The 72,089-nt window shown below is 37.4% G+C and overlaps 1 protein-coding gene across 2 annotated transcripts; it reads right to left on the bottom strand.

The window, feature by feature from the left end:
- Positions 1-40,116: 40,116 nt before the first annotated feature.
- Positions 40,117-71,493, bottom strand: Fam199x (family with sequence similarity 199, X-linked). Of its 2 annotated transcripts, XM_071606019.1 has the most exons (7): positions 71,029-71,493; positions 59,144-59,363; positions 50,701-50,850; positions 50,293-50,454; positions 48,711-48,977; positions 47,349-47,515; positions 40,117-45,692 (listed from the first exon to the last, which is right to left on the bottom strand). In XM_071606019.1, exons 1-7 carry the CDS (start codon positions 71,223-71,225, stop codon positions 45,680-45,682), a joined length of 1,176 nt encoding a protein of 391 aa, XP_071462120.1. In that variant the 5' UTR covers positions 71,226-71,493; the 3' UTR covers positions 40,117-45,679. The 2 variants fall into 2 exon arrangements, with proteins under 2 accessions (XP_071462120.1, XP_027786969.1); XM_027931168.2 differs by having other exon boundaries at positions 40,117-47,515.
- Between the last annotated feature and the right edge of the window lie 596 nt (positions 71,494-72,089).

Below are 72,089 nucleotides of genomic sequence, written 5' to 3'. Positions count from 1 at the left end.
ACCTGCAGGACGCACCGCACCACTATATTCTGCCTGGAATACAGTTATTTATTCATTTGAATTAAGACAGCACTACTCACTAGTACCATTGGCAAGTTACCTAACCTTCCTTTTGTGTAAAATGGAAATGACATAAGTAATGGTTGTGAAGTTAAAATTAGAATAAATCATGTACAGTGCCAAGCATTGGACCCATTATTATTTGGTTATTCTTATCATATTAAGAATAGTAACCGTTCTGTAGAACCTGCAAACATTTCTTGGAGGGAGAATCAAATTGCCTTCAATCATATCGTGGTCTCTTTACATTAGATACGTCAGTGGTGAGGAAGAACTCAGAAAGATAGTTCTGGAAAAAGGGGGAGCAGATGGGCGCAGTTGCAGGCAGACACCTGTAATCCCAAGGGCTTAGGAGGCTGAGTCGGGAAGATCGCGAGTTCAAAGTGAGTCTCAGCAACTTAGCAAGGTACTTAGCAACTGAGCGAGACCCTGTCTCTAATAAAAAATATATATATATATATTTTTAATATATATTTTTTTTAAAAAAGTCCTGAGGATGTGGCTCAGTGGTTAAGCACTCCTGGGTTCAATCCCCAGTACCAAAAAGGGGGTGAGGGGGCAGAAAGAAGTGGTAGCAGGGAAGGCGGGGAAATCCTCCCGCGTCTACTGCACAGACCTGGGAAAACTGTGCGTTGAGCAACCATAGAGCGAGCTTTTGCAATGCGGGTTGCAATAAGAAGGGAAGCCACCTAGCACGGTAAATGTTCCAAGTGCCATGAACCTAAGGAAGGGGCCCCTGTAGTGTAAGCATTCTTGGATGCACCAAGCATTTGCAGATTTTTCCACTTGCACTCTGACGTGCACTCATTACTAAAAATCAGAAGTTCTTGGAGTTTTCTCAAGAGGCAAGTGGAGTTTCTTGCAGCGTGCATGTTAACTTTCACACTGCTCAGCAAACTCGACCCCAAACTCCCGCTCTTGAAATGCAAGGTGGGTTCTAATTTCAAAAACCCAGAGCAGGAACCCTTCCAGCCAAACACTATCTTATCAATAGTCCGACACAGATTTGGGGCGCGAACGGTACAGAATCATATAGTCCTAGGAGTCAGCACCTCCTGGGAGGGAAGAATAGTGTTCAGAGACCAATACATAATAGCCTAACAACTTCACTTTAGCATGCTTTGGCTTTTGAGGGCTCCACATTTACCCCAGCCCTTTCGTTTCCTTCAGGTAAGGAAAGGACAACGCGCCACACTCAGGCTTCAGAACATCGAGGTTTGGGTGGAGGAACACGCAGCTAGCACTTCTCCATCCGTTCCTGGAGCTAGTGCGAGGTCTTTCCCCTCGCCCCTAAGTCAATTTAACAACCCAGCACAGTCTCTTCCTCCTATCGGGCACTCCACCCGAGTTGACAATAGTTAAGCTGCAAATTGAAGCCATTTCTCAGCACATCACGCCCAATGCCAGCACCTCGCTCGCACACGCGCGCCCTATTTTATTTAGTCCTAGCCACAAGCGCGCCACCATCAGGACCCACCCACGCAAACTTGATGCACTGCGCATTCTAACAGAGGGCGTCTAACTGGCGTGAGCGCGTACTCTTTGAACCTGCGGGACGCACCGCACCACTATATAAGAAGTGCGACTCCCCCACGATACCAGAAGAGCACCACACAACAGCAGAGGGAAGGACGCGCAGCTTCCTCGACAGTACTTCAGACATGGATCCTCAACATAAGCGCACACACAGGGACACTAATTATCGCGGCATAGGGGCGGATAAGATGGATAAAGAACTAGACGGTCAGTGCTTTAAGGGGACAGGTGCTACAGCGAACTCTAAGAGAGGAACTTTTCCTAGGAAAGGCGCGTGGACAGGACGCTGGCGCAGTCGTCGCCGCAGCTATTCTATAGTGGCCCTTTTCCTTCTCCTGCCACGCACCTTGGGCTCCAACGCTCTGATCTTAGTTTTTTGCTTTCCTCCTTTCCTAGATGGGCAGCTTACCGTGATTTCGGCGGTTGTAGCGGGAGGAGACAAGCAAAATACACGGTCCGAACCTGAGCCTGGAGCAGAAGCAGAAGAAGACGGCCTTGTAGCAGACGCACCCGGCCCCATTGACGACAAAAACCCTAAGGGCGACAGCGGCCAAGAGCTCGGGCAACAGCTTGAGGAGGCGGCCCCCCCAGCCGCGGAGGGGCCACAGCTCGCGGAGAGGAAGCAGCGCCGCTACCGCACCACGTTCACTCAGTTGCAACTGCAGGAGCTGGAGGGATTTTTCCGTCGCGTCCAATACCCCGACGTGTTTGCACGGTAAGTGCCTTGTTTCAGAGGCGGCGCCCGTTTCCTTCGGGGGTTCAGAACTCTCCCCAGACCATTTCTCTCTGCCCGGGAGCCAGAAGCCTCCTAGGGGACTTAAGGACGGTGGGGGAAGGGGGGCGACTTTGGGAAAGCCAGTGCGGCAGGGTCGGATCCCGCCTTTATTTAAATTTTTGGTAATTTGTTAATCAGAGTGTTTTGCATTCCTTTTGATAATTTTTAAATATTGCACTAAACTGTTTAGCCATATTTCTAAGGTTTTTGGAGTTCTTTAGAGTTTGAGACCGCGGGGGACAAGCGCCTTCCTTGCCTCACGCTAGTGCCGGCTTTGCCACAAGGAGCGCTCTTTTCCAAACATGCGGCGCAGTTTTGAACTTTCCAAAGCCCAGGAGTCCTAGTGGTCCGAACCCGCGTGGATAATGAAGGGGCAGGCTATTCTAACTTGGCTGGAATGAGGGACCAGGACGGGTCGGTGTGGGGAGTGGGGGCGCCCATTCTGACCCTGCTGTACTCAACTTTCTTATATATTTATTTAGTTAGTTGTAGTTGGACACAATACCTTTGTTTTATTTATTTATTTTTATGTAGTGCTGAGGATCGAACCCAGTGCCTCACAGGCACTAGGCCAGCGCTCCACCACTGAGCCACAACCCCAGCCCCTGTGCTCAACTTTCATCCGCTAAACAGCAAAAAATAATTTCCATAAGGCACCCATGTGGCTTGGAGTTCACTCTTTGAGAGTTCGCCTCTCTTTAACAACAGACGGAAATATTTTGGTTTAGAGCAGCGCTTGAAAAGTGTTTTGCTTTTTGTTTTTCACAAACATTTTCTTGGAACCTCCCAAGAAAAAAATGTTAATGGTCATTTTCTGCTGCTCCACAAACAGAAAAATTCTCATATTCTGCTAATATTACCCAGACTCTTTCACATATAGTCCCTTTTTTCTATCTATATAGATAAATTGTCCTTGGGAAAACCCTCAAAGTGTATTACAGAAGCCAGGCGCGGTGGTGCAAGCCTGTAATCCCAGCTGCTTGGGAGGCTGAGGCGGGAGGATCTCGAGTTCAAAGCCAGCCTCAGCAAAAGTGAGGCACTAAGCAACTCAGTGAGTCCCTGTCTCTAAATAAAATACAAGAAAGGGCTGGGGATGTGGCTCAGTGGTCAAGTGCCCCTAAGTTCAATCTCTGGTACCAAAAAAAAAAAAAAAAAAAAAAAGTGTATTGCAGAAAACCAGACAGGGAGGTGGGTTTAGAAATAATGTATATCCATATAGTTCACTTTAGCCACAACTCCAAACACTGATCTTTTCAATTTTACCCCCTCAGGGAGGAGCTTGCAGGACGCCTGAATTTGACTGAAGCCAGAGTGCAGGTCAGTAAATCTTGAAAATGCAATTTGGCAGGACGGCCATTCTAAAACATGCTTCAGGTTAGGTTTTGTCACGGAAATTCTCAGTCTGGTGATTTTTGTTTTCTTCTTCAGGTTTGACGAATAAATTTTGGTGACTTTTTGGTTTTAGGTACTTGGTAATCTAGGGCTAAGTGCATGCTAGGCACTCTATGCTCTATCATGGAGCCCCACCTTCAGTCTTCCTCCAGGAGTCCTTTTAGTATGTGTGCTTCTGCATGGTACTGATCTGATCTAAGCCAGTGGTGAAAATGAGGCTTCCATGTCCCAGCAATACAGGCTACAAAGTTCCTAGAACTGCATGGTCAGGCCCCCCTTGACCTACCACAGACTGTTTAATTCTCAAGAAGTTTCAGAGGTAGAATGAGCCTTTAAACATCCTGGAGAGAAATTTTCCTTGAAGGAAGCCAACATTGTCCTACTTACTAGTTACTTGAGACTAAAGGTAGGCTTTTGTTTTGAATAGGAGGAGTTCTTCTGGATATGACTTGAATTGGACAGGCTTTTTTTTTAAACCATGCTTGGCTTCCCCCACAACCAGGGTGACATTATTCCTGGTGAGAAGGGGCAGGAGCAACCAAGTAGCTAATGATTTGACATTTCTTTACCCTATTTATCAGGTTTGAGCAGTGGTAGCAGGGTCCTGGACCTGGTATAATTCATTACTTAGACCTGTATCGAGGTCTATAAGAAAACCATTAAAGAATTTGAAAAGTAGAATGAGAGAGATACAGCAATGTGCCAAACTCTGAACAAGGAAAGGAAAGAGATGAGCATTTACTCCCTTACGATATTACGGCAAGGGGCTGAGGTTGTGGCTCAGTGCTAGAGTACTCGCCTAGCATATGCGAGGCTCTGGGTTTGAGCCTCAGCACCACATAAAAATAAACAAAATGAAGGTATTATATCCAACTACAACTAAAAAATAAATACTTTAAAAAATATATTAGGGGCTGAGGTTGTGGCTCAGCAGTAGAGCACTTGCCTAGCATATGTGAGGCCCTGGGTTCAATCCTCAGCACCACATAAAAATAAATAAATAAAATAAAGGTATTGTGTCCAACTACAACTAAAAAGTAAATATTTTTTAAAAATAAAAAGATACTACAACAATAAGGAAGTAGCTTTATGTGTTGCAGTTTAAAATATCAATGGCATATACAGTTGTATTTTTTTTCTATTATGACTGTTGAATATACTAAACCAATCCCTTTCTTTCCCCTCTGATTGAAGGTTTGGTTTCAGAATAGAAGAGCCAAGTGGAGACGACATCAGAGGGCACAAATGCTCAGAAATATGGGTCCTGTCATCATGGGCCCCCCTATGGGTGTATTCATCAATGGGCCCTATAGTGCTGTCCCTGTTCTGGAACCTGCTTGGAGATATGTTCCTATGATACCACAACCCTATGGGCCCCCTATCCCACCTATGGGACCCTGGCCACCTATGGGACCCTGGCCACCCATGCCTCCTATGCCACCTAGGCCCCCTCTGCCACCCAGACCACCCATGATGCCTATGCCTCCCAGGCCACCTATGGTTCCCTTTGGTCTGGCGCCTGTAGGTGTGGCATGGACCCCCATCATGGATGGTTATTTCGCAGGTCCCATTTTCTAAAGCATGGTCTTCATGATAATTTTTCCAAAATGTTTTTCTGCCACATATAAATTATACATAACACAGCACCAAGAGTTGTTCAGCAAGTACAAGTTTAGTTCATCAGACACCTGTTACATGAATTGCACTTATTAGCAAAGTTTAGTCCCTTGTTGTTTCTGTAGACTATGTGATTGTATGTTCAATAAAGATGTGTATTCTCAGTATCCTGGTTTTGAATGCCAAATGGTGGTAGTGGGTGTAGGAGGGAATTGCTAAGGGAATGTGATTTGAACCGAATGATGAAGAAGCCTCCTTTCATAAGGTAATATTTAATGAGGTAATAGCCCTAAGTCACTATCAGTAGACTGTGCACATTCACAATTTTCTAAGTATCCATGGCAGGTTCATACTGACCCACACATTGTCCTTCCACACCTACTGATCCTCATCCCTCCCATCCTCATTCCCACTTTACCCCATTGGGAGAACATAACATGTCAGTTGGGAAGGGTGCAAGTCTAGTGAGAGAACAGTGTTTCCAGGAAGGAACCTGATCCATTAATGCAAAAGAGCTCAGGCTACACCCTGGACTCTAAGGGAAACTAAGGCTCCTCACAGGCAGTGAAGGTGGCAGCCAAACACTCACCCTGTACTCTAATTCTGTTTACTGTCCTTTGTTTTGTGGAGGAGGTAGAGGAGCAAGAGCCATTCAGAGCCAGGCACAGTGGCACATGCCTGTAATCCCAGCAGCTCTGGAGGCTGAGGCAGGAGGATCGTGAGTTCAAAGCCAGCCTCCGCAATTTATTGAGGTACTAAGCAACTCACTGAGACCCTGTCTCTAAAGTATGAGAAAAAGGGCTAGGGATGAGGATCAGTGGTTAAGCATTCCTGGGTTCAATCTCTGGTACCACCCTCTCCCCCCCAAAAAAGCTATTCAGGTTCCAAAGATCTGCAAATTCTAAGGCAATGAGAGGGAGCTCCATCAAGAACAGAAAAGGGCTCTTCCTTTCCTCACCTGCAGGCCAGGAGAGCATATTACTGTAGTTTCCTCAGCTAGAAAGCAGACAATTTCACCTTCAAGTATATTTGGTTGCCTTCAACATCCTGGAGAGAATCCTGGTTCCTGCTGATTAAACACTGAAAGGGAACCTGGTTTAGTGCTACTCAAAGCAAGATGTAGTGCCCTGAGTAATGTTGCAGAATAATCACTCATTGAAAAGAAGCAGTCAGATATTTGCTTTGTTTGTGCTGTCTTTGTGCAGTTCTGTAGGGTAGAAAACAAAACCAGGGGCTGTAGCTGTAGCTCAGTGGCAGAGCACTTGCCTATCACATGTGAAGCATTGGGTTCAATCCTTAGCAACTACAAAAAAATTAAAAAAATAAAGTGGGGTATAGGAAGGAAGGCCAGACCCACTTTTTTTTTTCTTTCTTTCTTTTTTTTTTTGAAATGAGGATAGAACTCGGGGTGTTTTACACTGAGTTATATCTTCAGCCCTTTATTTATTTATTTATTTATTTTCTTTTGAGACAGGGTCTTGCTAAGTTGCTTAGGGCCTCACTAGGTTGCTGAGGCTAGCCTCAAACTAGTGATCCTCCTGCCTCAGTCTCCTGAGTGACTAGAATTACAGGCCTGTGCCACTACACTCAGCCAGCCTCACTGTTTTTAAAACATTTCGTTTTGGCAAAACCTTTGTTTTTGAGCAATTACTAGCAATATATGGTAATTTTATGAATATAAGTCATACTATGAAATGACTGCAGTGGATTCAGATAAGGGTGTCATGATCATGCCAGAATTTTCTCACAGGAGGTGGCAGGGTGGTGGTAGTGGTATCAAGATAAGTTACAATCTGAGTGCAGTGGCATGCACCTGTAGTTCAGCTACTTGGGAGGCTGAGGTAGCTCAGGAGTTGGAAGCCAATGTGTATAGCAAGACTCCATCTCAAAAAAAAAAAGATTTTAAAGATAAATTACACAGCAGTTACATGTTCCCAAATTGAATGAAGGAGGCTGTTTTCTCAGCAAAGTGTATGGGTTTTGCAGTGTTGTCTAATACTTTTAATTCCTTTCTCTCCCTGATTCCACTGTTCACAATGTGGATGTCAACCACCAGCAAAGTGGCTGTATTTATTTATTTATTTAGGTACTAGGAATTGAACTCGGTGGCATTCAACCACTGAGCCACATCCTCAGCCCTATTTTGTGTTCTATTTAGAGACAGAGTCTCATTGAGTTGTATAAGTGCCTTGCTTTTGCTGAGACTGGCTTTAAACTCATGATCCTTCTGCCTCAGTCTCCTGCACTGCTGGAATTACAGGCATGCACCATGGTGCCCAGCAAAGCAGCTGTAGTTAATGTGAGACTTCTGCTGCAAAAAGATCATCACTACCCCAGAGGCCCCAGCCTCTGTTGGGAGTGAGGAACATCAAGGAATGCACTCATGCATGCCCACAGCCATCCTCACCAGGTGGTTTTGAAATCAACCATTCTTATTGCTGACCCCTTTACTTCTTGTTAAACTTCAGGTTTCTCAATACCTTAAATCCTCTTGGAACCATAGGATTGGTATAAATACAAGTTCCAGGACTCCATCATGGGCCCTTGCCACCTCAGACTCAAAGCGAAACAGCATCCAGCACACAAATCCCACAGTTAACTCTTATATCCAATCTTACCACACAAACAGAACAGTTTTTTAATCTCAGACTACTAGGAAGAAGTAAAAAATCTGAATACTCTTTTCCATAAGTGGATGAGGTCTTCAAGAGACATTCATACTATTTTAAAAATTATAGGGGCTGGGGTTGTGGCTCAGCAGTCGAGTGCTCGCCTAGCATGTGCAAGGCCCTGGGTTTGATCCTCAGCACCTTATAAAATAAGTAAATAAAATAAAAGCGTTGTGTCCAACTACAACTAAAAAATAAATATTAAAAAAATTATATATACTTCTGGGTACCAGATGATTTAAGGAAGTGTGGTAGGAAGAGAACAGGGGTAATATGCAAAACATTTCTGCAGATAAAATGCCCCCCACCCTCTGCTAGGTTTTAAAAGGAAGACATCTTCTAATATAATCTCATCAGCCAAACATGGTGGGGCATACCTATGATCCCAGCTACTCAGGAGGTTGAGTTAGGAGGTTGCAAGTTTGAGCACAACCTAGGTAACTTAGTGAGATCCTGTCTCAAAATAAAAAAATAAAAAGGGCTGGGGATGTAGATTGCCTAACAAGCATGAGGCTTGTTATAAATAAAATAAAATAATCCCACACAGAGCATTTCTCTTAAAGTACATTCCAAATATCCCTAAGGCACGGATCAGAAACTATTTTAATATAAGGAAATTCTTTTGATTTATAAAAACATCTTTAGAAACTGGCTACCAGCAAATATATTTACCTGTGATAGGTAGTCTTTGAAAATGTTAGTTTTAGCTAAACAGTTATAAACACAATCTCAGGAGAAATGTGAGCAATTTGCAGTAATCTCATAATTCGGGATGTGCTCTTGCTTTCTAAAGCTATTTCACATTGAAGAACACATGCTGGGGAGCTTTCACAACAGTAACTTTCATGGTGAAATTGAGCAGGCAAAAGTGAAGTATTATCAACTATTTGGGGAATGGAAAAAGCTTTTTTATTAAAACTAGATTTCTATAAACTGAATTTTGTTCTACATAGATGTTATCGGAACCTTGGAGATATAACTTGAAAGTGACTGAGAATCAAAATTCTAAGCCATAATTTGTATTATAAGTACTTATAAAAAAGGATAAGAAATGAAGGGACTAGGGCCGGGGATGTGGCTCAAGCGGTAGCGTGCTCGCCTGGCATGCATGCGGCCTGGGTTCGATCCTCAGCACCACATACAAACAAAGATGTTGTGTCTGCCGAAAACTAAAAAATAAATATTAAAAATTCTCTCTCTCTTTAAAAAAAAAGAAATGAAGGGACTAGAAATAATTATTTAACTGATAATACAAGGGTTTGCCTTGAGATAAGTGTGAAAAGTAACTTTTGAACAAAAAGAAGAGTCACTGTAAATGTATACAAAATGTGAAACAAAGTTTTATGTTTTAGTTGTAGATGGACACAATACCTTTATTTTATTTATTTATTTTTATGTGGTACTGAGGATGGAACCCAGTGCCTCACACGTGCTAGGCAAGTGCTCTGCCACTGAGCCACAGCCCCAACTCTTGAAGAAAGTTTTACATGAGTTGTTTCAAAGAAGATACATTTGCCTGAATTCTAACAGTGTGTTATACCTAAAATTGGTCATGTTCTGAGCATATATGGATATACTGTTTTCTACCCAATCATTTGGAGCTGATGAGATTACTCTAGAATTTTTGAGTAACTGAAGGTAAAAATATGGTGCCCAAACAGTCTCACTGTTTTTAAAACAGTGATTCCTGGTAGGTAATTCTACTTTGTCTAATTTGAATTATCATAATCCAGGGCCTCCTTTTGATAGAAATGGAGCAATTAGTACAATGGAATTTGGACTGGAGTTCTCAAAACTTGAGTGCAGCATTTCTTGAGAATGTTGCATGAAATTTTTTGAGGGAAATTCATCAAGACTTTCCTAATGCTCCCTCCCAATTCATCAAGGCAGTAGGGTGTCCCAAAGAGAATGATACCTTGCCTCAGCTCTCATGTCCTCTTTCCTAAAAGGTACTTTCTGGTTTTCCTTTGAGATATATTCACACAAGATCATGTTAATTTGGCAAGTGAGACAACTCTTCATGAGTCCTACAGTAAAAGGATGACAACAACAGGAAGCCAGACACACTGTTTTATGCTGCCCTCCTGAGCAATGGACCTTTCTTTTAGGGGACACCCAATTTAAAGGGAGAACTCTAGTGGCTTTCACAGTCACCCAGTGTATTCCCTTCACTTTACAGATAAGGAAGAACATGTGCACATCAGGAATGACCTGTCCTAGATGGCAGGCAGATTCATCCCAGAGAAGGCCAGCATCTGTGTGGTCATGTCCTTCCCACCCAGGGCCCAGGACTGGCCAGCTAAGTGCAGTGCACACCAGCCCAGGTACAGCTCCTAAGTGCTTATCACCTTCATCTACTCAGAATACTTTCTTTCAAGGGACTGTAATCTCAGGGCACCTCCTCAAGCCTGGGCACTGGGCCATTTTACCTCTAGGAAAAGTAAGCAACTTCTCCCGAAGGCATGCAATATCCTGGTGTCCACTCTCCAACACTGAACAGCAGGGGCTTGAGAGAGTGATGCAATTTGTACCCTCCTCACAAAAGGCTGAGTGTGCTTCCACTACAATAACCCTCATTTCCCCCAATCCCTTTGCGAAGTTGTGCCTGCCAACTGGCAGCACAACACATAAGCAACAGCCAGCTCTGGGCTTGTGTTGAATTAACTTTTTTTGTAAAGTAGGCTAATAGTTTGGAAACCGTCATTATGCAATTTGTATTCATTTTGAAATGTGGTTATTTATGCTTTGCTTCAATCAACGTCACGCTCTCTCCCTCTCAGACATTAGTACAGCACTATGGGGCGAGGACCCAAGGTGCAATTGGTGTAGATTCAATTTTCAAATGTACCAAAGTGGTCTGTATGCCTCTCCATGCAAAGTGTAGATCTTAAGGAGACTGTCTGGATTCCCAACATTTACATGCAAATATTTTTAGACTCTAGGAATACAAAAGACTCTTTCTGAAAGCACACTCTGTTGTGCTTTACAAACAAGGGGACACAAGTGATTGAAGAGGCGGCATGCAGGCATGGGCAGCATAATTGATACACCTGGACCCTTTTGAAACACAGTCCCCAGACAAAACTAGGGCCTCTATGAGAAATGCAGAGTTGGAACACATTTTCTATTCCAAGCTCAGGAATCTTGATCTAGGGAATAAATAAGAGGCAGGATGGGGACCAAGGAAGAGTCTCTAGCCAGTTTGCCTTGAATAAGGGAGACCAAGATTTGAAACAGATGTTTTGAAGTCAGGAGTGGGAAATCAGGCTGTGGAGATCCAGGGAGAAAGCAGTCCATCTATGTCCGTGACTGGGCCTTGAACTGTTGCTGGGGTTTTGGGTAGTGAGTGGGCACTGACAGCTGGAGAGTGTTTCTGGGAGGTAGTGAATGGGGCTCAAGGAGGTTGCTCTGGTCAGCTGGGCTTTACAAAAGAGAAGGAAAAACAAATCAGTTCCTCATATCTCCTTCCCTAGTTCTCATAACAGGGTGAGATGATGGAGCTGCCTTTTCTCATTTTCTCTTCTCCATGTTCTCCCATAACTCATCTGATCACCTTAAGGGGTTCTCACCAGCATTGAAATATTTATGAAGATCCCAGCAGCTTAGAAAACTGAGACAGGAGGATCATGAGTTCAAAGCCAGCCTTAGCACCTTAGCGAGGCCCTAAACAACTTAGTGAGACATGGTCTCTAAATAAAATATTAAAAATGGCTGGGGAGGGGTTGGGATTGTAGCTCAGTGGCAGAGCACTCGCCTCGCATGTGTGAGGCGCTGGGTTCGATCTTCAGCAGCACATAAAAATAAAGTAAAGGTATTGTGTCCATCTACAACTAAAAAAATAAAATAAAATGATTTTTTAAAAAGGGTTGGGGATGTGGATCAGTGGATAAGCACTGGATTCAATTCCAAGTACCAAAAAAAAATAATTATGAAGAAAGAGGAGGAATCAGAACAGTGAGGGTGGAGGAATACTAAAATATGGTTGTCCCTGTCCAAGGTCTGTAGCACAGACAACTCACAAAACACTCAGGATGGTTCTATTATTTTATTTTAAACAAAAAGAATTTCCAAACATTTTTGATAATTCCATGGCCCCACCTAACACTTCAAAATCTTAACTACAACAGGCAGTCAGATAGAAATATTACAAGATAGTAAAGTCATTCTGCTGTTCATTCAATATAAAGGCTTAGGCCTCAGGACATATCCAGAGTCAAATCTGTTTTTCCATTAGGTGAACATACTCTATAGTCTCAAAACTCTGCTTAATACTCAAAAGAGTGTTCAGCCAGGAGCAGTGGCACATGTCTGTAACCCCAGTAACTGGGGAGGATGAGGCAAAAGGATCACAATTTCAAGGCGACCTCAGCAAATTAGCGATGCCCTAAATGACTTAGTGGGACCTTGTCTCAAAAGAAAAAAGAAAAAGGGATGGGGATGTAGCTCAGTGGTAAAGTGCCCCTGGATTCAATCCCCAGGACCAAAAAACAAAAGAGTGACAGCGAGAGAGAGAGAGAGAGAGAGAGAGAGAGAGAGAGAGAGAGAGAGAGCATTCAGTTCAATCCATTCATTCTGAACATAATCTCATCAGTGGGCGAACATCATTAGAGTGTTCTTACACAATTGAGACAGCTGTGATGTCACTAGGCAATACCTTATGAAGCTGCCATTGTATATGTGGTTCATCATCGACCAAACCATCATAATGAAGAGCGTAACTATAATATTATACATTAATATCTCAATTAAATTAGAATCACATTTGTAAGGAACACTGGTTTATTTGGATTATATATTTATTGCAAGGAAATACAAATTGCCAGAAAAGTCTCTGTTTTTATTTTTATATTTTTAAAAAATTTCTTACTGTTGTTTTCATTGTGCTGTGCTTTCTATAGCCACTGCAAGTGAGGTTATCACACAGTCTAATTGCTTATGTCTTTTTCAGCTATAGTCTTAGCAAGGAATTTGATCTCTGGAATGATGACTTCAACCTCACAGATAATCCCCAAAGCATGCCATACTCGTTTCTGACCCACACCTTTGTTTTGTACTGTTGCATCCCTTTTCTTCCTCTGGATGAATCATTTGAGACTTGCCTGCTTCTGTCTTGCCTTTTTCTCCTTTCCCCTCTCCTCTTTCCTCTCTTCCTTTTCTCAGCCTCACCTGCCCAGCTATTGTCTCCATCCCTGAACCCCAGTGGGCCTGAAATGTGCATCACTTGTTTGACAAGAACTTTCCTAACTTGTAACATTCCACTGAAATTTAAGTACTTAGTGGATGTAGTTCTTGTATCCTTTAACTGCACAGTAAGCACTTAGAGTTTCCAATGAGTCTCCTACTTTTCTTCTTCCATTTCACTGAGGATGATGCTCCATATTTAACAATAATAAATACTGAGAATGGTAACAGCTAAAATTTTCTGAGAGATTACAATGTGCCAAATACTGTGCCTACCCATTTATGTGAATTATAATAAGTGCTGTTTTGCAGATGAGGAAACTAAAACCATTGAGGTTAAATAATCTGCCCCAAATCACAGAGCTGACAAGTGGTTGTGATAGAATCCAAACAAGTTTTTGTTCCTTTGCTTAATACATAATCTGAATCAAGCATTTCATTCCATTTACTAGACTCTTAAAATTTGAGAGGAAAAGAACTAATGAATATTTTCACAATCTTTTTGATAGAAAAGTTGGAAATGCACAAAACATGGATTTCTTGTTGATTTCCAATTCAACAGAAATCTCCACTAAGAAGAATAATCCCGTTTATTGGATATTCTGATGTACTAAGGATTTATTTATTTTAATATATCATCATGCAATATTTCTAGATAAAATATTGGGTCTTAAACTGGGATTTTTTTTCTCATTTATTCTTCTACCTGAACAATTTAAGTGGATTCCCTTTTCTCTGTTTTAAGCTGTCTTTTTTTTTTTTTTTTTTTTTCCCTTTTTGCAATGCTGGGGATTAGGGATTGAACCGAGTGCTTCACACATGCTAGGCAAGTGCTCTACCAATGAGCTACAGCCCCTTTAAGAGAAATTAATCTCCCTTTTTCTGGGTGAACTAAGGACAGTCTGTGAACATACATTATCATTTGAAATTGGAAATGTTATTCATTAAAAAGCATTTGAATCCAATGTTTTCAATGCATGCTAATCTTTGTGTTTTTTTTTTTTAATTTATTGGCATAGTTTACTTGACAATTGTCATAAACATAAATTTATCTGACAATAATTATAAAAATAGTTCATGAGTCACATATATGGTCAGGTGATTTCCTAGAAGAATATCAAGACCATGGGAATGTAAATGTAAAACCATGCAACCACTTTAGAAAACCATTCAGTAGCACTATGGCTGTGGCTCAGCAGTAGAGTGCTTGCCTAGCACATGTGAGGCCCTGGTTTGATCCTCAGCACCACATAAAAATAAAAAAAAAAATAAAAGTATTGTGTCCACCTACAACTAAAATTTTTTTTCAGCTGAATGGTTTTCTTTTTTTTTAATTTTTTGTAGGTGGACACAATACTTTTATTTTGTTTTATTTTTATTTATTTGCATGGTTTTACATTCCCATAGCAGTGTATGATTGCTCCACTTCTTCATTAACATTTGTTAATACCTAACTTTTTGATCAGAGCCATCCTAGTGTGTGTGAGGTAGTATTTCTTCATGGTTTTGATTTTCATTTCCCTAATGTCTAATGAAGTTGAGCAAATTTTCATGTCTTTATTGACTATTTGTATATTGTCATTTGAAAAATTCCTCTGCAGATCTGTTCTCCACTTACCCTTAATGTCTCTACTTTTGGCCAGCAGAAAGGCTTTCCCTGTGTACTTTTAGTACATTTTCATCCTGAGCTAGAATGAACACATATGAAGCAAATCAGAACCGACCAGGTACAATGAGCCAATCCCAGTCAATGCATAGCTTGAAACATAGTCACTCAATAAAACTGTGTTGATCAGACAATTGCTAATTAATGTATAAGAAATAAATGCTTATTGTTGTATATCCTTGAATTTTGGGCATGATTGTTAATACCTTATTGACACTGGAGGGAAAGAAAATTGGAGACATTATTAGTTATAATAGCAAAATATGTATAGAACTACTGATAGCAATTCTCTGCCTCCTGCCTGCACTTCACTAACAAGTACCTACTCTGCATCCTTAGGGTCACATTTGATAGTTTCCTGGGTATTTTTTAAATCATCTCATCCCACATTATTACTACATTGCTAGCTAGCATTTCCTTTTAAGAAATTCCTGAAGAATATAATTAATTCTATAATAGAGAATTTTAAGTCACCCAAACATTCAATAGCAAGGTACTTTTAAAAATCCATTCACTATTTCATGATGCACTTAATTATGTCTTCCTTCTGCCTGACCACTCTTAGGATTTACAATTCCAATGCCACTGAAAAGAAAAGCAAATTCTAAATGAAAAAAAAAAAAAAAAAAAAAAAAAAAAAAAAAAAAAAAATATATATATATATATATATATATATATATATATATATAAACTCTTTCTTCTTTGCTCTTTACCACTAAGCATTCTGGCATGTTTCCACCAATAAAGTAAAATGCAAACAATTGAGGAATTTGTAAGCTATTTTCATGGTCAGATAATTCTGGGTATTTATAGTAAGATATTGCCAAATAAGTTAAAGAAGCCAGGTAATTTACAAAATAAGTTTACCATTAGTTCTTTCAGTGAGAGGAGCTACTCAAAAATCCTCTCCACTGCTACTTTTACTTATCAGCCTAAAATTAAAGTCCAACAAACAATAAAAAAAGAAGAGACATTAAATAGAGTGAGCAAGCTGGCATCAGATACTGTACAGCAGGACACTTATGCTATAATCAATGTAAACTTTCCAAGAGCAGCCAGTGTTGTGTATATTCTTTTATCACCTCTTTGGCTAAGAAGAATTGGATGTCACTTGCAAGCACAGAACAAATCAAAGAAATAAATCACAATATTATCTCCATAGATACTCAGATGTAAATGGAAATGACACTTAAAATTCAGTAAGGGAGCTAATAGTAATTTACTGAGAGATAATTTTTTTAGGCCCAAAGATCACCTGCTTATTGTAGCATAGGCAAATAAAAGTGTCTGATGGAAAATGGGGCTTGATAATATCACTCTTTAAACAGAGTTAACAAAATGGAAATCCAGTATACACATATTATGAGATATATAGCAAAGAGTTCCCCAAAGCCTTTTATAATTTTACATTGCTGCAAATAATAGTAGCTTTCCAGTCTCTATTAATACAAGGAATGTTATTCTTTTTGAAAAATGAACAACACCAAAAATCAAATAACCCAGCAAATAAATAGGCAAAAGAACTAAATGGACATTTCTCAAAAGAAGAAATACAAATGACCAACATTTATTTGAAAAATGTTCATCATCCTTAGCAATCAGGGAAATACAAATCAAAACTACACTGAGATTTCATCTCCAATTAGAATGGCAACCATCAAGGATACAAAATAGAAGCTGACAAGGATGCAGAGGAAAAGGAACACTTACACATTGTTTGTGGGACTGTAAATCAGCACAACCACTATGGGAAATCAGTATGGAGATTCCTCAAAAGACTAGGAATGTAACCACCACATGACCCAGCTACACCACTCCTTGATAATGTATCCAAAAGATAAATATCACTATAATGATACATTCATAGCAATGTGTACAGCAGCACAATCCACAATAGTCAAGTTAGTGGACCAGTGCAGGTGTCCATCAACAGATGAATGGATACAAAAATGTGGTATATGTACACAATGAAGTTTTATTTAACCATAAAGAAGAATGAAATTACGGCATTTGCTGATTAATGGATGGAACTGGAAATTTTCTTTTTTTAAATATTCTTACTTGTAGATGGACACAATACCTTTATTTTATTTATTTTTATGTGGTACTGAGGATTTAACCCATGTGTCACATGTGTTAGGCAAGCACTTTACCACTGAGCTACAACCCCAGCCCCTGGAAAACTTCTTGCTAAATGAAATAAGCCAGACTCAGAAAGTCAAGAATCAAATGTTCTCTTTCATATGTGGAAGCTAAAGAGGGGGAAAAAAAGGAATAAAATTGGGACCTCACAAAAATAGAAGGGAGAATATAGAGTACAGGGAGGAGGGGAGGGGAAAGGGGGTACTGATGAATTAAATTGATCAAATTATGCTATGTGCATGCATGAATATATCACAATGAATCCCACTTGTATGTATAATTATAATGCATCAATTTAAAAAAATAGAAGTGAGATTAGTAGAGGAAGGGGCTCATAGGGAGGGAGGGAAAGGAAAAATACTGGATAATGAAACTGATCAAATTATGTTTTTTCATATATGAATATGTCATAATGAATCCCACTGTTATGTATAATTGTAATACACCAATAAAACATTAAAATCAACAAAAAACAAAAAACATCTTTTAACTTTTCAGAGGAATCTCAATAAGTAAGTTAGGATCAAAGCTAGGCTATTATCTCTAAGAATATCTCATGTGAACTTTTGAAATTTTGATGAATTGCCAAAGCACAAAGTTTAATCACTCAAAAACCAGTGTAATTATCTAAAAGAACTAAAATCAGCATGCTGTAGTGATAACAGGCACATTAATGTTTTTAGCAGCACAATTCACAATAGCCAAGTTATGGAACCAGTCCAGGTGCCTGTCAATAGATAAAGAGAATGTGGTATGTATACACAATGGAGTTTTACTCAGCCATAAAGAAGAATGAAATTATGTCATTTGCTGGTAAATGGATGGAATTGGAGAATGTCATGCTAAATGAAATAAGCCAGACTCAGAAAGTCAAAGGTCAAATGTTTTCTCTCATATGCGGAAGCTGTACAGAAAAAAAGGAATAAAAGGGGGATTCCATGAAAATAGAAGGGAGATCAGTGCAGTTGAGGTGGGGGGAGGAAGGATGGGAAAAGGGAGTAACTGCAGAATAAAATTGACCAAATTATCCTTAGTGCATATGTGAATATACCACAGTGAATTCCACCTTTCTTTATATCTGTGAAGCTCCAGGTTTTTTTTTTTTTTGTTTTTTTTTAAGCAATAAATAAACAGAAGTAAGACCGGAAGGGTAGAGGAAAGTGTACAGGGGGAGGAAGGAGGCAAGAGAAAGTGGAAGTATTAGCAATTAAAATGAACAAATTATATTCCATGCCTGTGTGCATATGTTAAAATGAACCTCACTATTATGTATAACTAGAATGCACTAATAAAAATATTAAAAATAAAATGTATGAATGAATAAAAAGTAAATTTTAAATTCTAAGTGTAATTACCAAATTAACAAACTAAAAAAGAAAAATCATTGCATTGTGATAGACACAGAAAATGCATCTGATAAAATCCAATCTTCACTCTTTTTTTTTTTTTGTACCAAGGATTGAACTCAGGGGCATGCAACTGCTGAACCACATCCTCAGACCTATTTTGTATTTTTATTTAGAGACAAATTCTCACTGAGTTGCTTAGTGCTTTGCTTTGAACTCCTGATCCTCCTGTCTCAGGTTTCCCGGAGGCGTTGGGATTACAGGCGTGCCACAACTTTTACTCTTGATTTAAGAAAAAAAAATTCTTGTAGCTCAGTTATAGAGCACTGGCCTAGCACATATGAGGCACTGGGTTCGATTCTCAGCACCACATAAAAATAAATAAAATAAAGGTATTGTGTCCATCTACTGCTAAAGGAGGAGGAGGAGGAGGAGGAGGAGGAGGAGGAGAGAAAAAACTCTTAGCAATCTAAGAATCAATGGGAATTTCCTTCACTTGTTAAGGAACAATTCTGAAAAACCTACAGTAGCACCATAATTATAATAGACTGAATAGTTCGAGGCCAGCCTTGGCAACTTAGCAAGACCCTGTCCCAAAATATTTTTTTTAAAAGAACTGGGGATGTAACTCAGTGGTAAACAGCCCCTAGGCTTGATCCCCAGTGCCACACAGACACACAAAAGTCCAATAATTTATTAGAATTGCTTGAATTTGCCCAACACTGTGCTAAGCATGACAAATAATGTATACCTCAAGGGTTTTTGCTCTTGTGAGGCAGTGTTCTCAAACTTTGGTTTGCATTCAGATCACGTGAAGTTCATTAAAATGCATATGCCTAAACTCCACTCCCAAAGATTCTAATTTAAAAGAATCCCTTAATTTTTGATACTGATGCAGGTAGTCCTGAGGCCCTCTGTGGAGTAAGGACTATAAGACATCATGAATCCAGGAATCTAACTTTGCTGAAAGGACACTGAATGTTAACTCTGTCTTCCAGTACTCATGCTGCCAGATCATCTGTTGGCCACAGAGACACACCCTATGCTATGATTTGAAAGCATCCCCCAAAACTCTATATGTTGGAGGTCATCTGTTGGCCACAGAGACACAACCTTTGCTAGGATTTGAAAGCCCCAAACTCTTATCTGTTGGAAACTTGATCCCCAAAAGAATTCCCTCTCAAAATTGTTGCATTGGGGATCAAGTGCCTTCTTGAAAGAATAAATGGCTTTTGCAAGAGGGGATTTGTTATAAAATGTAGCTCTCTGGCTACCTTGCCCTGCCTCACCTTTTGATGCCCTCCACCACGTTCAGTAGGAGCCTTTTACCAGATACTGAAAAAGCAACTATGCCATGATCTTAGACTTCCCAGTCTCCAGAACTGTGAGCCAAATAAATATCTATTCTTATTAAATTCTACAAATCCAGCTTATGATTATTCAGTTATAGCAACAGAAAACAGACTAAGACACCCTACTACACACCTTCTCTGCCCCTGCCTCCATGACACAATTGGATTCTAGGCTTCCTCCCTTTTCTCTGACTGCCCATATGACAATTTTGACAGGGATTGAATGTTTTAAGACATGTAAAATCATCAGAGGAAAGGCATTTTCTGAACCACTCCCTACTAATATCATATTTGGTTTTGTTCTGGCACCTCCTCATCCTGGACTTTCTCTGCTCAGTCTCTGAAGGAGACTGATGAAGCTGTGCCTGCTATTGGGTCATCTTGCTTTTTCAGCAGGACCATATATGTAGAAAACTACATATCATATTATATGTGTAATTAAAACCATTTAAGTCAAAACCAATTGTATGCAGTGAAAAGATACACTGGTAAACTGACCTAAATTACAACTGTTTCCATCCACATTAATTCGTTTTGTACATGAAAAGTGCAGTTGAAAGAGCAGCATGGTGTCTGACAGGACTTGAAAAACAGCACTTGCTGTAAGTAATTTAAATTGAGCACTATTATCATTTACGGATTTATTCTGTTTAGAATCAATAAGAAGAAAAGACCTGAAAGCTATAAGCTGATGCTAATCACTTCTAGTTCAGTAACTCCTTGTACTCGTGTATTTTTCCTTTGTATCTTAGTTAATGATATTTCTTAGGCAGCAAATATTTAAATGTTCTTAAAATATTTTACATGGTATCCTTTCTCCTCCCACCCCCTTCACCAAATATGGCAACTATAAATTCATTGTGATAGGGAACTGGAATTTATCACAACTATAAGAAAGTCTGATAAATATGGTTGGTACCTAATTTCAGAAGGTAAAATTATTATGCGTTATTGACATTCACTACACATGACTTAAGAGTATTCACAGTGGAAGGACACTTAAGAATCATTTAGTTCCATCTCCCATTTTTAGATGGACAAATTAAGACCAAAGAAGGAAGAGATTTTCCCAGCTCCTAGTGAGTCAAACATTACCTTTCTTTTTTCCTCCTTACTCTTCCTTTCTCTAGCCTTCACTTACCTCAGGCCTCCTGGGACTCTAAGGTTAACCTTAAAGTCATGCTACATCTAGATATTGGGAACCCCTGACCATGTTGACCGTTTAGTCAGTCCCCAGATCTGGGGAAAGCCCACTATTTGCAATTACTGAATTGTACTTGACTTACTATGTCCTGCTCCAACCTATTGCCAAATCAGGTGATTCTACTTTGGCAGTATTTTGCAAGGCAACCCATGCCTTCCTAATTCCTGCTGCCAACAAGTTCAGGTGTTCATTGCTTCTCTCCTGAATCAGTGGCACAGCCTCATAATTCTTCCCTATCACCAGTTTCTCTGTCCCCAATCCCATCTCCACTGCCACTCTCCATGGAACTGGAAGACTAACATTCCCAAAGCCAAGTCATTTTGTTACCGTCCTGCTTCAAACCTGACAGCAGCTCCCTATAATGGACAAAATAAATCCCAACTCTTTGACCTGGCATTCAAAGCATGCTATGCATTGATCCTCCTTTATTTATCTAGCCTCATCTTCTTCTATTCTCTTTGCTGTATCATATACCCCAAACTCGACTAGCAGCATATTTCCAAGTATATCCCAAGTCTTCACTTACCCTTACCATCCCCATTAATCTCTGTAAAGATCAGCTTAAATGTTCTTCCTGCCACATAACACACTAGAGATACTTTCTCCTTCCTTTTTCATAGCACTTAACTATAATACAATTTTAGAAAGAAGCATTTGATTCTTATACTCTCCTTACTCAAACCATAAACTTCTTGGCAGTGTAACCCATTGGCTTCATCTCTGATTCAAGCAGAAATCATGACTTAGTATGCAGCCATTGGAGCAGAGCTGTGCAATGGAAAAATAATGTGAACCACATATATAATTGAACATTCTCTAGTAGCCACCTTAAAAAATCTACAGATAAAATTAAATATAACCCTATATTTTAATTTATATCAAAATAATTAGCACTTCAACATATGATAACATTAAAATATTATTGAGATATTTTATATTCTTCCTAAAAATCTTAGAAATGAGGTGTTTTTTTAATATTTTATTTTTTAGTTGTAGATAGACACAATATCTTTATTTTATTTTTATGTGGTGCCAAGGATCATACCCAGGGCCTCGCACATGCTAGGCGAGCGCTCTGCCACTGAGCCACAACTCCAGCACAAGGTGTGTGTGTGTGTGTGTTTTTAAAGTTTATAGCACATATAAGTTTGGACTAGCACATTTCAAGTGTTTAATCACTGCAAGTAGCCAGTGGCTACCACATTAAACAGTCTTGCTGTCCTGATTCATATCTCTAACTTAAAGCTGTGTGATCTGGACTAATTGCTTAACCTCCCTGTGTCAGTTGTATGTGTAAAAATAGGAAATTCATAGGGTTACAGTGAGGGTGAGAAAACTTAATAGCTTTTACATGCAGTTTAGCACATGGTAATCATCATTTGATTATCAATAATGATAATCATTATTTTTAGTATCAACTTTGTAGCTACTGAAAGATCTAGAGAACGTCCATGGTTGGCAATTAATACATGTTTCTTGAATTGAACTAAATTATGCTCAGAGTTCCTCAAAAAGTAGAGGTATTGAAAGTAATATTTATAGCTGGGTGCTTGTGATCCCAGAGACTCAGCTAAGGTATGAGGATTGCTTGAGCCCAGGAGTTTGAGGCCAATCTTAGCAACATAATGAGACCCAATCTTTTATAAAGAGAGAGAGAGAGAGAGAGAGAGAGAGAGAGAGTTGGGCACATGGTGCACATCTGCAATCCCAGCTGTTTAGGAGGCTGAAGCCGGAAGATCACAGGTTGCAGGCCAACCTCAGAATATAGTGAAACCTCCCCTCAGAGAGGACTGGGGATATTTCTCAGTGGTAGAGGGTCCTTGGGTTCAATCCCCAGGACAAGAAAAACATTAATGTTTACAACAATTAGAATGGGAATATGAGAGATATTAAAGTACCAAATCACAATGAAATATATTTGTCCCTTCAACATATTTACTTTGTAGCCTCTCTGATTCTCTCCATGCAGGGAGAAAGATCTGCTAGCGCTCTCTGGCTCTCAATGTTGGCTGAATATTGTAATCACCTGAGAAATTTTTTAAAAGCTACCACTGCATGAGTCCACTCACCAAGGGGATTCTGATTTAATTGGTGTTGAGTAGGGCTTGGCCATTGTTGGCTATAAGAGGCCCATTGGTGATGGTAATGTGAAGCCAAGGCTGAAAACCACTGACCCTGACATTATGGTTTAAATATGACATATCTCCCAAAAGCTCATGTATGAGACAATGCAAGAAAGTTTAGAAGTGAAACAAATGGGTTATGAGAGCCTTAACATAATCAGTGCAGTAATCCCCTGATAGGGATTAACTGGGTAGTAACTATAGGCAGGTAGGGTGTGGCTACAGGAGGTAGGTCATTGGGATCATACTTTGGGGTTTATATTTTGTCCCTGGTGAACACAGGTTTCTCTCAGCTTCCTGGTGGCCATGTTATGAGCTGCTTTCCTCCTCCATACCTTTCTGCTGTGATGTTCTACCTCACTTCGAGCCCTGAGAAATAGAGTCAGTCATCTATGGACTGAGACCTCTGAAACCATGAGTGCCAAATAAACTTTTCCTGCTCTAAAGTCGTTATTATCAAGTCTTTCGTCACAACAGTGAAAAAGCTGACTAAATCACTAGATCTCCATACTTTGAGTCATGTTTCTCAGAGTGATATACAGACTACCCACATCAGAATTATCCAAGGCATTTGTCTAAAAGGCAGATTCTTGGGTTCTCTGGCAAGCAGCATCAGTCAAAAGGATCTGGGAATGTGAACCACAAGTGGTCTACCTTTGTAACAAGTTTCTTAGATGATTTTGCCTGTCTGGCATTCTCAACACCTCTCCTATACACACCTTCCCACTTACTGTGTCATGAAATGTTCTTCCCATTGCACATGCTCAGAGGGTAGTCTACTGTTCTTGGTCTTAGTACAAAAAAAAAAGCCCTTTTCTTTATCAGTGGGTGTTACCACTTCCACTCAACACCCCTTCTCCCAAATATGGCTGCTTTGTGGTTGAAATTCCTGTTCAGTGCTCTGACCCATCAGTGCCTCCCTGGAAACAACACTCTGAAGGCATCACTGGATGCTGCTGGGCAGGCTTTCCTTGTTTAGCTTTAAACCCCTAGCCTAAAGAGCACCTTGTTCCTGGGAAGCAGGTGTCCTTGTAAAGTGCTCTGTAGCTATGACTGTGCTTCCAGGAGTCCAGCTGGACTTTGGCAAGCCATGAGGCTTGGTTAGCAAATCCAACGAAAGTGGCTGGTGGCTGGCCAAATACATTTGGTGGCCTTAGCAGTTCTCCCTTCTCTTGTCTCTGTGGGTATTAAGTTAAACCTAGCGTGATCAATGACAGTGTTAGGATGAGAAGGATTTGTTGCTTTTTACATCATGAATGGTTTTGCCCAAAGGAAGAATAATCACATTTTAACTTGAAAAGCAATGATAATAGGCAGCCATCATAATGTGTTTAACAAGAATCTGCAAAGCACCTATTTTGTATGCAGTACTGTGCTCCAAGCTGTCTCTTTGCCCTAGCAGGCCCCCTTTTGCCAGGAATGGATGGCTGCCTCCTAATCTTGTCTTTCAAGTCAAAGCTTAAATTTTCCCTCCTCAGTATTCCTTAGTCTTAAGTGACCCATTCCACAATCACTTTCCATTGCATTACCTGATTTTTATCTTCTTCATATAGTGCTTTCAAGCACCTAAAATACATCTATTTGTTTTCTCTCCTTCATTCCCTCTCTCCTTCCTTTTCTTCTCTTCCCACTAGAATGTAAGATCCAGGAAAGAAAGCTGGTCTTGTCTGTCTTGCTGCTATAGTTTGGATCCTCAGGGCTCTAACCTCATCAATGGGCAATCATTGTTAGATTCATAGCAAAATGAGAGGTGGTGAAAACTGTAGGTGATGGGAATTAGTTGAAGTAAGTGGGTACTTGAGAGCATGCCCTTAGGGACTATACCTTGTCCCTGGCCCAATTCCCCCTCCCTGATTCCTGGCTGCCATGAGATGAGCAACTTTGCTCTGCCACATCCTTCTCACCACAGGCCCAAAGCAATGGAGCCAACTGACCACGGACTAAAACCTCTGAAACTGTGAGCCACAGAAAATCTTTCTTCCTTTAAGTTGATTTTCTCAGGTATTTTGTCACAGCATCAAAAAGCTGACAACCAGAGACTAGAGTTGTGGCTCAGTGGTAGAGTGCTCGCTTAGCATGCACAAGGCACTGGGTTCGATCCTCAGCACCACATAAATGTAAAATAAAGATATTGTGTCCACCTAAAAATAAAAAATAATTTTAAAAAAAGCTGACAGCCAGGCATGGTGGCCCTGCAAACCCAGCGACTTAGGAGGCTGAGGCAGGAGGATCATGACTTCAAAGGCAGCCTCAGCAACTTAGCAAGGCCCTAAGCAACTTAGCAAGACCCTGTCTCAAAAGAAAAAAGAAAAAAATGGCTGGGGTTGTAGCTCAGTGGTAGAGCACTTACCTAGCACGTGTGAGGCACTGGATTCAACCCTTAGCACCATATAAAAATAAATAAATAAATAAAGGTATTATGTCCATCTACAACTAAAATATTTTTAAAGGCTGGGAATATAGCTCAGTGGTTAAGCACTGGGTTAATCCTTGGTACTGAAAAAAAAAAAAAAAAAGCTAACACACTTGCTTTTTTCTACATCCCTAAATAGCCACTCAATAACATTTGTTGTTATTCAAGTACACTTGTTCCTCAAGTAAAATCTTGTTGGAGAATATAATCTGAAACAGGAAAAAGACCTTATACCTCTCATGTCCTTCTTTCCCATCTATAAAACAAGAACTTAAGTAACATTACCAACAATGACATAAGTATTTTTTTTGTGTGTGATGGGGATTGAACTCATGAGCATTTAACTACTGAGCCATACCCCCAGCCTTTTTTTTTTGTATTTTATTCAGAGACAGGATCTTTCTAAGTTGCTTAGGGCCTTGCTAAATTGCTGAGACTGGCTTTGAACTCATGATCCTCCTGCCTGAGCCTCCCAAGCCTCTGGGATTACAGGACCATTAAGAATTCTATCATCAGGCACTAGTCCATATGACAATCTGATAAGTAGGTCCTCTTATTAGCCCCATTTTACAGATCAAGAAATTGAGGCTCAGAAAGGAAGTTATAAAATTCACACCCAGATCTGTTCCAGAGTTCTATCTTTGAAAGTTTCAAAGATAGAATCCCATGTGCAAACTTACTGGGAAAAGCTGCCATCTAAAAAGTGGCAAAATTCTTTTAGAATGTGAGAGTTTTGGACACCACAGTCTGAAATGAAAATGTGGTAATTATACTCTGTTCTGAGAGCAGGCAATCTACACGTATTTATGAGGCCCTGTGATAAAGAGTTAAGAACAGGGCTGGGGTTGTGGCTTAGTGGTACAGCGCTTGCCTAGCACGCATGAAACACTGGATTGGAACCTCAGCACCACATAAAAATAAATAAAATAAGGGTATTGTGTTCATCTACAACTAAAAATACATTTTTTAAAAAAAAGAGTTAAGAAGAAAGAATGAGGAAATCTAGCTAGACATGGTGGTGCATGCATGTAATCCCAGCAACTCCAGAGGCATAGGCAGGAGATCAGGAGTTCCTGGCTAGCCTGAGCAATTTAGCAAGGCCCTAAACAACTTAGCAAGACACTGTCTCAAAATTAAAAAAAAAAAAAAATTAAAGGGCTGGGAATGTGTTTAAGGCCCTCTGGGTTCAATCCCTGGGACAAGAACAAAATGAGGAAAACTAGAACCACACAACTACCTTCTGAAAGTATGATGTTGAACATGTTACTTATCTCTCTGAACCTCAGCTGCCTCCTCTATAAAATTAAGATGACTGATACTGCTCCTGAGGTCATGACCTATAGTGAAGATTAGGTGAGCTACCATAGGCAACCTTCCACTGTTAGAGGACAAGAGCAGCTTTAGAATGGGATGGATAGGGACCCAAACGAAGCTCAACAATATAGACACTGTGTGACTTTGGGCAGGACACTTTACCTTTCTGAGAACTGATTTCTTTATGTGCAAAATGGGAAAAATCATAAACTCATTCTTCCAACATCTATTTATTAAATGCCTGTGGTGCTAGGCACTGTACTCAGCTTTGATACCAAAACATGAATATCTTTGCCCTTAAAAGCTTTATAATTTGTGCTGGGGCTGTAGCTCAGCAGCAGAGCACTAGCCTAGCATGCATGAGGCTGGCCTTGAACTTACAATCCTCCTAAACAGTATCTCAAATCACTGGGATTACAGGCATGTGCTACAGTGCCAGCTTATCTTTGCTTTCCTATAATATGTTCTCTATAGAGCCACCAAAATAGTCCTTTAAAAATCTGAGACTGAACATATAACTGTTGTTTTTAAATCCTTCCTTCTATGCACCCAAATGATTCACATGTTGTAGGAGACATAGAAATCATAACATAATCCTGGCATTAATAAAGGATTTTTGCAAATGTTTTACTTTTCTTGTACAACTGGTTAACTTGTACAACTTCATAGATCCTACAGGACTCTGCACATTGGTAGTACTCAAACTTTTTCTCTAAAGGACAATATTTTAGGCTTTGTGGGTCATATTGCCTCTGTCATAACTACTTAACTTTGTCATCATAGCACGAAAGCAGCCATGGACAATAGATGAATGGGCATGGCTGTATCCTGACAAAACTTTATTTATGAAAAAACGACAGCTGACTGGATTTAGCTCATAGGTAATAGTTTGTGGAACCCTATATCAAATGTCCTGAGTGTCACCTTGACTATATCAAAGAAAAATGGTTACTATGTCAGACATGAAGGTGAACCATTCAGATCTTCCTTCAAGATAGAACCCATCTCAAGAAGTGCAATTATCTGACAGCCTCCAGTTGCAAGTTCCTTCAGGGTCTGCTCAGTTTTTGAGCAGAGCCTTGTGTTTCCTAGGCAGTTAAGCTATGATAGAGGATTGTGGTAGTTCAAAACCTCAAAATTTCTGGACAGCATAGGACACTCTTTTAACATGGGCAGTCTTTGCAACAGAGCTCCCTATTCGGCTGACCTAAATTGTATCAGAGCTGCAGTGTAATGTGAGTTTGATCCCCATCCCAAGTTCTCTTTGCTACCCTGCTCTTGCAGGTTTCAGGTCTGTATCACAAATCTGCAGAGAAGTAATGTTGTGGTGACCTGGACCTCGGTAGTAGAAATGGTAACAATAAAAAGTGGTCAGATTCTGCAGAAAAGCCTGTTGGATTTGCCAACAGATTGGGTATAAAGTATAAATTAAATAAAGGAGTTATGGATGATGTTAAAGTTATTCCATGTAATGTTTTCCAGTTCATTCAGTTATCTGTTTTTTTTTTCTTTTTTAGTTTTATTCTGCCTCTGAATTCTTAACTTGTACACTTAATGAATTAATGTTTAATTCTTTCTTCTTTTTTAAAACATAAGCATGGAGGACTGTATTTCCTGTTGGTAATGTTAAGCTGCATACCATTATTTTTTATTTATTTATTTATTTTTTATTTTTTTGGTACCAGGGGTTGGGCACTCGACCAATAAGTCACATCCCCAGCCCTATTTTGTATTTTATTTAGAGACAGGGTCTCACTGAGTTGTTTAATGCCTTGCTAAATTGCTGAGGCTGTCTTTGAACTCTCAGTCCTCCTGCCTCAGCCTCCCCAGCTGCTGGGATTACAGGTATGCGCCACCGAGCCAAGTGATACCATGATTTTTTATGCAGAGTATTTTCAAACTTCCAATTTTTTTCCTATCTTACCTTTTATTAACTTATAATTTATCTACATGTGGGCAGAGAATGTGCTCTGAATAAGACACATTTTTTTAAAAACTTAGTTGTAGATGGACACAATACCTTTATTTATTTATTGTTATGTAGTGCTGAGGATCTAACCCAGTGCCACACATGTGCTAGGCAAGCACCCTACCACAGAGCTACAACCCCAGCCCAGAAGATATTTTTAAAAATTGGTTCAGACATGCTTAAGTCCTGGTATATGGACAAATTTCATAAAAATACACTGAACTTGCTGAGAATCCTGTTATCGTTAGGCATACTGTTCTACATATTCCATTAGGTTAAGCTTGGTAATTACATTTTTAAGTCTGTCTCTACTAAAAAAATTTTTTTTGAAACTGAGGATTGAATTTAGGGGCAGTTGACCATTGAATTGAGCTACATCCCCAGCTTTATTTTGTATTTTATTTAGAGACAGGGTATCACTGGGTTGCTTAGTGCCTCACTGCTGCAGAGGCTGGCTTTGATCCTCCTGCCTCAGGCTCTTTCAGGAGGGGCTGGGGTTAGGGATGTGTGCTACAGCATCCAGCTTCTCTACTGAATTTTTATTGACCTGATCTAAAAAAAGAATTTTAAAGTCCCATTATGATGTAAACTTGTCAATTTCTCCTTTTGGTTCTGTAAATTTGCCCAGTACACTTTGACACTCCTTTTATAAGCATATTCAAGTTTGGAATTGTTGTATTCTTCTGGTGATTTTAATCTTTTACTTTATATAATGGCAACCTTCTTTATTTCTACAATGTTTTTTGCCCTCAGGTCTACTTTGTTTGGTATTAATACAGCTACACTACCCTTCTTTTGGTTAGTATGTGTTTGTATCTTTCCTCATTTAAACTTTATCTTTGTTTGTTTGTTTTTTTAAAAAAAAATTGTAGTTGTAGATGGACAGCATGCTTTAATTTTATTTATTTATTTTTATGCAGCGCTAAGGCTCAAACCCAGTGCCTCACACATGCTAGGCAAGCACCCTGCCACTAAGCCACAACCCCAGCCCTCCTTTTAAAAAAATGTTCTATATACATGACAGTAGAGTATATTTTGACATATTGTACATACATGAAGTATAACTTCCCATTCTTGTGGTTGTACATGATGAGGAGTTTCACTGGTCATGTATTCATTTATGAGCCTAGGAATGTAATGTCTGGTTCATTCTATTATCTTTCCTATTCGCATCCCCTCTCCCTTTCCTTCATTCCCCTTGTCTAATCCAATGAATTTCTATTCTTCCTTCCCTCAGCCACCTTTAACTTTTATGGGTCTTCATGTTTTATAGGTGCCTCTTACAAAGAATTAACCTAGTCATAAGTACTTTGTTGTTGTTTAACAGTTGTTTTATATTACTGTGATATTTTAAATATGCTTGAGGTTTTTTTCAGTCATTTTATGGGTTTTATTTGTCCCACTTTGGTTTTCTTTTTTATTTTCTTGCCTACGTTTGAATTAAAAGTTTTTTCTTATTCCACTTTTTTCCTTTTATCAATTTAGAAATTAAAACTGCTGTTTTTATTTTTAGTAGTCATCCCTGAGATTCAAGTTTAATTAACAATTATTTTACTAAAATAAATTTTTTAATATTCATTTTTTTACTTGTAGTTGGGCACAATACCTTTATTTAATTTATTTATTTATATGTGGTGCTGAGGATCGAACCCAGGGCCTCACATGTGCTAGGCAAATGCTCTACCACGGAGCCACAACCCCAGCCCCTACTAAAATAAAATTTAAATGTTATTAAGTACTGTGTATAGGTCCTTAGAATATTTTTACTTTAATTTCCTGCTGGCTTAAGTGCTTTTTCCCAAGGGCATTTAACCACTGAGCCACATCCCCAGTCCTTGTTTTTCCTTTCTTTTCTTTAGGGCCTCAATAAGTTGCTGAGGCTGGCATTGAACTTGTCATCCTCCTACCTAAGCTTCTGAGTTGCTGGGATTACAGGTGTGCACCAACACATCCAGCCTTAAGTGCTAATATAAAAGCATTTTATTGAAATATAACATATGTACAGAACATTGCACATTAGTGTACAGCCCACTGACTTCCTAGAAGCTGACCATATTATTTAATTAACAGCTACATAAAGATACTAAGAATTACCAGTACCCTAGAAGGCCTCTTCAAATACCCTTCTTGCTATTATGGGCACCCTAGGCTCCTAAGGGTAACCACTATCCTAGCTAGTTCTAGCAACATACACCATCTTCTCTTTTGTTTATACCATGTATTAGGTATTCTGTATTTTGAAACAGAAGAATATTTTGAAACACAACATTATGCTTGTGATATATATCCATCCTCATTGTTAGATGTAGTGGCATATCATTCATGATCAAAGTTGCACAGTATTATTGTGTGAATATACTTACTCTTATTAAGTTCACATTTTTGTCATTTGGGTAGTTTCCAATTTGAAGATATTATAATTGTTGTACTCTAGTAAATGTCTTGGCAAACATACATATTTATATTGTATAAATATCTAAGAGTAGAATTGCTGGGTATTAAGGTATACATATGTTCAGCTATAGTAAATACTGCTAAACAATTTTTGAAAGTTCTGGTTCCTCCACTCTCTAAATCCAACTTGGGTATATGGTATTGTATTTATTTTTGTGGTGCTGGGGATTGAACCCAGGGCCTCATGCACACTAAGCTACATCCCCAGCCCTATGCTATTTTTAAACTGCTATGTTTTTTTAACCCCACAAAGTAGGTATTATTTTATACTGCTTATGTTTTAGATTTACCTATGTTTTCCTTTTGGAACCTTATCATTTTTTTCCACTTTTATCTTAATTGGAGTATAATTGACATACATTGAACAACACAGATCTTAAATACAATTGTCCTTCCTTCTCAAATGTCAGATATCTTTCTGGAATTATTTTTCTTCCTTCTAAAGTATATAATTTAGAAATTGGCCTAATAAGAATATAATGATACTAATCTCAGCTTTTTTATTCTGAAAATGCTTTAACTTGCCCTCATATTTTAAACTTTTATTAATTAAAAAAATTAAATCTATTTAAATCAAGAAAATATCATTAACTCTGATGTAACTGCCACCCAATGTCAACAATTATCCATTCATGCTAATCTTTCATATTTACCCTTTTGAAGGTCCAGATATTATGATTCACCCATAAATATATTAATGTGCATCTCTGAAATATAAACTCTTAAAAATTAAAGATAACAACAACATGTTATCACTCTAGGAAAATAGATGATTCTTTAATATATAAGATCATTGAATATCCAGTGTTCACATTTTCCCTGATTGCTTCTTTTTTAACAATTGTTTGAATAGGGACTCAACAGGTCCATACATTGAAATTAATGTTTGGAGTTGGGTTTGTGGCTCAGTGGTAGAGTGCTCACCTAGCACATGCAAGGCCCTGGGTTTGATCCTCAGCACCACATAAAAATAAATAAAATAAAGGCATTGTGTCCAACTACAACTAAAAACTATTTATAAAAAAAAAAGAAACTAATGTTTGTTTCTCGTGTGTCTTTTTATGGATAAGATTCCTCCTCCATCTTCTCATTTGCTTTGCAATGTTTTTGTTAAGGAAATGTAGTTGTTTATCCTGTTGTTTCCTGGAATATGTATCTTACAAATTACCTTTGATTTCATCTGAATTCATTCAAACTCAAATCACCTAGCTACATAGAATCTTTAACCAAAACACACACACATATAAACAAGGTCTTTTAAATGTACACTTTCCTTTTCAAAGCTATGTAGACAAGGACAGCATCATCTCCATCCTACCTCTACTAAGTAATAAGGTGCCCTCCATTCTTACTTCATATTGGTCTGTGTTTTATATGTATATCAAATATTGACTTAATGAACAATTTGAAAGACCAGATATCAGATGTAGTTCGTAGATAATTTTAACTAAAAAATGAGGATAATATTAAAGATTTCATGAAATGTATGTTGTTAACATGGGGAAGTGAAGGAAAATTTGAAATATTTTTAGTTAAAAATATTTCCAGTAAAGTATATTTTGACATATTTATACAAACATGGAGTGCATCTTATTCTAATTAGGATCCCAATATATCTAAAAAAGAATTAAAAAATTTCCTTCAGAAATCAACAAAAAGGGGCTGGGGTTATGGCTCAGTGGTAGAGTGCTTGCCTAGCATGTGTGAGGAACTGGGTTTGATCCTCAGCACCACATAAAAATAAAAAGTAAAGATATTGTGTCCACCTATAACTACAAATATTAAAAAAAAAGAAAAAGAAATCAAGGAAAACATGTCAAATTCCTTTGCTACCAATGGTGGCATCTTAAATAATGTAATAAAGTACTCAAACTGAATTCTCTTAGGAGGTTTTTAAATGATCATACTCCCGTGGGGAAAAATATTTTAATCACTGTCATATTTAGACATAGTATACTGATGACAATGCAATTTTCTGAATGCACATGAGATAAATGAAGTTAATACCACTGAGCAAACATGATATTTTTGTTGTACTATGATCAAGGATGAATCACCAAGTAAAATAATTAATCAGAAATCAGTGCTAACTCTCACTGGGAAACTATTATTTCCTTGCAAGGCAGTTAACTGCTCTAAATTTATAAGCTAATGAATTTGTTCTAGTTATAAGCAGGTATTAGTTGCAGGAAATTTTTGTGCATTTAAGCAAAAGTAATGACCTTTTTATATATATTTTGGCATACTTTTATCATATAGGATATTGTGCAAATATGTTAGATGACAGCATACATTACAAATAAATTTTGGATAATATAATATTACAAAACAAGTCTAGAATTTGAATACATGTCCAAAATATATTTAGGAATCATAAATTTAAATCTTAATTTCATCAGCCTTTGAATAGCATTTTTTCAATGATTAAATAAAGTATAAAAAATGGCTAGGGATGTCGTTCAGTGGTTTAATGCTCCTGGGTTCAATCCCTGGTACAAAGAGAGAGAGAGAGAGAGAGAGAGAGAGAGAGAGAGAGAGATGAGGATAGGTCAAAGATGAGCAAAGCCTTAAGAGTTTCAATGTCCATGATCATACCTTAATAAATATGATCATGATTTAAATCAGTTTGAAAGGAATGGGGAGTTGCAAAGAAGCAACAGTGTTCATGCTTTCAATAAATATGAAGAAAAATAGGACTAGGATTTTTAAAATAATTCTATTTGAATTGAAATCTCCATTAAACTCAGATTTAAAAGCTATTATTAATATCAAATTCACAAAGCTCTGTACATGTGCAAGAAACTAGAGATGTGAAAATGAAAATGAGGACTCATGGGATGACAAATAAACCTAATTGTAAGGCAGAATGGCATACATGCTTAATGAAGGTAGAATAAATGTTTTAATAGTGCCTAAAAGAAACACACCCTGAGAGGAATAAGGGTTACCTTCAAATGCATGAGAATTAGGACTTCCGAAATGCCTATATGGGGCCTGTGGCCAGACCAGAATGAATTCTCTTCACTGGTCTGTAACAAAATGACCAAAATGGTAATGTGGAAAAGTTTTCATACATCTTCTTTAGAAGTATGCCTTCCTCCCTTCTTGGTTTGAAAATTAGCTTTCCTTTGATGAAATGCATCTTGGTTATCTCTGATCTGAAACTCTGAAAACCAATGTAAGATAATGTAAGGTGGCTGGATGCAGTGATACACACTTTCCATCCCAGCCTCTCAGGAGGCTGAGGTAGGAGGATCACAAGTTCAAAGACTTTGTCTCAATATAAAATATAAAAAGGAATGGGTATGTAGCTCAGTGGTTGAGTGTTCCTGGGTTTAATTCCTGGTACAAAAATTAAATGAGGCTAGGCCAAAGGTACTCAGGTGAAAAGCCTTAAGAGTTTCTGATATCAAAGCTGGAAAAAGTTGAGTAACAAATAAATAACATAGTATCAGGTTCTAACCCAAAATATAAAATACCCATTTGTCTACTTATTTGACATAAATAATTGAATAAATAAATAAATGGGCAAAAGAGAAAATCCTCTATAGAGAAGAATTCCAAATAATATGTGTAGATACTCCAGTCTTTAGGAAATAGAATCTCATTTCCCCTTTGGTTGTGGGCTGGATGGAGTAACTTGCTTCTGAAAAACAGTACAGAAAGGGAAAATCAAGCTGGGTGCAGTGGAGCACACCTGTAGTCACAGTGGTTCAGAAGGCTGAGGCAGGAGGAACCCGAGTTCAAAGCCAGCTTCAGCAACTTAGCGAGTCCTTAAGCAACTCAGCAAGACCCTTCTCTAAATATAAAATACAAAAAAGGGATGGGGATGTGGCTCAGTGGTTAAGCACCCCTGGTTCAATACCAAGTACAAAAAAAAAAAAAAGGAAAATCAGTAACTTTACAATGAAGAAGACTGGCAAATAGCACCTTACCCAGGTGATCAGTTAGCATGATTAGTGTTAAGCCATGTTCATAGGATAAACTCTTTGAGACAATGCAATGAGAATGGCACCACACCCTTATGGTACTCCTCAAAACTCCAAATTCCAGTCTAACCATGAGAAACACATCAGGCAAACCCAAACTGAGGAATAACATTCCATAAAAACCTAATTTTCATATTTTAAAAACAAGGAAAACTATGGCCCTATCACAGACCAGAGGAGTCTAAAGAGACATGATGATTAAATGCAATGAGGTATCCTGGATTAGATTCCAGGATCTAAAAGGGCTATTAGTGGGAAAACTAGTGAAATCAAAAGGAAATCAATCTGTAGTTCAGTTAATAATAATGCACTGATGTTCATATTAAGTGAATTTCAAAATGTACTATAGTTATGCAAGATATTAATATTAGGGGAAACTAAATGGGAGTTACTCTCTATACTATCTTTACAACTTTTTTATAAGCCTAAAATTATTCCAAAATAAAATGTTTGCTATGAACTAATAAATGCAAAGACTTTGCCTCTAAGATTCTAATTTATCTGGATGAAGGGTGGGAAGAGTTAGAAATCTGTATTTTCCAAAAGTCTCCTGATGATTCTGATGATTAGCTGGAGTGGAGAAATACTATATCAGTGGTTTTTAAACATAAATATGCGTCTGAATTCCCTGGCAAGCTTGCTAAACAGATTGCTAGGCTGGAGATGAAACTCAGTGGGAGAGTGCCTATTTAGCATGCATGAAACCCTGGGTTCAAATCACAAAAACAAGAACAACAACAAAGCAAAACAAAAACCCACACAGATTTCTAGTCCCCCACCTCAGGATTTATTACATAGTAGATCTGGAATGGCGCCTGAGAAATTGGTCTTCTTAAAAGTTCTCAGGTGATGCTGATTTTACTGCTCTACATGATGGGACCATACCTCGAGAACCATTGTTTTACACCCAAATCTTAAGTCCCAATATCTTAGTGTGAATTGTACAAGTGTGCAAACCACTATGAAATGTAGCAGAATAGCAGTGTGATCCAGTGGAAAGATAATTGGTCTATAGTTTCACAGACTTGGATTCTGGTCCTTAATTTGTCATCATCAAACCATATGACCTAGATGAAATGCTTAACCTTCCTTGGCCTCAAAGTTTCTCATCTACACAGTAAAGACACTGGTTTAATAAAACTTCTTTCAAACTTTCCAATCACCAAATAGTTCTTTTTTTTTTTTTTTTTTGGTACCAGGGATTGAACCCAGGGGCACTTAACCACTGAGCCACATCCCCAACCCTTGTTTATATTTTATTGGGAGACAGGGTGTTGCTTACTTGCTTAGGGCCTTGCTAAATTATTGGGATAGGCTTTGAACTCACAATCCTCCTGCCTCAGCCTCCCAAGCTGTTAGAGTCTGTAAACAAGTCAAAAATAACACCTGGCATTTTGCCAGGGGAATGTTAGAGTTCGTAAACAAGTCTGGATGGTGCCTGGCAAAATGCCAGAGGGAGTGGTTTGAGAAGTAACAAAAACAAGCCATTAAGTGTGGAGATTCCTTATTGGTTGACTGATGTATCTAGTTTATGCTAATTAGATAAGCTGTGTGGAATGTATAAATACTGCTTCTGTCCTACAATAAACGGCTTCCACTCCTACTGTATCAGTCTACACAAGTCGTTCGTCACCCCCTGGTTAGTTTGCCCAGCCAGCCGGGCTGCGGCACCAAGCCACTAGGATTATAGTTGTGTGCCCCTACACTTGGCACCAACTAGTTCTGTTATCTCAGATTTGATAAAGAATTGTGTGAGTCTAATCCAATATTTAAAAAACATTAGTGGAAAATATTTCTCTAGAGTATATGTTATTATGAAGCAATAAAATACTATTTTTAAACAATAAGGCAGAACAGGTCCAAATTAATATTATCTTCATTCCATGTCATCATGATACACCTTGTTCAATCATGTTGTCATTGCCATAAATAAATAAATAAATAAATAAAAGGTATTGTGTCCATCTACAACTAAAAATATAAAACAAAGTCTCATTTAAAAAAAATCACACCTCATTGGCCAAAGCCATCAATTTCCAGCTTTCTCACCCACATTAACTACCAGAAAGCCTCCAAATGACAGTTATTTCTAAAAACCAAATTGCCCTATATAGACAGTTGTAGCTATTAGGAGGAAGGAAACGCATTTTTAAAAAATATGTATTTTTAGGTGTAGTTGGACACAATGCCTTTATTTTATTTACTTATTTTTATGTGGTGCTGACGATTGAACCCAGAGCCTCGCACATGCTAGGTGACCGCTCTACCACTGAGCCCCAGCCCCAGCCTCAGCCCCAGGAAACCCATTTGAGACCTTGATAAAAGATATGGAAGCTGGGCACAAGGGGCACACCTATAATCCCAGCTACTAGGGAGGATGAGACAAGAGGATCCCAAATTCAAGGCCAGCCTGGGCAACTTAATGAGACCATTTAAAAAAAATCAAGGTAGGGTTGTAGGTCCCTTGAAGCACCCATATTCTATAGTTTAACTGGAAAGTGTAAACTTCAGTAAGTTATAACACAATATACATAAAAATAGACATGCTGTCCATTTAAAGCTACAAAAAAAGTCTCAGTTACATCTGTTAAAAGTAGATTTCTTTCTTCTTTTTAAAAATCATTTTATTGTTGTTTATTTTTTATGTGGTGATGGGGATTGAACCAGGGCCTCATGCATGCTAGGCATTGCTTTACCACTGAGCTACCTTCCCAGCCCAAAAGTAGATTTCTTAATTTCTTCTTTTTTATTTTTTAGTTATAAGTAGATACAATATCTTTATTTTATATTTATGTGATGCTGAGGATCGAACCCAGTGCCCCATGCATGCTAAGTGAGCGCGCTACCTCTGAGCCACAGCCACAGCCCCAGATTTCTTAATTTCTAAGGGATACAAATCTTAAATTTTCCTTGTATCCTCCACAGTATCCTCACAAAATTCTATACCTATTTACAAATCTACCACATGGGTCAATTTTGGCTAAAAAGAAAGTTACTGGGCTAAGAGGTAGGTGGGATAGTAAATACATGCTCCAACTTATCTTGAACAGTTATTTCCCTTCCTCCTGCCTCCTACCCAAATTATCCCATGGCTTTAATAACTAAGTACTGAGGAACAACTAGAATCTGTTTTTATCTAAAAGCAACAGGACATCTCACTTTCACTGAAAAGTGTTTAAGACACCATCAGGGCTTATCAAGCAATAGTAAAAACTCTTCTACACTAGTGCTAACAAAATGAATGATTTTGAAATGAATTGTACAAATGATCATGATTTTGACTGCAAACAAAAACAAATATTTGATATTAAGGAACTATTTTAAAGGTATTATTTTTAGAGGTATGATGGTGGTATTATAGTTACATATAAGACAGTAATATCTTTGTCTTTAAAAATCACATACTAAAATACTTAAAAATGAGATTCTGTCACCTGAGATTAGCTTCAGTATCATTGGAATTTTAAGATGAGTGGGTGGGTAGCTAAGGTAAAAGAAACAAAAGACTAGTGGTGAGAGTCAAAGTATAGATGTCTACATGGGGATTCATTTTATTCTTCTCTACTTGAAATTTTTTATAATGAAATTGAAAATACATAAATCCAATAATCTGTCTGAAGGATTCTGATAACCAAAGGAGTGTTAAAACATTATGTACTCATTACAAATGGAAGTGATATTGTACCTAAATGTAGTATCAACCTATTAGTAAAGAAACATGGATATTATAATACAAGCATCCCGCTTACCATGAGATCCAAGCTAATGGCAAGGGTGAAGAATTGTCAGACCCAAAAAACAGTGAATCTATTAAGGCTCTTGTATCCTAAGGATTAATGAAGAAACACTTTGGGAGGATGATTCGGAAATTCACACTTCTATTTTTTTTTTATATTTACTTTTTAGTTGTAGTTGAACATAATACCTTTATTTTTTTTTTATGTGGTGCTGAGGAACCAGTGCCTCACATGTGCTGGGTGAGTGCTCTACCACTGAGCCACAACCCCAGCCCTCTATTTTTTTATAAGCATATTTTTTTAAAAACTGCAGTCTTTTAAAATGTATGTATTCAGTTCTGAGTACTAGTATTGTCATTTACAACTGTTTTTGCATCAAAGGGCAGACTCATAAAGAAACCTGGAAAGATAAAAACTGAGAAATTGTGTGGTTGGGGGTATAGTTCAATGGCAGGGCACACACGTGGTAGGCCCTGGGTTCAATCCCCAGCACTAAAACATACAAACCTGGGAAAATGCACCAAATTTCCCATAGTATTCGAATATATCTTTTTAATAGTCAAATGAAATGGTCAATGTTTGAGTAATTCCTCCTTGAAACCACCAAGTTCCTAATTTTGGTAGTGGCTTTAATGAAGCAGAAGATGAAATAGATCTCGCTTTTCCTCTCATGCCAATCACAACAGTTAATTGTAAACAGTAGTTTTTAGCCACTCGTTATCATTCACTAGTAAAATAATGATTAATGGCTTGCTATATAAGCCATCAAATCTCTATTGCAGCATTGTCAAGAACTCTCTGTGGTAATGGGAATGTTCTAGAGCCTGTGCTTTCCAATAGAGAAATAGAAATATTTCACATTGGGCACTTGAAGCACTGCTATGGGACTAAGGAATTAATTTTCAAAATTTATTTAGTTTTATTTCATTTAAATAGCCACATATGGGGCTAGGGTTGTGGATTAGTAGTAGAGTGCTTGCCTAGTATGTGCGAGGCACACCGGGTTCAGTCCTCAGAACCACATAAAAAGAAATAAATAAAATAAAGGTATTGTGTCAACCTACAACTAAAAATGTATTTTTTTAAAATAATAAATAAATAGCCACATGTGGCTAATGGCTACCATAGGGACAGTACAGCTCTCAAGTACACAAAAGAAGAAATACACATACTCAAGTTTCACTTAATACCTAACTCACATTTATTAAAAATTGAAGATTACAGAAAAGCATGAATAAGACTGGCTTCATTAAACAAGCTTAATTAAGTTACCTTTGACTAATAAATGAAAGTACTTAATACCACAAAGGAATTTTGAGAATAAGGTCTATGCCAACCTCTGAAATTAAAAACAAAGGAAAAGCAGCTAGGACATTTTCCAAAGGAGACAGCAATCATAGGCCTCCCTCTAGTGGCAAGAGATAAAGTTGCTGCTGAAAAGCTGAACTGCTCCTGTTTCTTCTATACATCAAAGGGCACACAGGGATTTCTTTTATAAAACCATAACTTAAAAAGATTTAGAGTGACTATAAGGAAACCAGATCATTTTTGTCAACAAAATAAGGCCTAATTTTCACTTATTATCAACATTAATCTCTCTCTTGAAATCTAATCTCTTCAGAAAAAAAATATTTTGCCAATGACTTTTGGGGAATTGGGCTCTACCCAAGCAGAGAGCTAAAGGAAAGAGAGCGATTCTTCTCTGCTGGTCAGTGTCCTAGGATGAACATGAAAGAAACTGATTCAGAAGTATAAAGTGGTAACCAGCAGCAGGGTTTGTAAAAACTTGCACATCAAAAGAAACAATAAAAATGATAGTATTACAAGTGTTCTTAATAACTGGAAACATTTTTTCATTCTGATATTCAGTTCAAAAGACAGCTCTGCCACATAGCCAGTTTTAATTACAATCACACACACTCATTTAGACTTAACTACTGAATTACTTTCAAGTACAAGAAGGAACTCAAAATAGAAATGACTTGTGTTATAACTATTGTTATTTCCTCACACAGCTTCAGGAAAAACAGGCTTTATATACACTGTAGTAAGTACAGAATGTACAGAAGACAGTTATATATACAAAAGTGCATTAATACATTTAGCAGGAATACAGGAAAAATAAATCCTGGTTAACAACCGGATACATTACAGTATTTAAGACTACTTGAAGATTCTCCAAACCAGTCAACTTCCTACTTGCTTTGGTTATGATATTGATGCTACATAACTAATCTTTGAAACTAAAAACAAAGACAAAAAAAAAAACCCTCAAACAATTTGAAATACTTAACCATCTGTGAAATGTCTTAGATGGGGTTGATCATTAATATCCTTGACAAAGAGTTCTATTAGATTCCCAACACAAAGATTTAGAATGTCTAATATTTATATCTAAATTAGGAAATATCAAATAGGAAATTAAATGAATCTACTTCAGGAACAGAGATTATCTGCTCCATTCTTAAACGCCTCAGCTAGATAAGCTAACTCCAAAGTTTCATTTTACAATAAGTCACCTACTGTTAAGAGCAAGTAGCTCCACAAAACAAGTCATGGCTTCAGGCCAATGTTCCTTAGAACAATCCAGAATAGTAAGTATTAACTTGTCATTTATACATATTACTTGTACAACTACCTTTACATAGTCAAAATGTATATGCATAATTAAGCAATTCACCTTTTTTTTTTTTTACCTCCATCCCTCACCACAAAAAAGAACACAGATTTCCACAGGTTCCATTAACCACAAAAACGCAACAATAAACTTGACAATAAAGAAAAAGTTCTACAAATTCAGCAAAGACCAAATCAGACCAAACTGGTTTTTCTGAGTTCCTCATGAATTTCAAATTAAAATGTAATTCACCATTATTTGATCTCGGTTAAGACACTAATAACATTATTTAAAAAAAAATAATTGGAAAGGGAGCTGAAAACAATTTTAATATTTTTAAAATGAGAATACAATTTTAGTGAGTCAACTCAGATCTTTAGCTATACCATGCAACTTCCTTATTCTTAATACCCAATTAGAAGAATTTTCAGAGTTCTTTCTAAGCCTTTTGGAATAAGTAAATTATTTTCCAAAGAAATAATGACAGGTAGCAGATAGACATGAACAGTAGGAACATTAAGGGGATAATTCTATAGATGGGCCTACTGTGTTGGCCTACCCACATGCTTTCTTTTAAAAAGCAATTTACCTAAGGCCACTCAGGCCCTGCCCTGGCTTAAGGCAATAGGATGAGTTGCAACCTGTTATCTGTAGAGTTATTCTCAGGCATAAGGAACTTAAGATCCCTCTCTGCCTAAAAGAACACAAAGTACCCTGAAGTGAAGACTTTCAAAACCCTTATATACACCAAAAGTTCTACTGAGGAAGACGGGATAATTAAAAGCAAAGCCCACCCACCATGAAATCTGTTTAAATTTTAAAAAAATCAAGTTCCAATTAGAACTGGTTAGGTGGACCAAAGTGACCAGAGTTGCCTTCAGATCTTTAGCATTACATGGTAAAATTCCCCCCACGGGCTCTGCTTGGGTACCTGAGGCTAAGATACTATGCAGTAGGGACTAAAAATCTGATGCAAAACTATTATCAGTCAAAAAATTGAGACCCCCCCCCACCCCGGCATCTTCCTCCCTCTTGAGAGTGCTTTTTTCCTTCTAATAAAACTGCTAGACTTTACTGCTTTTCATGCCTTGCCTGGAATTTTCTCCTGCAAGAACTCAAGATCTGAGAAACACAACATGATCCCAGACCATGGCTGGTAACATTAAGACTTAATTTCTAAGGAGTATGTTTCAGATACTATGCTTAGAGGTGTTTAGCGCAAAGTGTCTCCCAGATGGTTCTTAGCCACTTAACCTAATTTCAGTTTTAAGAAAAATTTACTTTATCAGACTGAAAACTAATCTGAAGTTACCACAGTACATATGTATACAAATTTATTTACTAATAGTCCTTTTCATGATTAAATATACTTGTAATTTAGACATGCTGAATATCACTGAACTCATTGTCAACAAAATTATTTAATGTAACTAGGAATTTTACTATCAACTGTCCCCAAATAAAAATGGACAGAAGTATTCCCCCTCAATGCCAAATAAGATAGAAGTGCTAAAAGATTAAAGGAAAGTATTATGTTTTTGGATATGAGTTATCGTTCAATAAGCTCATGTGATAGACAGAAATGTTAAGAGGTGAAATGATTAGACTGATAGCTATAACCTAATCAGTGGATTAATCCATTTGATAGTTTGATAATTTGAATGGATTATTGGGTGGTAACTGGCATGACTGGAGGAAGTAGGTCACTGAAGGGCATGCCCTTAAGGAATCATATTTTGTCCCTGGCACTTATTCTCTGTGAGTTGAGTAGTTTTTCTTCACCCTGCCCTGCTAGGATGTTCTGCCTCACCTCCATCCGGCTCAGAGTGATATAGCCAGCTGTCGGTGGACTGAGCCTCTGAAACTGTGGGCCCAAATTAAACCTTTTTCTCCTCCAAGTTGTTCTTGTCGGGCCTTTTAGTCACAGTGATGAAAAGCTGACTAACACAGAAAGGGAAGGTAGTATTCCAATTATGACACAAATGAATTCAAAGAATCCTTAAAGTTAACAAGAGAATCAGCTTGCTATATACTCTTGGCTCTTGGAATACTTTTACCTATACCTTGAAAATTTTCTTTCCAAATAACTGTATCTGGTTTTAAAAGTATACTGGCCTATGACTTTTCTCAGGGGGAAAAAGAAGAATACATTAAGTCATACTCCAGATAACTTTCAAGATTCTTCAGTGATCTAGCTGGGTAGAAAATAAAGTTACACAAATGAGGTTTAAGATCTGAAGGATTTTGTTTTTGTTTTACACTCTATCACTACAGATTGGTTCAATTCAAAGGTTTTACTTACTGATATCCAAACACCATGGGTATTATACAAAATGAATTATCACATGATTATTTTTTGAGTTTGGAGAAGCCTGATACTGACAAAAAGTACAGAGTTCACCACCTTTTAAGGCACATGAGGCTAAAAGACTAAGCCATGAACAAAAAGTCTACCAGAGAACCCAAAACAAACAAGACTTCTATATTGTTTATATACTAACATTTTTGGCTTAAATATGAAGATATTTGACAAATTTTACAATTTTTAAAGCTCATCAGAATCTGGATAACTTTATATAATAATTTCTTATAATTTTAGTTTTCTTGAGATTTAGCATTTCAAAAGCTAAATAAAATGAGACATCTACTCAATCTATGAAGAGTCATTATTTTATTAAGTCAGTTTCTGAGATTAATTCAGCAATATCTAATTTACCCAAGGGACAAATAAATTAAACTAAGCTGCCACATCCAATAAAATATGAGACAAGTATTACTTTTAAGTTTTTGTTGATAAAGAATGAATTAGCCCTTTATACCCCACTAACACATTATAGCACACTGTCTTCCTTTAATAGGTTGCAAAACTGTAGAAAAATACACGCCATTTTATTTAACTCAAGGTTCATGCTTTTAAAAGTAGCAGTAAGGACTGAAATACCATTCATTACAAGATCTCTAATCAAAGGTCTCTGGAAAGTCTGTGGGAACTTTATCATGCACTCTGTTAACAAGTTTTATTTTTTTAAAGAGGAGAATTATTTGCAGCAATGTCAGTTCTGTACAAATGAGAACCAACACTGGGGCAAATAAGCCTTGCCTTAATACTAATTGGTTAATAAGGGTTTATATTTAAGAAGGATAAATACTGAGTTGTATCACTTTTATTTGAACTCAGAGAGATAACAGATTGAATAAATAATTACTTATTCCAAGAAAGAGATCATTCAAACTTTAATTATCCACATGAAGCATTAAAAAGATAAAAATCATTTCTTTTTGGGCTGGCTTCTTTTTTGAAGGGATAGAGAAAGACTTGGTAGTCTTCCTCTTAGATTATAAGCAAGTTCAAGTTATTTATTTATTTATTTATTTTTAATGAAAGAAATATTTCATTTTTTTTCCAAATCCTCTTTATGGGTTGGCTCTAACTTATAGTAAAGATAGTGCATCCAGATTTACACAAAATTTTATGACACACTTCTACAAACAATCAAACGTTTACAAACTTTAAAAATTCGCTTTGTGGCACTTTGGTAAATTTGTTTAATAGTGACTTAAGTTAAATCTAAGGTAATAAAACTATGTGATTGTTGGGAGAATACAGGAATTGGTCTTAAAATCATATCATGACCCTGTTTAGGAATTTCTCTTAGTGACCACCGGGATTTTCTTTTACAGGTCACCATATAAAGTAAATAGTTTCCAAGTATGTGACAGATAAATTCTGCTCACATTGGTCTCCCAATGTGGCCTATTTCCTTGAATCATAGATAAACAGCAGGCAATAAGTCTGTTGGATTTTGTTTTTCCTAAAAGCAGGTAGAGAATTCAGATGTATTTGCTCTTCTCTCCCTTTATTCTTCCTATACTTGGAAGGGAAAACAATGAGGTTTATCTTTTCCATCTTCTTCCAAGTAGTTTGGGGTCTTTTCCCAGCTCTCTTTGAGTCCTCTAAGCTGGGTAGGGGCACCGAAGAGGAAGTAAGAGGAAAGTCAGAAAGATACACATATGATTTTATTTTAGTAAACTTTTACATTCTGACTTTAGAAGTAGTCTTCAAAAGGTTACCACTAAATCACAGACCTCGCAAAACTGCAATGTATTAATTTTATCCTCAGTTTCAATTCTTTAACCTACAAGGAATCAAAATGAAATCAAAATTTCAAAACAAATGATTACAGTGAAGTTTAAGACTTATAACAACTGAGAATTAAGAATTTAAGTTGATCTATTTTTTAATGAGCTAATGTTAAAAAGAAGTAGAAATTCTATTAACCTCTGGACTCTAGAGTTTAAAAAAATATTGATTATGACTCTTCCTACAGAATCAAGATTACCTCCTAAATGTTATTCACTATAAAAAGAAAATTATGAAAGTCGAAAAGCAGCTTGATTGTCAGTAGTATCACTTTCCATCTTCTTTAACTCATGTGCATGTTCAAAGACATGTAGTAGAAGAAAAGGAATCACTCTATTTCTAAATCTGTAATAAATTCTCTGTGAAAACATTTAAAGAATCTACATGATTTCACATTTAAATTTAGAGTTCTATTAATAACCAACAAATTAAGGTGTTTTCTGTAACTCACTGATCTGTGTACTTACAGCAATTTATAGAGAAATTTAGCAGAACACTAAAGGCTGTCTGTCATCAGTTACTTTTGAACATTAACTTGTTCACATGCCTGAAGCTGTTACACCAAATATTTAAAAATTAGAGCTGTGCTGGATGAAAAATGACCCACAAAAAGAACTTGAGAAACAGAGAATGATAAGGGGAAGGGGAGCAAGAGGAGAGAGATTTTCTATCTTTGAGACAATTTTGCAGCCTAAAATTTCAGAAAGCAATGGGAAAATAGAATCAATTGTTCTGCTTAATTGCTTTCTCTACTTGCATATGAATCAACAGCATCAAGTCTACAATTCAGCTACTACTAACGTTATATCCTCAGTAGTTATCATTTGCAGAAAGGATTCAATTTTACCTAAAGGGAAAAATGAAAACAAAAAACCTAACTGGAAAAAAAGAGTAGGGCCTGTTCTTTTACACCTTTGAGTTAACAATGAATGAAAACAAATAGAACTAAATCTAATGAAGGCACTATAGTAAACAGCAATCCACACTTTACACACACCCCTACTCTACCCCACCCCCGCTTCAAGAAAGATTCCCACAAGGAATTGAGAATTATGCTATGGCCCTTTAGAAAAAGTAAACTAAGAAATCTTAACATTAAGAAGGGAACTAAGGGGCTAGGGATATGGCTCAGTGGTAGAGCACTTGCCTGGCATGCGTGAGGCCCTGGGTTTGATCCCAAGCACCACAAAAAAGGGGAGAGGGACTGAATTATGATCTATACACATGTACATAACAAACTACTTGTCAGCAGTACCATGAAGTAAAATCTCCTAAAAAGTACTAGTCTTTGAAAAAAACCCACTTAACTACCATAAAGTTTAAATAGTCAAAATATTTACTTAAACCAGTGGTTCTTAAACCAGAATGCACATCAGAACAGCCTGGCACTGGTTGAAAAACACAATGCTGGGCTACTCCCCCAGCGTTTCTGACTCACTGGGTCTGGAGTGGGGCTGATAGTAAGCAATCCTAATAATTTCTCAGGTGATGCTAAAGTTGCAGTTCCTGGGACCACCCTCTGAGAATCACTGGCCTAAGTTACTAATGGTATATCAGCACAGCCCTAACCAAAATTTTGGTCAAGATGCATGTAAACCAATAAGGATAGAATAATGCTTAGAAAGAACGCTGATAAATTCATCCTTATTACATCAAAACATCAACATCTGCTTCATGGTCTTCCTCAGTCACTTTCAAGGACAGCACTTCTTCATTAAGGAAGAGCCCACTAAGCCTCTCCTTCCGGGCCTGCCTCTGCTCCTTCAGCTGCCTCTTGCGAAAGGCCTTCTGCTGTAACTTCCGCTGCTTAGATCGTTTCTGTCAAAGTAAAAAGCTCTAGATCAGTAAGGTTTACTTCTTGGAATATCCACCCCAAAGTGTTTTTTATAGCTCAATATTCTCCTTTCCCAATTTTAAGAGATGTTCAAGATTCTCCTTTCATGGCATTTGACCAGCAACTCTTCCGACTAGGAAGGGCTGATACTTGATCATTTGGGCTAGCTATGGATAACCAGACACTTATCAAGGCACATTGGTATCAATGCATAGTGAAAAAAAAATTAATACTAGGGGACAAAATGAATATAGAATGTAGAGAACTTTTCATAAATCTCTACCACTTATGCTTTTAAGGAGGCTTGAACCCAAAAGCACTAGCAATTTTTATAATGGCTGGGAAAGAATCATGCCTTTTTATATTAGCCAAATATCATCTTAAAAGCCCATTAGAACCCCAGTGAATAATCCAATCTTCAATACCAGGGAACTAATGCCAAAAAGGAATGGCCACATATCAAGAGAAATCCTCTGGCAACCAACAAAGCTGGCTATGTTTCTGCTACTTCGTTAAGAACCAGGAAAGAAATCATTGTGTATCTTTAAGTCACCACTGAGTTCTCAAAGAGTTAAAGAGATTCTCTTTTCATCTTTAAATTGGTTCCAGACTGTATCACTGCAAGGAACCAAATGTTCCTGTTAAGCCTCAGAACCATTCCATATACACTTACACTTTCTGTTTTTAAAAGTACCCAATATTATTATAAAGGATTTCTATAGACAGAAATTACAGAAAGCATTATTGTCTAAATTATCTAAGAAGGAATATTCAAGGTTAAAACATCAAGAAAACATTTAACACACACAAAAGACGTATATACAACATTTTTAGGAGCTAATAGACAGCAACATCAGCAACATAGTGAGATTCGCTCAGTAATGAGTTGCAGTCAATATTGCAATCTTGAGAATTACTCATTATTTCCATTAATATCTTACTTAAGACAGACACAAAAATCAAATAAAATTGAATGTGAATGATTGTGGGTCAAAAAAGAGTACTTCAAAGCACTCAGCCTAGAGTGCTCTCTTTGACAGCAGAGCATCCTGCTTGTTCAATTAAAACCCAAACCCACAGGCATCTAGATAGACAATTTTCACTGTTCAAGAAATTTAAATGAAGAAGGACTAATATTAATATTGAAAGGTAAAGTTTTGTATTGATTAGACATTTTACTTTTGAATCCCGAATCCGCTCTGCTGCACTTGCAGACAGGTTGCTGTCACTGTGTGCTCGACTCATGTTGGCACTGGAGTTTGAAGCAGAGTTTCCAACACTGGACCCACTGCTGCTTGCAGAACTGACCATGCTGGCACTGCTGCTGCTGGCACTGGCACTGGCACCGCTCACTCCACTAGTGCTTGCACAACTAAAGTTGCTTCTCTTCCAGGCCTCTCTGGCAGGCCGCTGGCGAGGACTATGCTCCTTGATATAGTTTCTGACCTTGGGACACGAGGATGAAAAACAGCTTAGTGTTATACCTTGATATTTGACTGTCAAGATACTGGAGGGGGAAAAAAATCACATTGTCCTTAATAAAAAAAAAAAAAAACTGTCAAAAGTGCTACAAATGTATAAATAAAGTAGAATGGAAGGGCAACAGAAATCTTTAAATTTAAAACAATTACCCAAAAAATTGACTATTTGAAATGCTAGAAAACATATTATGGATACAGACTTTCAAAGCATAAAAGTATAATCAGTGAATGAAAGGCTAATAGAAATCAAAACAAAGATGTGATTAATCATTTGTAAAATCTCCACTTAAGATGACTTAAGTAAATTAACAATTGTATTTATGATCAGGGTATTTGTTCCTATACTTTAGTGAGGGGTCAATGGTACCTGTCTTCAAATGCAAGGCAGCAATTTAGCATAATAAATAAAAAGGGCTGGAATGTAGAAAATTATATTCTATGTCTATTGAGAGAAAAATCAAAATGTGAGAAATTTTTCACAGATGATAAATGCAAAATAAACCAAAAGGAGAACATAAAAATATTAAGTATTCATTTAGCCATCTACTAGAGAAAAAGGGAGCAGCAAAGACTATAATTAGAATATACCAGAAATATAAGTTTCAGAACAGCAGAGGGAATAGTCATTAGATTTCACCCCAGTCAATTACTCCATAAGACTACTCAAAGCCCTCAGCTAATATATTTACTAAAGTATTGAGCTTGTTAATTAGTATGCTTATTCTGTCAATTCATCTTTTGTAAATTGAGTTAGAATAAATCTATACCTTAGCTTAACCACACCTTATATAATAAAACTAAGTTTCAAAGCCTTTATAACTGAACAGCAGGTTCTAGATCCATGTTGACCAGAAAAGGTACTACCAGGTAAGAAGTACATAAAACCTTTTAAAAGCACATGTTCTCCAATATTACCATTATTTTTTTTTCCATTTTCTTCTTCTTTTCTTTGTGGTGCTAGGAAATGAACCTAGATCCTTGCATATGCTAGGCAAGCAAATGCTCTACCTCTGAGCTATATCCCCAGTCCCATCATTTTTTTAAACACCTTTGTTTATTTATTTATTTTTATGTGGCGCTGACCATGGAACCCAGTGCCTCACACGTGCTAGGCAAGTGCTCTACTACTGAGCTACAACCCTAGCACCCCCATCATCATTTTTTTTAAAATATTACAAATCACAACAGTGATTTCTCAATGTATATATGCATGATTATTCATTTCTACATTTTATAAGATGGTGGCATTTTCAATAGGAAAACAAACTGTATTAACATACCTGCTTCAGTTTTTCATCTGTGAGACAGTTAAGTTCAATGATAAACTCACTGTCTGTAGGGGAGATTTGAGCAGAAGGATCAATGATTTTAATAATATCAAGTTGTTCCCGAAGGCCCATCTCAGTACTGACTTTTCGGCTCAGATATTCAATATATTCCACCTATATGATGAAAAATTACAACACACAATATCAATGCTAAAACCTTTGGTCCTTCAATATACCAATTATAACGTATCTTATGTATCAGAAACACTTAACATTATATTTGGTTCCCGAAAAACAATTAAAGCTCAAATTCAGACTTACTAAGCAATCCATATTTACCAAGTGGCTTTAAATAGGAAATAAAATGGGCTTCACATATTCTCCACATATGCTTTCAGTTAAGCATGTCAACATTTTTACCTGTTCATCATTTGTCATTGCACTCCAAGGAAGTTCATCTAAATTTCGGTGCTTGTTTTTCTTTTTAGGAAGCAGGCAAGGTGAACTTGGAATACTGGGTATGACATCAGAAAGTACATCACTTCCACTGGCAATGTCACTGCCTGGTAACTTTATAAAAATAAGGAAGGTAGGAGATAGGGAAAGCAAGATTTTTAAAAACACATTTTGAATATCACAACAAATTGCATTCATTGATTAAAAGTTACTTTAACATAAAACTAATGGTAAATATACCAATCACAGAACATAAATTCAGATGTACACCTAATTTATACATGGCAGCATAATCAATATTCTTTTTACATATATATATATATATATATATATATATATATATATATGTATATATATTCACTTATTCAATAAAATATGTTTTCTGAAAGTTTAAAATCATAATCAAAACTTGTTAAAGTGCTAACTTAAGAGACAATCATCATTAAGGAGCCGGGCGCAGTGATGTACATCTGTAATCCCAGTGACTCGGGAGGCTGAGGCAGGAGGATCTAAAGTTCAAAGTAAGCCTCAGCAACTTGGCAAGGCCTGAAGCAACTCAGTGAGATCCTGTCTCAAAATAAAAAATTAAAAACGGCTGGGGATGTGGTTCAGTGGTTAAATGTCCCTGGGTTCAATCCCTGGTATCCCTCCAAATCATTAAAGATTTTTAATTTAGAGTGCCATTGTTACTAGGGCCCAAACAGCAATAAATAAGTAGTACTGGTCTGAATATTGGGAGATCTGAGTGAGCTGTCACTCATTGGCTTTTTGCCAGACGTTTCTAGTCATATTGCCAACAAAAAGACAAATAAACCATGGTTCTTGTCCTTAAGTCCATGTTAACAATCTCAAGAAAATTTTAAAAATTCAAAATATGTATTGCCCTAAAGCAAGAAATTTTAAAGACCAGAAGTACTAAAGAAAATAGAAAACAAAGTGTAGACAAAAGAGAAGTAAAAGCAAGCCTAACACATAGCAAATCAAAACAGCTTAAGGTGAGACAAACAGCAAAAATAATTTTATACTGCCTGTTAAAAAAGAGAGGGGATTTAATCTTTATAGCTTTATTAATGTACACTTAAAACCAAAACTGTACATATTAAATGTATACAATTCAATGCATTTGAAAACATACACATACCCAAGAAACCATCACCACAATCAAAAGTGATAAGCATATCCCTCACCTCTAAAAGTGAGAATAGATTTAAATAAATGTATTTAACATATATGTCAAAAAGAGAAAGCAGGGGCTGGGGTTGTGGCTCAATGGTAGAGTGCTTGCCTAGCACGTGCAAGGCCCTGGGTTTGATCCTCAGCACCACATAATAAATAAGATATTGTGTCCAACTATAACTAAAACATAAATATTTTTTTAAAAGAGGAATCATTTTCTGCTGAAGTAGCATGTAACAATTTTCAAAGATATTGTTTTCATGTTTTCAAGGTACAAAACAGCACCTTTTTGTTGTTCTATAGTGTTTGCAACTAAACCTGAACTGAGTGCTTTCCAGATTTTTGAAGTTACCAAGAGAAGAGCTTCTTCAAACTATCACAATCATGTATTTGAACTCCTATTATACACACAATATAACAAGCACAGGAGATTCAAAGGAGTGTAAGTTTTGGTCCTTACACAAAAATGTTATACTCCAGTTGGGAAGATAATAACACCCAAATATAACAGAGTACAGGATGAATGCTAGGCCTGAGATGATAGGTCATTCATAGAAATACTTAGCAGTGAGTTGAAACTCCAGGATTGAAGTTTGGGAGACCTGTGAGGGTTTTAAAGGTGGGAATTGGGAAGTCAATTATATAGAAGAGATTGGGGAAGGCCACAAAAATGGGATCAATCACTATAATTATGATATTTAGAATGAAACTGTTAGGGACCATTTTTTCTACATCTCCATAAGCAACTACTAATCCTACAAACCATATTTTCACTATGACAGTCATTGATGAATCCAATACTAGTGTATAAGTAACTTCTAACAATTTGTAGGACTTGTAAAAATCTCATTAACACTGCTTGAATCGTTTGCCCTTATCCCTAATGTTATCAAGCCAGTGCTATAAAAGGATGATTGCTGAATACACACACGAAGGTCATCTCTTTTACAAGCTTTATTGGCAAAAATAAAAAAGCTCTGCTATTTTTTCATTGATTTCAAAACTTCAAATCACAACATTACATTCGAGATGTCCCTAGAGTCTCCAAACACAATGAGACTCTCCTTATCAAATGAAAGGTCTCCTGTATTTCAAGTTCCTTCAACAAAGAAGGTAGAAAAAAGAAACACTCAAAATAGGTATACTTGGGCTGAGGTTGTGGCTCAGTGGTAGAGTGCTTGCCTAGCATGTATGAGGCACTGGATTTGATCCTCAGCACCACATAAAAATAAATAAATAAAATAAAGATACTCTGATCATCTACAACTAAAAAAATTATTTTAAAATACCTATACTTTCAAAATCAAGAAATTTTCTTTAGTCTAAGTTTTCAGAGAATATGTCCTAGGCGCCAGACTATATGAAATGTGGTTAATGCCACTGATTTCAAAGGATTATTGACAGAGCTTTAAATTAGATAACATGCCTGACACATAGATGATACTCAAAAAAGAGATGTATTTTTAAAAACTTCTTCCATCTCTGGCCATGGTTTAAGATAGCATAAATATTCAGGGAATACTATATGTTGCTAAAGTGACTAGGTTGAGTTTCACAAGGAGGTATTTCAGAATGACAGAAGGGGAAAAGGAAATGGCATTTCAGGTAAAGTGAATAACTTAGTGAAATCACAGATGAAAATATAAAAAAGCAAGTTGAAAAACAATACAATTAAAACAAAATCAATGTTAGGGATTTGAAAGCTCAAAAGAAGAACCAGAAGATGTCCAATGACATATAGAAGTTGGCCCATAGCATCATGTGATGAAAGCAGTCACCAGGGAAAATTAGTTAAAAAGTACTATGGGGACAAAACAGTGAGAAAAGTTTGGAATTAGGATGCTCTTGTTATGATTAAGGCCTAGACTAAAGCAAAAATAGAAAGAAAAAAGGGAATAAATAGGAAACATTTTTTTTTAATGAAAAACAATTTACAAAGCTGTTTGATAACTGATGCAAGAATAAGGAGTCAGATGTTGAGACTAGAAGAAAACTGGTAATATTTCAAGGTCATATGAACACCCATGGTGATATTCTCAAAGACTTGAATAGTTACAGGAAGAGACCTGAAGCAATCTTACAGATCTTGTAGTCCAACACCCTCTTAAAAATAAGGAAAAATGACATCCAGAGAGAGGCATACAACTAGTGGCAGAATTCGAAGTTGACACAAGTCCAGTGCTTTCAACTGTGCCAGACAGCCTTGCCTTGGATGCAATTTGGAATGAGAGAACACGATTTGGGATATTGAGAGTCTGTGGTGATAATGGGAAAAACACAAATGTCCTTTGAACAGACAATAGCCATTTTTCACTATGCTATAAAGACATATCACAAAGCAGAATTTATTTTTTCCTATGGAAACACTATACTTGGAAGTGGCATCACTGACCAAGGATTCAGCATCAGATAACAGGTTAGTATTAAATAATAAGGTCATCCAAGTGGAAATGTCATGTGCTCAATTGGACATATGGGATTAGAGAAGCAGTTGTACAGCAGAATTAATTGCATGGGCTTCTGTATATTTACTAGACCAGCAATGTTCCATTTCATAACTGATAATATATTTCAGAATAAAAATGTTTAATGAGTCCTATCCTATATTTTTCAGCGATAATATCTGGTATATTTATATTATAATCAGTAATTGTGACACATAAAGAGAATTAAATCAAAGCTCTGCCATATTTTCTGCAGGATGCAGCAGAATTTTATGAGTAAGCTCATTTCTGTAACAGCTGATGTGTAATTTCAGATTGCACCTCTAGGTTTCAATTGTGACAGCTGAATTACTCCGTAAATTTTCTAAGCTCTCCTGCCCAACAATAGAAATAATTTCTCAAGCTCTAAGACTAGTCAAATATATCTTCAATAATGAAAGGACTGCAAGCAATGCAAATGATCAGTAAGCAAAATGCACTGATGCTACCTCAAATGCTAAGATCTGCTTTATTCTAAGGTTCAAATCTTGCTTTATCAAGAAGTTAGCACTTCTCTTCCTAGAGAATCTATGAATCATTTATTTTTTATTTATTTTTATTTTAGTAGCAACTGAAATATCTAATGTTAAAAGAAAGATTTAAACACATATGCTTTTTAATCACAACAGAGGTAATATGAATTTTTAAACTATAGTAAATGATTTTTACTTTATATTATTCCTAACATATAATTTGTAATTATCCTCTTGGACAATTTACTGCTCATCATTATGAGGCCCCACAAAAATAAGACAGCATTTTAAACCTTTCAGCATATTTAAATAGTAAATATCCATGGTAACAGAGTACCCATACTCCAATTTCAGAAGTGGGAAAACACATTACTAAAGCAGACCTGATTTTGTTCCAACATTGTAGCCACTAACGTACATTAACTGTGAGTAGTTGTGGATGGATTTCCACTCTAATCACTCATGAAATGAGTTAAGAAGCCAGCAATTAAAAATTTTAAAAGCCTGCCACATTGTGATATTATAGATGATAAGAATTCTAAATAAATCATATGAACTAAGCAGAAAATATATTTCCCATAATCATCAGGGCTCTATCTGATTATACTTTATTAAGAATCCTTGAAGTATGATTTTTAAATACAATTTACACACTTAAAAATGAGATTCTAAAGAATAAAAAAGACACACATAAAAATTATCACTGTGGTGTTATCTGTAACAAAAAAAATTGAAACAGAAGTAAACAAAACATTTTCACAAGTTCTGGCACATCTAACAGCAGGAATATCATGTAGTCATTACAAAACGTATTATGAAGAACATGGAAAAGTTCATATGTTAAATAAGAAAATATTACAAAATTTTATCAAGAAGAAAGAACATTTCCTAACTCCTTCTATGAGGCCAGTGTTACCTGATACCAAAGAAAAACAAAGATAAAAGAAAACCAGAGACCAATATCCCTTATGAGTACACATGCAAAATTCCTTTGAAAAAATACTATACAACTGTGTCCAGGGGCTGGAGTTAAGGCTCAGTAGTAGAGAGCCTGCCTAGCACATATGAGGCACTGGGTTTGATTCTCAGCACCACATAAAAATAAATAAATAAAACAAAGGTATATGTCTATCAACAACTAAAAAAAAAAAAAAAACTATCCAGAAGCACATTAAAAGGACTATACACCGGATTGGGGATGTGGCTCAAGTGGTAGTGCGCTCGCCTGGCATGCTCGGGACGCTGGGTTCCATCCTCAGCACCACATAAAAATAAAAAAAAAAAAGATGTTGTGTCCACCGAAACTAAAAAATAAATATTAAAAAATTCTCTCTCTCTCTCTCTCTCTAAAAAAAAAAAAAAGGACTATACACCATAACCAATTAGGATTTATTCCAGGAAAGTAAGGGTAGTTAAACATGAAAATCAACCAATGTAACACTACCAATTCTATTAATAGAATTCCAATCAATTCTATTAATAGAATGAAGAAGGAACATATATCATCTAAACTGATGTAGAAATAACATTTGATGAAATTCTATACTCTTTCATGAAAAAAACATTGTACCAATTGGAACAAAAGATAAATTCCTCAGTATGATATAGGGTGCTTATGGCAAAAAATAAATAAATAAATTTCTCCCCTGAGATGAGAAAAAAACACAAGATCCTCCCACTCTCATCAATTCTATTCAACACTGTATGATCCAGCCAGGGCAATTAAACAAGAAATAAAAGATATCCAGATTGGAAAAAAAAGGAAGGAAAAACTATCTCTATTCACAGATGACACAATGTTAAATGTAGAAAAACCTGGAGAATCTATACAGGGAAAAAACTATTAATGCTAACAAATAAGTTCAGCAAAGTTGCAGGATACAAAATCAGCATACAGAAATTAATTAGACATCTTTAAACATATATACACTTGCAATGAACAATCTAAAAATGAAATTAAGAAAATGGTACCATTTATAATAATGGCACAAAGAATAAAGTATTTAGGAATACATTCAACCAAGGAAGTATAAGAGTTGGGCACTGAAAACTCTAAAACATCACTGAAAGAAATTAAAGGAGATGTAAATAAAGACATTCCATCTCATTTCTTGGACTGGAATATTTAATACTGTTAAGATGTCAACACTCCCCAAACTGATGTATGGATTCAATGCAATCTCTCTCAATTCCAACTGCCCTTTGTAGAAATGGATAACCTCGTCCTAAAATTCATATAGAATTGAGAGGGACCTCCAAAAGCAAACCAATCTTTATAAAGAAAAATAAAGTGAGAAAACTCCCACTTTCCATTTTGAAAGCTTACTACAAAACTGTAATTTAAACAATGCTGTACTGGCATAAGGACAGACACACATATTAATGGAAAATAATTGAGAGTCCAAAGATAACCCTATTTTGGACAGGGTGCCAAGACTGTTTAATGAGGAAAAAATAGTCTTTTCAACAAATGGTGCTGGAACAACTGGAAATGCACATGCAAAGTAATGAATTTGGACCCTTATTTCATACTGGAAAGAAAAAGTAATTCAAGATGGATCAAAGACCAACTTAGTATAAGAACTAAAACTCTAAAACTCAGAGGAAAACAGGTGAAAATCTTAATGATAATGGATTAGTCTACAAATAAATTAGACTTCAAAATTCAAAATGTTTACATAAGATACTATGAAGTGAATAGAAACTATCAAGTGAAAAGAAAACCCACAAAACAGGACAAAAATTTCTAAATTATATACCTGATAAAAGTTTAGTAGCAAAAGAACTCTTAGAACTAAAAGATAACACAATTTAAAAAACAGGTAAAGGACTTAAATAGAACAACATCAAAGATGATGTACAAACAGCCAATAAGCACAGGAGAAGTTGTTCAACACAATTAGTCACTAGAAAAATATAAACAAAAATCACAAGAACATAACCACTTCACACCCAGTAAGACACTATAATCAAAAGAAAGAATACCAAGTGTAGGCAAGAATGTGGAGAAAGTGAAACTTTCATACACTGCTGATGGAAATGTAAAATGAGGCAGCTACTCTGGAAAACATTGTTGGCAGTTCCTCAAAATGTTAAAGAGTTATCATATAAAGTCTTAATAATGGTGACTATTGTGGAGTGAGACTTTGAGACTTTTAACTTCATGTCATTCTGTATTATTTGATATTTTAAGAATTTTCTGAAATAAAATATCTGATTCCTGTTTTGGAATATCACTTCAAGTATTCAGTTTTCAAATATAGTAAGCATTCAAGCTTATTTGTGGAATAAAACATTTGCTATACGCAAGAAGAGCTCTTGGAATGTTATTGCCTTTTATAATCAGAAAAAAGGATGTAGGGAAAACGTCATCTATATTTTCTGATAGACTGTACTCATTATAAGGCAGCATTTTCAAACAATTTGCCACAAAACCATTTTGTATGGTATACATGCCATGAGAAAAGTGTCAGGTGAAAAAAAATGTCTACAAAGAGAATACAAAATGAGAAATTATATTCCATTTCTGATAACAAAACCAAAAATTATGTATTTATGGTAATAATGGTTTATGGCATTAGATACATAAGGTGACACTGATGTGTGTCCTATGAGGACATAAGGCTATCTATTACAAAGCAGGGAGAATAAATGTGCCTGGATTCATGCATAGAAAAGTACTGATTATTTTGTAAACAAAAACCTACAAAAGGGGCTGGGGCTGTAGCTTAGTGACAGAGTGCTTGCCTAGCATGCGTGAGGCACTGGGTTTGATCCTCAGCACCACATAAAAACAAACAAAATAAAGGCATTCTGTCCATCTATAACTATAAAATTTTTAAAAAACCTACAAAAGGATTATCTATAGCATCATAAGGCTAAAGGATATATTTGCAAAAATAAAAAATACATATTTCATTGAATTCTCAACATTAAAATGTGTTGTCAAAGAATCCCCAGATCTGGAGATTGTAGAAAAACTTACTTTGAGGTAGAAATGAAAAAAAAAGAAAAAGGAAAAATTATACTTGTATTTATATAGTAATAATGTCAATTAAAGAAAAAACAAAGCTGGGCATGGTGGCACACACCTGTAATTCCAGTGGTTCAGGAGGCTGAGATAGGGGGATTGCAAGTACAAAGCCAGCAACTTAAGAAAGACCCTGTCTCAAAATAAAATATTAAAAACCAAAAGTGCTGGGGATGTGGCTCAGTGGCTAAGTGCCCCTGGGTTCAATCCCCAGTAAGGGGGCAGGGAGATGACCAAATACCTACCTGCCATTCAAATTCACTATCTGACCAATCCCAGTAAGTACTAATAGAAGAAGACACATCACTGCAGACACTCCCCTCAGGGAACAAATCAAAAGAAGTGAAGTCTTGATCATCTAACAGGGAATAGCAATCATCTTGATCTCCAACAGAAACTGATGAAAATAGCTCCTCACTGCATTCTGAGCTGGCAACACTTGTTCCACACGAAGTTAGGTTCCACCTTTAAAAACATAACATAAAAGAAATCATGACAGGGACTACAGTCCACACACTTTGAAGTTATTAATAGGAAACATTTATGAGGAATGTATTTTTAGGTAATAGTGTGATTATTTTTAAAAAGCATTTACATTTTAAGAAAATATACTAAAATATTTATGAGTAAAATATGTCTGGGATTTGCCTCAAAATAATAAGAAAGGAGTTAGGGAATAGGTTAGAAATATAGATAAAGCATGATGCCATATGTGAATAATTGAAGCTGGGTGATGTGTACAAAGGGTTCAGTATACTATTTTCTTTTATAGTTGTCTGAAAAACTTTATAATAAAACATTTTAAAACAAAAATATATTTAAATTAGGAATGAAGTAGAACCTTCTTCCAAAACAAAATATATAACACAGTGGGTATGACTAAGCCTTGGAGTCAGAATGAGTACAAATTCTTGCTCTGTCATCATCTGCTAGCTCTTTGATCTTAAGTAAATCACAACCTTTCCAAGCCTAAGTCCTCATCTTTAAAATGGAGTTATTGTGAGCAGTATATGAGAATGCATACAGAGAATTTAGCACACATCAAAAGTGCTTAATATATGACAGCTATTATTACTAAATTAAAGGACGAGGACAGCCAGGTCGTGGCAGAGAAAATCACCAACAAAGTACACAGGAAGAAGTTTAAGAAGTGGTTGTTATATTTAAATAACTTTTATATATTAATGTTACACAGGATCACTGTAGGGATGCTGGAATAAAAAAAGAGTAAATATGTTTAAAAGGTCCTATAGTTCCACTATCCAGCAACAGCTAGCCTATAAAATTTTGTAACTTTTTTCTAGATGCATATATATATTTTTTACAGAATTGGCAATCAGCCTATGTATACATATATGTGTGTTAGTATCTCGTGTACACTGAATATTATATACTGAACATTTTTCTAAGCACAAGTTGAATATCCCTTATTTAAAACATTTAAAACAAAATGGGGACCAGAATTGTTTCAATCATTTTTAAAATTTTGAATTATTTGCATATACATAATGATATGTATTGGGGATGAGACCTGAGTATAAAAATGAAATACATTTGTTTCATATACACTGTAAACACATATCCTGAAAGTAATTTTATACAATATTTTTAGTGCACCTATTTTTTTTGTCTTGAGGTACTAGGCACTGAGCTATATCCACACCCTCTTTTACTTTTTATTTTGAGACAGGGTTTCACTAAATTGTTAAGGCTGGCCTCAAACTTGCAATCTTCCTGCCTCAGGCACTGGATAGGTGAGATTAGAGGCATGTGTCACCACATGCAGGCAGTGCACCTGTATTTTGACTGCATTCCATCACGTGAGGTCACAGTGGAACTTTCCACTTGCTATGTCGAGTTGCCATTCAGGAAGTTTCAGATTTTGAATTTTTACATTAGGTATACTCAACCTGCATATTATTTGAAACTATTTTAATATCAATATAATATTATATTGATTGAAATGAATCATAACTTATTTACCTTATTTCCCCAATAACAGATGTGTAGACTGCTCTCTGTATTTATATATTACACATAACACAGAGATGAGCTTTTTGTTTATAATTATTTATCCAAACATCAATATTCCCAGGATAGACTGCTTGAAAGGTAAGTACTGAGTCAAAGAATATAAACACTCCTAAGGGCCACAGTACATTTAGTCAAATACCTTTTTGAAAGGCTGCATCAATTCATATTCCCCAAGGCAACATATAAATATGTTAATTTGGGGCTGGGGATATAGGACAGTGGTAAAGTACTAGTCTAGCAAGTGGAAGGCCCTGGGTTCAAGCCACAGTACCACACACACACACACAAAAAAAAAAAAAATCAAAACTGAAATAAGGTTCATCTCACCATAACCATAACAGCATAGAAATTTTCATTTAAGAAAACTTTTACCTATCTCCTGGGACAGAAATATTTTATTCACATTTTTATTTGATTATCAGGATGATCAAAACTTTAAATATGTATTAGCTATTTTTCTAATGGTGTTTTTCTATGTGTTAAATGTTTTCATTTATTGACTTCATGAATTCTTCATGCATTAAGAATATTAAGATTTTTTTTCATGTACTATTTGTTAAAGGGATTTTGGGGTTTGCCTTTTTTGTTGTCTTAAAAATCTATGAAATTTACTGGGCATGATGATGCATGCCTATAATCCAAGGCTCGAGAAGCTGAGGGAGGAGGATTGCGGGTTCAAAGCCAGCCTCAGCAACCTAGCAAGATCCTAAGCAAGCGATACCCTGTCTCTAAATAAAAAATATATAGGGGGCTGGGGTTGTGGCTCAGTGGTAGCATGCTTGCCTGGCATGGGTGAGGCACTGGGTGGGTTTAATCCTCAGCACCACATAAAAGTAAATAAATAAAGGTACTGAATCCATCTACAACTAAAAAACAAAGTTTAAATACACACACACACACACACACACATATATATATATATATATATATATATATATCTCGGGAAGTGGCTCAGTGGTTAAGTGCCCCTGGGCTCATTCCTGTTACCACTCCCCCCACCCAAAAAAAAAAAAAAACGGTATAAAATTTGTTTTCTTTTGTGAATTTCCACTAGTTTCATACCATTAATGAGATCTTTTTCATTGCTTTGCTGGTAGAATAGGGAATTAATCCTGAAGATAATGATTTAAGATTTCCAATACTAATAAGCTACTGAACTAATGGCTTCCTGAAGAAAAGCCTATTATTTATCTATTATTAGGTTGTTCCTCATCCTTCATTAAATCCAGATTTTTTGAATTATAAAATTTTGTAACTTCCTTCTCTGCCTTTTTTGAAGTGGGAATTGAATTCAGGTGCACTTTATCACTGAGCTACAGCCCCAACCTTTTATTTTTAATTTTGAGACAGGGTCTTGGTAAATTGCTGAGGCTGACCTCGAATTTGAGATCCTACTGCCTCAGCCTCTGGAATCTCTGGGATTACAGGATATGACACCACCCGAAGCCTTTCCTTATTTTTCATAGCTAACATTAAATTCAGAAGTTCATGATTTACCAAATTTGGAAAACTCAAAAAAATGTATGGTGTCTATTTCTGCTGGGCTGACAGTAGAGTTGAAATGTGCAGGAGCCTGTATAGACACACTCAACTATTACAGTTCAATAAATAAAAAGCACATGTTGATAATTTGTTACAAATCTATCATTCATCTAAGAATTATAGAATACTATGTAATATTACTTAGTTTCATTGTATCCTTGTTGTGTGGGCAGTATCCTCATTTAAAATAATTAACAAACTAGTAGATCTAACCAAATTGCTCAGAGCTTGCAATAAAAGCTCTAAACCTCAATCATAAGTTCTCTCCTAGACACAGTAACCTCAATCATAAGTTCTCTCCTAGACACAGTAAGCCAGTTACACTGAGCAAACTATTTTCTCTTCAAACTGCATGTCTTCAAATTGCACATTGACTTTCCCCCCTTTATTCATTCACCCATTCAACAAACATTTAGTCAGTATCTTCTGTGTGCCAAATACAATGTTCACTGTTAGGAAAAGCTGTTAGATAATTGTTTTTTAATTGGAATTTCTTTTCAGCTTGTAAAAATTCTGCTGAAATGTATTTCCCTCAATGAGTAATAACATACCTTTTTAAAAAGCTATGTCACATTTGATAATCTAACCATTAGTTTACTGGCAAGTTAGGGATTTGCTTGGTTTTGTGCCCTTACCATAGGGCAAAATTAGTATGTTTCTCAGCCTTTCAGATTTATGACTATGTAACAAGCTTCTAGATATTCTCAGAAGCCTTTGTCTTTTTTATTATCAGTGGCAAGTAAACTGGGCTTTTTACTTTACAAATCATTTACAAAATAGAAAAAAAAAGTATTTTTATTACTAATGATTTTTTAAAAATTCTTTATCTTCTAATTTATAATATTGTTTTATTATTATTTTAAAGCAGTGTGGATAAAAACATAGCAAGAAATGCTTTTATCCATTTCTGATATGAGTATAAATTGATATAATCCTTTTGAAAAGCAATTAGTAGTATATGCATACCAAAAGCATTAAAAAGGTTCATTCTTAGCAGGGTTCGGTGTCACACTCTTATAATCCAACCCACTTGAGAGACTGAGGCACAATGATTACAAGTTCAAGACCAGCCCCAGCAACTTAATGAGACCTTGTCTCAAAATAAAAAATAAAAAGGGCTGGGATGCAGCTCAATGGTAGAGTCCCATGCGCCCAATCCCAAGTGACACCCCTCCCCCGCACCAACGAAGGTCCATACCTTTGGACTCCATTAATTTATATTCTAGGAAATCTATTCCTTTCCCCAAATAGAAATTTAGAAAAAATATATTTACAAATATGTCAAAAATATCATTTATATTGGGCTGGGGATGTGGCTCAAGCGGTAGCGCGCTCGCCTTGCATGCTTGCGGCCCAGGTTCAATCCTCAGCACCACATACAAACAAAAATGTTGTGTCCGCCGAGAACTAAAAAAAATAAATATTAAAAATTCTCTCTCTCTCTCTCTCTCTCTCTCTCTCTCTCTCTCTCTCTAAAAAAATATCATTTATAATAGCAAAAATGGGAAAATAAATGACCTTAAAACCTGGGGAATAACTGTCATATCTCAATAATAGTATTTTTGTAATCATTTAAAAAATCACATTTTCAGATGATTTGTTGAAAAGGAAAGCATTCATCTATATTAGTGCAAATAAATCACAAATAGTATATGTGGCCTGATAGTGATTTTTAAAAATTACATAGGTTAAGCATCACTAATCTGAAAATCCAAAATTTGAACCTTTCCAAAATCCATTCAACTTTTTGAATGTTGACTTGACACAACAAGTGGAAAATTCCACTCTGACCTTGTGATGGGCTGCAGTCAAAATACAGGCACACTAAAAATAGTGTATAAAAGGTTCAGGCTATGTGTACAAGACACATGTGAAACAAATGAATTTTGTGTTTACTCTTAGGTCTCACACCCAAGATATCTCATTATGCACATGCAACTATTAAAAAAAATGAAATCTGAAACACTTCTACTCCCAAGCATTTCAGATAAGAGATACTTAAACCTCTATCTGTACAGAGAAGGGATATTAAAAGTAACATTGAAGTGTTGACAAATTGTTAACTCTGGGAAAAGGGATCATGAGTGGTCTTCATAGTTTTAATATGCCTTCATTTTTTTATTATGAGCTTTTATAATAAAAATTTAACTGTGATTCACTTTGACTGTTCTGACAGCTTTCAATGAATGTTCAGTGTAGGCGTAGCACTGAATCATTCAAATTTACAAGCTCTTCCATCTTATTCACTAAGGGAAAGCTGCCTAATACTAAGGTTCTAGATATACTATAACATTACTCTCAAAGGAGACTTTCTCCAAAAAGTGTACAAGAAAAAATGTTGACAAGAACTCCAATGAAATTGTGTTTAACTCAATAACTAGGCTTCTTGCCCCAATTTTTTTTAATTTAAATTTTTTTAGTTGTAGTTGGACACTATACCTTTATTTTATTTATTTTATGTGGTGCTGAGGATCGAGCTCAGTGCCTTGTACATGCTAGGCAAGTGCTCTACTGCTGAGCCATAAGCCCAGCCCCCCAAATTTTAATTTAAAAAAAAGACAAGAACACTTCTTTACAAGGTTTTTCAGCAAGAATATACAGACTAACAATTTTAAGTTGTATTTTGATAAGTAGCTATTTAAATGTGGAATAAAGGAATAAAGGGAAAAATGTCCACCATGTACTCATTCCTCTGTAGTTCTTTCCTCTTTCAGGTGGATCTCTCAGGATGAGAATCCAGCCAACAGGCACTGTCAAACTCAAAACTGTCAAGCTGATCAAGGTCACTCCAAATCCGTGCTATACATTCTTTCTTAGAGGACAGTCCCCCATCATCATAAGTATTCATCTTTGAATCCCTGACAGAACCCCACATAGTCACCCCACTCTGCTTCTCCTTTGGATTCTAACAGGTTATCAGGGTTCCAATAGGGAGTAGATGGCACAACCCACTTCTCTATTTCCCATAAGTTTCCTACTGTCCTCCCAGCTACCTTAATTGTCTTGAGATCATTACCCATCTTTCTTACTCCTGTGCCATTTCTTTTTTTTTAAGTATTTGTTTTTAGATATTGATGGACCTTTATTTTATTCATTTATATGTGGTGCTGAGAATCGAACCCAGTGCCTCACACATGCTAGGCAAGTGCTCTACCACTGAGCCACAACTCCAACCCCTCCTGTACCATTTCTAAGATCAATTCTTCATTTGGGCTTCTGAGTTCACCATATCTATCTCCACTCATCTCAACCTCTCTTCTGTTTTCAACTTCTCCCTTTCTATGGCCTGCTCCAAGGAAGCTAAAATATCTATTATTGGAAAAGAAAAACTAAACAAAAAAAATTTATCATCCATTCCCTGTTAGATTTATTGAAAAACTCCCACTCTTTCAGCCATTAGAACCTATGCTTTTACTACTATCACTCTACTAGAAATTCTGTTGATTACTCTATTTTGGTTTGGATATGAGGAATCCCCACCCCGCAAAGCTCCTGTATTAATGCAGGAAAATATTCAGAGGTGAAATGGCTGAATTGTGAGAGCTGTAACCTAATCAGTACATCCTAATTTGAGTGAGCTAGGTGGTAACTGTAGGCAGGTGGAGTATGGCTAGAGGAGGTGGGTCACTGGGGGTTAACTTCCCTGTGGCCCCTTCCTCTGCTTCCTGGCTATCATGAATGGATGTCCTTTCATCATGAGGTTCTCTCTCACTTGGGCCCAGAGAAATGGAGTTGGCCCAAATAAATTTTGAAACCATGAGCCCAAATAAACTTTCCCTCTAAGTTACCCTTGTCAGATATTTTGGTCAGTGACAAAAAGAGGAATAATACATACCTCCAAGTCTATTATTTCTAGCTTGGAAATTTCTCCAAAGCCTGAGCCCCATTCTCATTTTGTCTCAAGTCCCTAAACCAAATTCCTCCAATTTGTTTCTCCCACCTGTAACCCACAGTTCTTCTGCACCTCCAATTCTATACCTAGATAGTAAAACTGTGTGTGGTATAAAATATACACAATAGGGGCTGGGGATGTAGCTCAGTGGTAAAGCATTTCCTGAGCATGTGTGAAACCCTAAGTTCAATACCCAGCACTGCCAAACAATAACAAAAAAGGAAACACAATAGTATTGGAATTTTTCTGCTTAATTGTGGTTGAAAATGGGGCTCTAAAATCTCATCACCGAGTAACTGATTTATTCAATAGTTCATTTCATACCCTGCAGGTAAGGTGTACAAAAAGTAAGGCACTGTCCTCCCACACACTTTTCACAATTATTTAATGTCATAGTACTGATGCAGTCCTGAAGGATGAAGAGAATAACACACTTTGTAGTTAATATTAACTTCTGTCATCTCACAATTTAATCATAGGACCTATCAATATCATGAAAATTTTTCCAATCTGCTAAATGACATCTGTTTTTGGTGATGGGAGTGGTTGTTGCAGCAGACATAGCTAGTATAAAAAAAAAAAAAAAAAGTCCTGATGCTAATTCAAGAGAAAAACACCATTTACATCAGAAAAACCCTGTCCCAAAAACCACAGAGAATGTCTTAAAAACATGCCCACACAAATTAATATTATATATATATGTATGTATATATATATATATATATATATATATATATATAAAAACACTGACATTTCAAGTTTCTTTTTAAGTCTTAATTTTTTAGCTAATTTAAATTTATTCTATTTTTCCAAAATTCTAGAAAAACTCAATTAGTTCTTAAAATTCTAAAAGATGTGATTTCCCTCCTGTTTTTTTTTGTTGTTGTTGTTGTTGTTGTTTTTAAGATAATGTCTCCTGTGTTGCCCAGCCTGGTTTTCTGGTCTAAGTTCTGGTTAGGGGACAGACAGATGAGGATGGTGGAAACATGAGGTTAAGAGAATAATTCTATAAAATGGGCTCACTGTGCTGACCCCACATGCTTTCTTTGCCAAAAAGCAATTTGCCTGCAGCCCTGCCTGGCCTAAGTGGACAGGATATGTCACATTCCTCAATAAACTACCTGTTATCTGTAAAGAAATGTAAGCAGGAAATATTGTTGATAAAAAGAACCCAAGTTACTTTGAAGGGAAACTTTTGTGACCCTCTTCACAGATCAGATCCTAGAAGATAAGGATAGTTCCTCCAGACCATAAAACATGTAAAAATGATTAAGAGTCCAATTAAAACTACTCATCACAAGCCAGGGTATCATAGAGTTGTCATGCAACAGGCACTTGAAAGTCTGATGTCAACCTGCTATCAGTCAAAAGTCAAGAGGTGGACCTGGGCGGGACTCTCTGGAAACTTATCTGGGATCCCCAATAAAACTGGAGTCCAGGAGAGGCACATTGTTCCTCTCCTCTCTGAGAGGACCCACTCCCTCCCTTGAGAGTTTCCCCTTTACCTTTTCCTATCCCTTCAATAAACTCATTTCTGTTACTCTGAGTGGCATGTCTGAAATCTTTGTGACTACATTGTAAGAATTAGGGTTTGAAGGGTGGATCTTCATGCTGTCTCAGTTTTCTGGAAGGCCCCAGCTTCATAACATTCTGAGCTCAAGTGATTCTTTGCCTCAGCCTCCACAGTAGCTGGTACTACAAGAGTACATCACCATACCTTGATAGAAAATCAAAATTCTTCAAAAAAATGGTTATGTCCCTATAATTTATTTTCTACTGAACCTAGATCAGTGACACACCAACCTATATCAAACATGATTCTAATGTGTACACATGTATTCAAACTTAGGGACCAGTATTAGTTCCATGACTCTCTTGGTTAATGAAGATTGGAAATAGAGCTCATTCAAGTAAATGAGTAGGCACAATAGTCATAATCACAAGGTCCTCATCAAGGGCATTAATCTCCCTATTTTCTTATCCGATAATAAGGAAGAAGCCAAATAAAGGTAAACCAAATATCTACGTACTGACAAGCTTTCTATTTTCAATAAAACTTGTTTTACAGTGACTAAACCCAAAGCAGAATTTTAGTACTCGACTATTCACATCTGATTTTTGGAATGTTGCTTGAATTGGCAAATGATGTGATATGAAGAAAAAAAGTGACGCATGCAACTCCAAAATAAAAGAACTCCCTATATTAAACTTTGCCCACATAGATGATTTAGCTGTTTGCTTCTCCCTGAAAAGAAATGGCTGGAAGCATATGGTTCTCTCAAACACCATCTTGAAGAGGGGTAAGAAGGAAGAACATTCCAGAAGGAGAAAAGATTTAAAAAGCAAGGTAGCCTAGGGCAGAAACATCATCTGCTATAAATATTGCTAATTCTGTTTCTTCTACTTTCTGCTGAAAAGAATGCAGAGCATTAGATCCCATGCTACCATTCCAAGCCTTGTGAAAAATATAGTAGAAAAGGGACAGTTAAAAAAAAAAGCAGGCAGTGCTAGGTGTGGCACACCCATAATCCCAGCTACTGTGGAGGTTGAGGCAGGAGGAGTAAAAGTTCAAGGCCAGGCTAAGCATTTTAGAAAGACCCTGTTTGGGGCTAAAGATGGAACTCAGTGGTCCTGCACTCCTGGGTTCAATCCCCTGTACTGTAATTAAAAAAAAAAAAAAAAGGCTGTAAGATAAAAAATAAAGCTTGACTTAGACAAACTTGGCCTTGACAGGAACCTCCTTTCACCCTCACTGCCCCATTCTGGAAAACAGCCCTGACCTTTTCACAGTCTTTTAAAGGGGAAAAATACAAGGAAATAATGGGGAGGAGGAGGAACAGAACAAGCTGTAAGAAACACATTATTCTCACTGCTTCACTCCCATAACCTCCACCAGTTTGGGCAACATTGACCCTCAAAGTCTGCCCCCACTTCCTTGCCCTCATCATCAGAGCCAGCTAATTCTAAAATCATTTAACTTTCCTGGGTATGTAACTTACTCCACTACTGCAAAACTTGAATACCGAATATATGCAAAGGCATTCTTTTATATTATTTTTCAAAACAAATAACCTTAATACTTGATTTTATCAATTTTACATTCATGTTAGTTACATCATGGTTAAACAGGCTTCTGTGAGTCAGTCTAAGAAACTACAATGACCATTGATAACCCTAGATCCATTGGTTCTGATCCAAGTTCCATCACTGGCTCCAAAGGAGTAGTCCAGGTCTGACTAGGCCTTTCCCTGATTAGGAAAGGTTTTGTGACCTTCAAATCAGTCTTTTTCTCTCTGAGCCTCAGTTTCTTCATTTTTGCAATAAAAACTTGGAATAGTTGTAAAAAATTTACTGCCATTTTGTGTTATGTGGATGTTCTGAAAGAGTATTAGAGCATCTTTGTTTCCACAGACTATAACTTTCTTTTAGATAAGAATCATGTTTTATACATTCCTTGTATTTGGTAGAGACTCAGTAGATCTAGATTGATTTAAGTGGGTAGGAAGGGAAAATATGCAAGACACTAAAATGTGGATGGATTTGATCAAACTCACATAGTAAACTTGGATCAGAAATAAGAACTAGACTACTTACTTCCAGTATTTTCTACAGCTGAACCCTCTCAAGTCCCTTTTACACATTCACCCAGTCCTTTGTATGCCTATCTCAAATATCCTCAGTTATTAAAAGTTGAGGCTTATATCTAAAAGCTCTTCAAATCCCCCACAACGTTTGATGTAACACTTAAGTACTTTCGTGGGAGAATTCTCCAGAACACTGCCTTCCAATAAAACCAGTTAGAAGATGCACCCTCTGAATAAAATTTGTATAAACAAGCTCATTTTAAGCCTTGCTCTAACCCCATACTGAGGAAGCAAACGAAGGATTATGTTACATGAAGGAATCTTCCAGATTTTAAGTTTTATACATTTTGGCAGGGCCTAAAGCGCTCAGGCAAAGAGTTCATAAAGGAAGGGGGGGGGGTAGTTTTTACAGCACTCCGCTAAAAAATGGGGGAGGTGGAAGGGAAAATAACTATTAAGACAGGTTAAAAATTGGGAAAAAGAAGGTTCGAGCTTCAAAAGTGCCACCTTTCAAAGGTCCATGGATTGATTTTTGAGCCACCGAAAATTCACTCTATAGCGTACCGGAAATGGAATGGGTTAAACTTTTGCAGATGGATGGAAACAGGGAGCATCTAAAAATCAAGGGTGGGGGTTTGGGATTCGCAGGGTACAGATGGGGAGGTGGAAGGGAAAAAGCAGAGGGCAGGAAAACAAGATATCGCTGTAGTCAGAAGATGAATGGGGGAAAGAAACCTAGTAACGCCAGTGGGAAGGAAAATCAGAGGGCAGGGGTGAAAATAGGGAGGAGGAGGAGGAGGAGGAGGAGGAGGAGGAGGAGGAGGAGGAGGGGGAGGAGGAGGAGGAGGAGGAGGAGGAGGAGGAGGAGGAGGAGGGGGAGGAGGGGGAGGAGGGGGAGGAGGAGGAGGAGGGAAAGAGCCCGGGAATGAGCGCTGGTCGAAGGAAGGTGGGGGAGGAGGCCATTGGAAGCTCAGCCTCAGGCAAAGGACCTGAAACGCGGCTGGGGCGCGACCCCGCGTTCTCCAGCAATAGGCAGCGATGTGGGAAGTCCACCGCTGCCCTCGGAGGCGGCTCATACCTGTTGGTATGGAAGCGGTGGAGCGGGTCGGTGCGATGGCAGGAGGACAGCTGGCAGCCAAAGTCGCTGATGTCCAGGCAGCCTGGCTCCTCGCTGGGGCAGGTGCCCACCCCGCGAGGGGGTCCCAGGAGCGGGAAGGGCTCCTCCGGGGTTAGGAACTTCTCGTAGGAAGTGGTGGCTGACGCCTCGTCGGACATGGCTGGAGATTGTCCGGCTTGGACTCCTTCTCTGGCCCTGGGCTGTTCCCACGCCCTCCCCTGCCCCCACTCTAACCTGTCCGCTGTCACCGCAGCTCCAGGGTGTGCCCACCGCAGCTCGCTGGCGGGCTGAGCACCGAGGTCCCCGCTGCCCGGGGAGTGCGGGTCTGTGTGAAGAGGCTGCACGAGGGCAGAGAGGGTCGCCGGCCACCCAGTCGGCGCCCCAGTGGCCTCTGCAGCCGCAGCCTCAGCCTCAGCCGCTGCCGCTGCCGCTGCCACTGCCACTACCCCGCCCAGCCAGTCAGCTCAGCGCCACCGCCCCGCTTGGGCGGCCCCGCCCACTGCGCTCGCAGCTTGCGACTGCTGCAGTCGGCCAGACGCCGTCCAGTATAGGAAGAGCGGCGGGAAGCCGCTCCCCTTGCCCCCTGCTGGAGCGGAGGAGCAACTGAACCTCCGCGGGCCACAGCCCCGCGTGGCCCGCCCCGCCCGACGCGTCGAATCAGGGATTCAGGGCTTTGGAAGGACTGACTCAAACCAGCCTCCTCCTCCACTTTCCCACTCGCACCTAAGCAGCAACTGCAGCCCTGAGGAAAGAGACTTGGCCAAGGTCACACTTGGCGGGTGCGTAAGAAAGGATTCATATGTCCTTGTTCCCAGCGTACTCGATCATCCTGTCTCAATTCAACAAGTATTTATTGAGCTCCTGTAGCGTGTGTGACCAGCACTGTGCAAAGAGCTGTAGGAGAAAAACGCCAAGTAGAAAAAAAATAGTCCCTGCCTCACCCTTAATCACCTCGCTTCAAGAACCCTACGCTCCAGCTACCAGGCTACTCAGAACTGCTGGACACGTAGTGCTTCTTTTGT

Source organism: Marmota flaviventris, chromosome X, assembly GCF_047511675.1.
Source record: "Marmota flaviventris isolate mMarFla1 chromosome X, mMarFla1.hap1, whole genome shotgun sequence".
Classification (NCBI taxonomy): domain Eukaryota; kingdom Metazoa; phylum Chordata; class Mammalia; order Rodentia; family Sciuridae; genus Marmota; species Marmota flaviventris.
Note: the sequence above shows the minus strand (reverse complement) of the source record. Positions and strands in the feature narration are given on the sequence as shown.

Coding starts and splice junctions, on each gene's coding strand:
- Fam199x (XM_071606019.1), bottom strand. CDS start 71,225: ATGTCCGACGAGGCGTCAGCCACCACTTCCTACGAGAAGTTCCTAACC. Junction 59,364..71,028: donor CACCGCTTCCATACCAACAG/GTATGAGCCGCC, acceptor ATGTTTTTAAAG/GTGGAACCTAACTTCGTGTG. Junction 50,851..59,143: donor ATAGTGAATTTGAATGGCAG/GTAGGTATTTGG, acceptor ATTTTTATAAAG/TTACCAGGCAGTGACATTGC.